Source organism: Dysidea avara, chromosome 12 (genome assembly GCF_963678975.1).
Source record: "Dysidea avara chromosome 12, odDysAvar1.4, whole genome shotgun sequence".
NCBI lineage: Eukaryota > Metazoa > Porifera > Demospongiae > Dictyoceratida > Dysideidae > Dysidea > Dysidea avara.
Window position 1 is genome coordinate 18,880,510 of NC_089283.1, and position 72,089 is coordinate 18,952,598.

The 72,089-nt window shown below is 38.2% G+C and overlaps 1 protein-coding gene and 2 long non-coding RNA genes across 3 annotated transcripts in view; all 3 read right to left on the minus strand.

Moving 5' to 3' along the window:
• The window catches only part of LOC136241182 (uncharacterized), a 1,570-nt gene extending 338 nt beyond the window's left edge, over positions 1 to 1,232 (minus strand). Inside the window, exon 1 of the long non-coding RNA XR_010694212.1 lies at positions 142 to 1,232. This is a non-coding gene — a long non-coding RNA (uncharacterized lncRNA). The remainder of the gene's footprint in view (positions 1 to 141) is intronic.
• Positions 1,233 to 17,536: 16,304 nt separating this feature from the next.
• LOC136241125 (uncharacterized) lies at positions 17,537 to 32,107 on the minus strand. Its single transcript, XM_066032295.1, has 9 exons — positions 31,968 to 32,107; positions 28,762 to 29,082; positions 28,029 to 28,346; positions 20,550 to 20,837; positions 20,216 to 20,269; positions 19,804 to 19,842; positions 19,660 to 19,753; positions 19,417 to 19,471; positions 17,537 to 19,016 (listed from the first exon to the last, which is right to left on the minus strand). The coding sequence occupies exons 1-9, from the start codon at positions 32,098 to 32,100 to the stop codon at positions 17,706 to 17,708; spliced, it is 2,613 nt and encodes an 870-aa protein (XP_065888367.1). The 5' UTR covers positions 32,101 to 32,107; the 3' UTR covers positions 17,537 to 17,705.
• A 78-nt stretch (positions 32,108 to 32,185) lies between these two features.
• LOC136241128 (uncharacterized) lies at positions 32,186 to 46,536 on the minus strand. The gene is made up of 3 exons (XR_010694180.1): positions 46,425 to 46,536; positions 39,008 to 39,075; positions 32,186 to 32,351 (listed from the first exon to the last, which is right to left on the minus strand). It is a non-coding gene; the product is annotated as an uncharacterized lncRNA (long non-coding RNA).
• Between the last annotated feature and the right edge of the window lie 25,553 nt (positions 46,537 to 72,089).

Genomic DNA, 72,089 nt, shown 5'->3' on the forward strand with positions numbered 1-72,089 from the left:
TACATTCAGATAAGAGTATAGCTAAACACATTGTCCCATCCACAGTAAGTGTAGTGAGTGGCTACAACACACTTAACAATTAAACAATGCTAGATAATATACATTCGTTACTGAAATATTCATTAGAACTCATAAACTCACCATAAAATCTCTGCCATGTTATGTTTTCCTCTTCATCTCAGTAGGCAATATGCATGCCTCATTCAATAGCAAAGATTCAGTTTAAAAAGAATTTATTGCACATGCCTGCAATTAATTATGCTAATAATGCTACGCTACAGCCAGATTTACATTAATTTGCAAACTGGAATATTGCTTTCTCTACAGTTAAATCTCTTTGCTACCTCCCTCAATGTCATTGTATCAGCATTCTCCAGGTCTTCCTCTGTTTGAGCAATCATTACATTGTACTTCTCGAGCTCATCTGATTAAAATTGTCTGCTCAACACTCCTTTAGTGCGTGCCATCAGGCATAAATATCCATTTTTAAGTGGAAGCTAGTGTACAAACAAATTAAAGCTAAACAATAGATTATGTAGCAACAATAGAATAAAATATTTAACGAAGTAATATACATATACAGTATGTGACTGAAAAAAATTGGCTCGATTTTCCAATGGATACAAATTAATTAATATGGCTGCTATAACATATGTGTGGGTATATTGTTCTATAATTGTAGGGAAGTCGGCTCTTGGGCAAATCTTTTATAAGCAGAACAGACCACTGTATATAATAATATTAATCAATAATTGAAAGCACACAATAACAACTAACTCTTACAACTACAGTACACAATATTAATATTACAAGTATGCATAATGAATTATTACATCATGTCACATCATTATAAACTCTATTACAGGTATGAAGGAGGAGTAGCATTATGTAATAATGGCCTGATTTTTGAATTTTCAGTGTATCAATTAAACAATGGATCATGAATCCAATAGCACTGTAAATTCAAATGGGTACAAATGACCCAAATTTTTGGCTTGTTTTACCTGCAATTCAAATGACCGATTTTTTGGTAGTAATGACCCAAGGATGTACTTGGTTATTTTAACTTTGTAAGATATAGTTATATTACCCAGATGCCCTAAGGTCTCTTCAACCTCTAGCCAAGTGTTTGAAATAACCTTACCATCATGGTTATTTTAACCATCTGCATGTGGTAAAATTAACTCACGTCACAAAATATTTGTTTATTTGTTTGTTTACATTAATTAACAAGTCAGTCATCATTAGTAATAACATACATTAATCTATGTGTGACACATATTCACAATAGTTGCTACATACTGCATCTGAATACTTTAAACATACCTGATCTTATAGAAGTTTCAAATTGTATATAAAACCTATGTTCTCCATGTTCACTTTTGATTGTGGGATGTAACACAAATGTTATAATGGCTAGTGTACTGTAAATTTAACCATGTAGGTGGTCATCTAATCTGTGCCATAGTATAGACTTGACCATACACACTGAAATTACCCAAATATGTTATTTCAACATCCTAAGTGAACAGTTATATTGACCTACCCTAGTTATTTTGACCAATTTAATCCAAAAGCCTACCCTAGTTATAACCACTTTTAAATGGTCATTTTAATAAAAAAAATTTGTAGGTTAAATTTACCCATGGAGGTTGAATTGATCCATTTGAATTTACTGTGAGGAAGTAATATATGTGTAGCAATTGCAGCCACAATGTACTGCATGGAAGAAGAAACAAAAATTAAAATTTACAATACCTTTTCAGTTTATGTGGTTGCTATGCAACAGCTAGATAATTATCTCGACTATTCTAAAGAGCATACAGTACTATATACCAGCTTGTGTACTTTCAAAGTAATAGCATTTCCACTGTGGAGATAAAAAGCACTTGTGCATTCCGGAGTGGAAGGGTAAAATGTGACAGCTTTATTATCAAAGTCAACCACTCATCATAGTATTATTGTGAAATATTACATCATCTGCAGTTTCACAATTGGTGTAACATTCCTGGAATGTCAACAATCTACAAACAGTACATAACACTATCAGTCAGTCAGCATGCAACTTACCGCTTTCAAATCTATACTTAAACATTGTTTCAAAATGTATATAAACCTATATCATCAAGCCTGGAGTTTGATTGTGGGTTTAATTTCACTCAACTGAGGCTACCTTAAGATATGTACGGGCCCCCACTGATCATCTTTTTCATCTCTCTACTGTTGACTGGATTAATCTAATGGAAATTCTATGAGTTAATGTTAATCAAGAGTAAATTTACTCTTGGTTAATGCAAATTGGTTACTTTATTGATACAACCATACCAGCTTTGTTCACCGACTTGAACTGTCACTACAATAAAATGTGTTTTTGTGCATATCACACACACACACACACATCACATACTTCAGCGGAGTATGTGATGTGTAGGAGATGATGGTTCACATTAGTTAACTAATGGACAAATGGGTTCACATTTGCTAACTAATGGACAAATGTGGACAATCATCTCCTACATATGTGACTGGGCCTGCGATAATATGGCATGTGGGCACATGATTTTTGCCTACTTTTTCACATTTTCATCACTCATAATGTTTTGTACCATTATGCTATGGCATTGAAATTTTCACCTCTTAGTAAGCATTTAAGTGGCATCATGATGCAAGTTACAGAATGGAAATATACTTTTCCAGTACAGAAATATGACCTGTAGAGCAATGGGATGTAGTTTGTGCCCACATGCCCTGTTTTCGCAGGCCCGGTCACATATGTACAAATACACACTTTATTGTAGTGTGTCTGTGTAATGGCTTAGCACAAAATAAGTTTATTTAGCTATAGCACATATAAATTCAATAAAATTGATGCTTTTCTATACATCCTACTACCTCTAAATAATAAAGGATGCCATGTACACCAATATACGGTCACACTGCTTGTCTTGTGTGCTTCACACACTATATCCTGAAAGTGTGCCTGCACCCCAAGGGTGTGCTGCTGGTTAAGTGTGCTATGACCACCTCAGTATTAACAGTGTAGGTTTGCATCATGCAGTAAAGCAAATTATATCTTAATTACACTAAAGCAAAATGCATCTCAGCAACTAATCAGACCAAAATATGATTGCTCTATAGAGGTATATACCTAGCTAGCTCGATCTTCACTGAACAGAAACCGCTAAGCGAAACTAGCCCTTCCCCCTCCCTCTTCCCCGAAAAGAAATGAAAGCAGAGTGCAATCCGGCATAGTCAATAGGTACGGCAGTGCAAAAACCTTCTGCTTGATATTATACGCAAAGCAGGTTAGCTATAGCCTATACCCAGATGGTACAATTTTCCGTACCATACGCGTATGGTTGTACCGTACCCGTATACGCATATGGTGTACCATACGCGTATGGTACAAAATACGCATATGGTATGGAACAGAACTAGCTATCAGTTACTTTTCAGACGCTAAAGTAAGTTTTGGGAGGCGATTTAAATTTCGTGCTCCGAACCGCCCTGCATGCATGTGCAGAAGTCACCCCGTATTTTTTTCTTCAGTTTTTACTTTCTTTATAGCTGACAAAAAGTCGGCTGATGTTCAAACCTCATAGTTGCTTTGTGGTCTCCATCAATAAACGGTTAATTAAACGCCCATGCTTTTGTATGGCTGTTCTCCAGAGATATGACTAGTCTATACCCAGACACAGTATCCAGCTCTCCAAAGTCCCATCATGTATTGGATTGAACAGTATACTGCATTACATCATCCACTTACTAGACAGCAACAATATCTACCCCAGGGGACAGTAGATGAATAGAAATAGGGGTGGAAGAATGAAGAAAGTGGTTACCAACCACATGAACTAGCTATAGCTCTATTTATCTGTATAAATATTTTAGTCACCAGTTCAGGAAATCTCGTCCCAAAGGATAGCAGGGATTACTGTCCATGTAGCCCAACAGCATGGAGAGCTATTATAATAGTTGTATAGTTATAATTGTGCCACCGTACATACACGCATTGCCAAGTATAACTTCTAAAAATTAGCAATAAATCATTGGCATGGACAAATTAATCCAGATATCATATTGACATGCATGGTGTAGAGTGTGCTATAAATACAATCTCAGAGAACAGGTTCATTGAAGTGACAACTTGGTGTCTAACATGTAGCTATGGCTTTTTAGAAGTTATACTTGGCAATGCATGTATGTACGGTGGCACAATTATAACTATACAACTATTATAATAGCTCTCCATGCTGTTGGGCTACATGGACAGTAATCCCTGCTATCCTTTGGGACGAGATTTCCTGAACTGGTAACTAAATATTTATGCAGAGGAATAGAGCTATAACTAGTTCATGTAGTTAGCAACCGCTTTCTTTATTTAACAACTACGGCTTTCAAGGTGCAACAAAACTAGTGTATTTTAACTCACAAATCAAAGAGTACAGCTGACTGTTACTGTGTTTACATTATAAGCTTAATGTCTGTAAACACTGTCTCACAAGACAATTTCAGAGTAATTTGGTTTTTCATTCTCGTGTAATGTCTGCCATTCAGAGTCATGGTTACAGTTTTATTGATTATGCATACACTGATGATACTACCACATGCAGTGTAAGTTATGTATTTTGAATAAATGGTATTTTAAGATTGCACTTTTTGCAGATTTGACAAATGATCAACTAAAAGGTACACTTAATGCTTTAAGTTGTTTCAATACTATAGGTAGCAAATTTTAAAACCTACCATTTTTGTGGGCTATTCTCATTACAAGCAGCCAAAACAGCCAAGTGTTTGTTTCATGACTTCATTAATATCATCACCCTGCAATGAAGCTGTAAACCCATGCATCAAGTGAAGGTTGTAGAATGTAGTCTTGCACCATAGGCTTAGCCTTGTACTGCCAACACAATATACATACACAGATGCATAATTATAGCTACTGCATGCATTAAAATTTGCATTGTTAGTGAAAGATACTGTTAGTTTTGCTGCAATTACTAACATATGCATGCCTGTGCCTCAGTTATTTGATACAGGAAAGTAGTATATTGCTGAAGGATCAGCTATATATGGGAATGATCTGGTGGAATTGATAGAGAAAATTGTGAAAATTGAGTACAACTGTCAGCAGGAAAGCTTGCATCAGAAAGTGTGGCAGGGATTGATATACCGCTTCATCTACTGTAACATATGGAATTTCCTCCTGTGGTATGATATCGTCCACTTCTACATATCATTGCTTAATGTAGAACAATTCTTCTTCACCTTGAATGTTTTCACTGCCATCTTCTAGAACATATGCATGACTTAAGATTTGATGAGCCATGAGGGCCAGAGTCTATTAAATTTTGATCACAAATAGAGATCAACATCTGAGATTATAGTGATCTTCTTAGATATACAGGATTGTACTTATTGTGGCAGCTGACTGTTCAATAGTAATCCTGAGATTGGTCATCAATTGCAGATTGTTGTAAATAGAAAATAATAAAGTTAAAAAATGCTTGAGTTCTGTCAAATTGAGCAGCTAGTTAAAGGAATAATTACAAGCCACCTACACAGGCTATTCCTATCATTCCTCATTAATTAAGTCATCCAATTTTGGCCGTAGTAGGCATGTATATGCTGGAATATCTTATACGCAGATAGCTATAGATATAGTCAATGTTTAGTAGGCCAATAGTATTATAGTATACAGGTACATATATGCATAGGTGTACACACATCACTACACTAATAGCTACCTTTTCTTGATAAACACAACAAAGACAATAACATAGTGATTATCACCATAATCAAAACAATGATGACTGAGATTACTAGAGCAACTATAGTAAAGCCTATAATAACAGTCCTACTTAATGTGTAATCACACATATGCATACCTATCACTTGGCATGAATGATATTCCTTCAGTAGGATTAACTGCAGCTTGTTGTACATCTGGAACATTAGATAGTAATGTAATAAGAGGCAGTAAAACTGACATGCGTAATGAGCTGATCATATTGTCATCTCAGGAATGCTCCATACAATACACATATGTACATATGTATATCAGGGATGGATCCAGGAAGTGGCAAGGGGAGAAGAACATCTAGGCCAAGATAAGGTGGTCAGGAGAAAGCTTATCTAGCTACAGTGTTAATGTACACTCAACGATATTTGAATGTGTGCACGTGTGTGTGTGTGTGTGTGTGTGTGTGTGTGTGTGTGTGTGTGTGTATGTGTGTGTGTGTGTGTGTGTGTGTGTGTGTGTGTGTGTGTGTGTGCGTGCGTGCGAGCGTGGTGTGTGTGTGTGCGCGCGTGGTGTGTGTGTGTGTCAGAAGCAGAAGTGTAGAGTGTGCGTCATGTAATGTAGTGTGTGTTGTGTAATGTAGAGCATATGTGGACATGTAGCGTGTGTTGTGCGTGTTTAAAGTTTTGGAGAATCAACCAACCAACAGTAGATATGCATACTCTGTCCAGTTAAGCTGAGCTTTCCAAGGACAAGCTATCATCTCAGGATGGGCTTTTCAAGGTGTGTGTGGGTGCGTGCGTGCGTGCGTGCGTGCGTGTGTGTGTGTGTGTGCATGTATTCTCACCCATCACACGATAAAAACTAGCATTCATTGACACGTTGCTGCTGATCACAACATTACATTGAAAGATTTTATTGATATTTTCCAGCAAGTGTTAACAATTAACAGAGGAATGTATAGTATGTGCACTGCAAGTATTACAAGACTATAAATTATGTAATATTATAGTTGTATCATGGCCCAAGTGATTTTCCCGATATGTACACCCAAGCTCGAGGGTCGCCAGGCCTGAGAGTGTGGGTGTACATATCAGGCAAATCACAAGGGTAAGTGGCTAAGAGTCTGCAGGTGATTAATTATTCTAGCCAATACGAGACCGACCACTGAAACTATTATATAGACCAACTTGTAGCAGCAACTGATATTGTAACTATGTTTGTTAACATGAATGGGCAAGTCCTAAGGGTATCATGGAAAATTGGTGGTACTGATCCCACATCAATGTGATATGTAGGAGATAATCCATTGAATAACTAAATGTGAACTATCATCTCCTACTGATCACATTGTAGCTATGTCCCACAGGAATAGACATCACTTTAAAGGTTATATCTGTAATACTACACTGCATGTGCAAGGAAAATATAAGAATTTAAGTTTGATTAGTGATCATATATAGAATAAAGTAGGGATACAAGGCACAACTGTAGATATACTAGTGGATATTATAAATCCCTACTTCAGTCTATACACATACTTAAGTCCACTAGTATATCTGCAGGTGTAGACAATCTCCCTTGTTTCCCTACTTTTTTCTGTTATCACTAAGACCAGGCAAAGTAGATTACTAGTTTCTCATCAGCCACTTAATCAATTTTGATGCAGGAGGGTGGTCATTTTTTATTGAAGGAAGTACCCAAAATCACAGCAACAGCAGGCTATCTGTCATTACAAGGATTATCAAAGGCCTTCTTAAAGCTGATGCCTACACTTTACCACTTTTATGAAGCAGGAAATGTTTTCCGTTGCTCATGTGGGTGCAGAAAGAAAAACAAATATACGTACATGCATACAAACATACAAACACACACAGAGGTTTTTTGGAAAACAATTTCAGTTAACCCCCACCAGATGTGGGTGCACACCTAAGAATTTTAAGTTCGATTAGGCCAGGCAAAGTTGATTTATAGTTTCCCATCACCCGTCTGCATCGCCTTCCACCCTGCGGCTTCTACATTTACTACTGCTGCAGTAAATGCACTAACATTTCAATGTATAGACAAACTGGTTATCATTTTCAGCTAAAAATGGCTCATGCTATAAGTAGCCTGTATGTGAGAAATGAAGGCTACACAGAACCAGTATAAACCTTCCCGGTAGGTAAGCTGTCCCTTTGAGGCAGTTTAGGCACAAAAATGGGTAAAGCAAGTCAGTTCCTGAAGATATTATGAATACCTTTCACAATGCCAGACATAAAACAACCCATATCTGGATTTGTAGGCTACCAGTGGATTCCATGTATAAATAACTATGATTGCTTGGCAACTATGGAAATCGTGCAATACATAACATAAATAGCTAGCTTTGAATAATTGATTTAGGTAGAGCCAACAAGCATTGCTACAACTGAAGAGTTCAGAGAATTATCTGGTTCTAAAAATTGATAGAAACGAAGCACGGTAATATTATATACTCACAAGCATCTTAACATTCCTTCCTGTTTATATTTTTGATGCATTGCCACATGCATAGGAAAATGCACTACTTAATTTCATAGTGTTTATATGGGTGAAAAGAAAAGCAAATTCCTGTGAGTCCTGCTCATTACATGAATCATACAATGCTATATCCGTATTATCAAAATTTTAATTACGCAGTCAATACTAAACAAACAAATTGTAGTCAAGCGAGTGGGGGTAGTGAGTTATCTATGTTCCTTTTGAAATCATTAATGGAGGGTGGATTATTCCTTTAAAGTTGTCCTGGATAATGACTTCTACATTAACTATCACAACATTCCTAATCTGTTCAGCACACTGATGCGTGCATGTATGTGTGTATGTATGTATGTAAATGAATGTTGCGATGGTAGACAATGTGCATGTTCAAAACAAATTGTAGGCATTAATTTATATGTGTTTATTCAATATGCAGCTATCAAGTCAACTCAATGGTGTACGTGTGCATGTGATACAGAGGATGTACTACAAACAAACATCTGTATAGTGTCATGAATGCATATCATTCTAATAAAACCACCTATACACTCTAATTCATTCAAACTTTTAATCTAAGAAAGCATTGACATATTCTTGTTTGTGGCAAAGTAGCCATAATCGACATACTCTTCTTCATTTTGTGTGGTTAGTTATTCTGCATTTCACAGAGTATTACTTTGAAGATTCTGACAGCAGTCTTTATCCAGGTCCCTAGTGGGATAGCACTTACTGAGAGAACATCTTGTTGCTGTGCAGTTGTGTAGATTACATATTAGTAAAACTGTATCATGCATGCCTTTTATGCTTAAAACATACACAGATGTAAAACATTGAACAAAAAAAATAGTTTACCTGCTCTATTACAATACAAGGACAAACAGACATATATAAACAACTTTAAACAGGCTGTAGGACCAGGTGTCCTACAGACTTTCAACACTTGTACTGTAAAGCCTTAATAAATAAACTAATATCCATTTGGTTCCACATGGGGTACTTTGAGATAATAAGTCACTCTCTAGAGTTCCTTGGATACATATACATGAAATTGACAAGGAGAAAACATCCTGACCACCTGGCTGACTCCTGTAAGCATTCGAGTATTAATCAGATGGCTGCAGGTTCTAGATCCTGTCATGGATTTTTTCTCCTTTCTCCACCTTTTCAAACATACTTTCTGTAACAACTTTAAACAGGCTGTAGGACCAGGTGTCCTACAGACCTTCAGCACTTGTACTGTAAAGCCTTAATAAATAAAATAAATAAACACATCTGCAATTTTCCTGCAGAGATTCACCTACATACCTACATTTGTTACACTACTTACTGTTCACATGTCTATGCGTTGTGCTAGATGCTTTCTTGCTCCACTGAGCATGCACAAGTACAATAATCGAGCATACAAATTGATGATGTAAAGAGTACGTAACACCCTTGATGACGTTTATATAATACAATAAATACTTTAGGATTAAGGAAGAAAATCCATCCCTCCTGGAGGAGACTGAGTGTAGCCCCGACTAGGCATTGGGTGACCTGCAGTTCGATTCCTGGGGTTGGAGGGATTTTTTTCCTTACTTTGGCCCCTTTTCTGTTACACTTTTTCAGCCATAAGTCACTAAGTCTAAGTCCTTGAAATTAGGTTAGGTAATCCTAAGGCTGCAGCACATGTTGCTGCAGACCTTCAGTGCTGGTCACTGTAAAGCATTAATACAATACAATACAATAATAATAATAATAAAATTGAAAAGGAAAGCCAAGAGATGAATTAGGCCAAGTCTTGGGCCATTGAGGTCCCAAAACTGGCTAAAATGAAAGGAAATTCACAGCAGAGGTACTTATTCAACACCACAGAGCTGTACAGCCACACGTATGGATCGCCACTGGGCTTGGGAAAAGCAGCCAGCAAAACTAGACCACTCAAGTCTAGCTGATTTTGATTGTGGAATTAGATAGTTTATTCATGTAGCTTTGTGTCCTGGATGAAAAATCGAATCTGCTGACATGGGCGATAAGACCGGTTTTCTCAGACTGGGTCATATAGCTATACTCTGGGAAGCAATTGCAACTTATGCAGGACTAGAGCTGCTTGGTGAACTCTCCCTTAAGAGTTTCTTTAACTATAATTGGACAACATTCAAATTATGCAACATGCCAACATTAACTGGAAGAATGAGTTTGCTGGCTTAGTGGAATGTGTTTCATAACCCTTATTTTACTAAACTTGGTTAACAAGTATGTTCCCTCTAGATCATTTATTATTTATAATTTTTATTTATTAAGGTTTTACAGCACAAGTGCTGAAAGTCTGTAGGACACCTGGTCCTGCAGCCTGTTTAAAGTTGTTACAGAAAGTGTGTTTGAAAAGGTGGAGAAAGGAGAAAAAATCCATGACTGGACCTAGGCAGCCTCAAACCTGCAGCCATCTGATTAACGCTCGAATGCTTACAGGAGTCAGCCAGGTGGTCAGGATGTTTTCTCCTTGTCAATTTCATGTATATGTGTCCAAGGAACTCTAGAGAGTGACTTATTATCTCAAAGTACCCCATGTGGAACCAAATGGATATTAGTTTACTATTTTCTAAAAGATTTTCTCGCCCTCCATGGCTTACCAAAGAAGTATTGTGGGCAGTTAAATCTAAGCATAAAGCATGGATTAAATAATTATATAAATAAACACTTCGGTTGAAATACCAAAATGAAAAATATGAATACTTAAGTGGGGCTGAAAACCGTGATCAAGATCGAGATACTCTAATAGAGCAGTCACTCTAATAAAGCGATCACAGTATTAGATTAGAGCAGTGTGTAGTGAGCTATGTAAGGACTTTTATGCAATTCGTAGCTGGTGAGGTGGGCAGCCATTGTCAGATGGTTGTGACTTTTTTTATTTTGGTCTCACCTTACCAAACCAGAGACAATGTAGTGCCTCAGTTCATTTCCGCTCCTGATCAGCCCCCCCTCATATCAACTACTTCCTCCGCCACTGTAATCTACAGGGAGACTTCTAATGTAGCTGAACTCTTATACTACATGGTAAATGGTTTGTAGTTTAACCCTCCACAGCCAGAGTGACTCATAACCTACTAGTAACTAAACTCTCTACAAAAAGAATTGCAACCTAGTTAAACTTTCTACAGGATAGTTTTCTTGTATGAAACTAAACTCTCTACAATGGCACCATGTAACGTAAGTGAGTTTCTCTACAGGATGACTTGTTTCCAGCTAAACTCTCTAAATGGTACCACAGTGCACCCAGTGCATGTAAGCAACCAAAGGTTTAATCTTAATTCTTAATTTTATTGTAGATTTGAATAAACGAGCTAGTAACACTAACAATACAAAACCAACTCAAATTACACAACACACATGCACAAAACATAAACAATTGTGTTATGATAACAAGTAGCTATTCACACACATTAGCTTCACTGAAAATATTGATGTACATATATGGTTAGTAAAAATGATTAATTATAGTTTCGCTTTTCAGTACCATCAGTTACTACTGGGAATAAATGATAATGTTATCCTCCTGCATGGCAATGTCATAATTATGATCGACATATTCTCCTTCTTTTAAAGTAGTTGTTAAATGACTTTCATTAAAAGGAGATGATGTAACCTCCAACTGATCATATATGGCAGCAGCATTAATGCTTTCATCACAAACTGTTGTATGGTAGACATGAAAACACTTCTGTTGAAATGATGGAATATTACTACTGTTAGCCAAGTTAGGGAATGGAAATGTTAAATGGCAATGTTACTGTATCTCCTGTATCACACGGATAGCAGTTTGTAGCATCTCTAAGTTTTGGCCAATCTACAACATTCACATATATGGCAGTTTCATTATTCCTATAAGGAATGGGACAGGTTGTATCAGTTACTGTATGCTAGAATTTACATTAGTAACTTTGTGGTTCATCAGAATGTTGACAATAGGAAGTGGGTCTGGTACCAGAGAAATGTTATGGTTGCAATTTTGAGGAAGTGGTGGGCCAACATCACCATCATCAGCTGCAATTTTAGTGTCTGGTGATTGAGAGTGCTCCATGATAACTTGGCTTATTTGGTCATCAGAATCACCAAGATACTGTACACCAACATCATCGTTACAGTATTCTTCTTCTGAGGACTCACTGACATTAATCACACAATGCATGTTTCCATTTGTTGTGTCAGTAATGAAAGACGTCTGCTCTGTTGTAGTAACTGAGCTCATGTTAATACCACTATCATCTTCATTTCTTGAAACTATCAACTCTTCTGTTGGTCTATGACCATGCAAATAATCAAGCATCTGTTGATTGGTTAAACAGTTTGAACTTGTTGAAAAATTCTTCATCAACTGTGAGCATTTGTAAACCATCAATCCATACAAAGCCTTTCTCGTTTAGATTTTCACATCGACTAGCTTCCTCTCGACCAATTGCTGAATAATCAATGTCCTTAATAGGTGGTGTCTGCACAGAGAAATGTGTCATTTTTATTCTTTGCAAAATCTAGTGTAGTATATACTGTACGTGCAGCTGCATCTACGTATAAAAGATTAACTATTGTGTAAACACAAGTTACTAATTTCTGTACAGCAATGTAGATTAATAGCAACATATTATGTACATATAGTAATGTTTTGGAAAAGCCAATGTAACAGCAACCATAATATTATTCACTAACTTGGTATCCAGGAAGATGGTTTAATGGTGCATTTAGAAACTTGACCAGTAGTGTTTTGTCAATTGCCTCAGTTATTTAATGCCTCATTAATTGCCACATGCACAATGAGTGTCAGGATGCCATGGCCAGTCAGCAACAATAGGCTATACTACTCATGCAAGAGCATTCCTGAAATACTGACATAAACATATCCCTCAAGGAACAATTGACTTAGCTGTTGTTTGTAAAGTGTTGTAATAGCTACAGTGAAGGAAAGCTGAACGAGCAGCTTGCCAACTTAGAAGTAAGAAAATTCACGCAAACAACTGCTGACATGGGCATTGGCAACTACACTTACAACTGTACGGATGGTCCAAACGTACAATGTTTAAATCCCTATATGATATGATTGCATGAGTGGATGGTAGAATCAGTTGTTCAGTGTAACAATGGTGTGCCTTGTGACACTAACAGAGTAGCTACACACTTTTACACAGTATACTTTACTTTTTATGGTGTTTAATTTCTCAACATTCTTGTGTAACACTGCATAAATTATCAGTTGAATGGTGTAGTCAGAAAGTAAACATGACTCCTTGGAATTCTGACTATTGTATTAGAGTGTCTTAAAACTTCACAGCCTCTTTATTCAAGCCCAACGTGATAGTAAATGACAAACCCCTTCCCATTATATCTAGCCTCATGCCCAACTTATTATGCAGAAATACAATGCAAATAAAATAATAGCACATGCAAAAATATGCCTGAAATTATACATTCCATAATGAGCAGCTGACTTGACCATTGACATTAGCAAAATAGTAAATAACAGTTGAGCAACAGTTAAAGCAAGAAAATTCATGCTTAGAAACCGTTGTGGCAAGAAAATCCACACTTGGTATTGGGTCAGTATAAAAAGAAGAAAAAAATTGCTATGTAGTTAGTTTTGCTGAACATTGAAAATGACAAAAAATTTCAGTGAAGAAACCAAGATTCATGGGTTGCTGTGTGAAGTTTCCCCAATGAAAAAGGGAAAAGGAACATCCTACTTTGATGGTAAAATCAGTGACGGAAGTCACAGAATACAGCTGTTTGGGTTTGATAATAATACTTGAAAAAGACTGGCAGAAGTTATATAGTGGTAGTGCTGTTGTCCTTACAAATTGTGAAATTAAAAAAGGCCATTATGGAGATGATTATGAAGTAAGCATTCAAGGACTTGGTCATCTCACATTTATGTATGCTGTGTTCTAGGTGCGTGTTGACAACAAAACTACCATTGAAAAATCTGAAAAAAGTATGAAATCAAGTAAGACAAAGATGAGTTAACTTCCCTTAATCTCCTGTGTGACATTCAACCCTATACAAAGATGAATTGTAAAGGAAAAGTTATTCAGCTAGAGGAAGCAACTAAGGCCGCAAATGGGAAAAATATACAAAATATCCTCATAGCTTAAAGGACTGCTACTGCAAGAGTTACACTGTGGGAAGAGGACATAAATAAATTGGTAACAAATAAAAGTTACCAATTTAAACAATTGGTGCTAAAGGAATTTCGAGGAGAAAGGCAGCTGTCTTCTATTAAAGATCGTACAAAAAATTGCACAGATTGATGACCTTGATGAGATTGCAAGGAATGAAGTCCAATTGCCAGTTAACACAATCAAAGAAGCTCAGATAGTTGGTGTGTTTTCAATTGAGCACTTTTCTGTATGCCTGAAGTGCAATGGAAAGTACTTGGAGAAGAAGAGTCTGGTACTTGTAACAGATGTGGCATGCTCCAATGTATGGATATTTGTAATAGAGATGTTATTGGAAAAATTATGATTAAAGGAAGAGAAGACAGTGTAGTTCTTAAAGTTTATGGTACAGTACTTGAGGAAATAGTAGGAGTGGAGGAAATAACTGGACTTGATACTATGAGCTCATCCCAACCAAGTGGGATGTTTGAGAAATATAAGTGATGCATAATCCCTCCATTTAATAGTCCACATGTATGATCAATAACCTGAAAAATTGGTTACAGAAATTATGGATAAGCACTAATTTTGATAAACAGACATTTACCATAGAAAGGAAACCACAACACAACTCGGCATACTTACTGTATATCTGTATTGGGTTTAACAGTGAAGTGAATTATCCTACAGCTGGTTGATAGGTGTTTGCATTCCCTTTTGCCGGTGTTCTCTTATTGCTGTAGCATCTAGGAAGTGATAACAATGCTATCAAGGATTGACTGACCCTGTGGTTGAAACATGACACATGTAGCAGCATGGTATAGAGACATAACTCTATGGGGGCAAGGCTATTATTTGGTTTCCTTGTATGCTTGTGCCGATACAAAGGACATATGTCTAATGGAGCATTTAGTTGGTCATCTTCCTCTCTTTCCATAAATGGACATATTTTACTGTATGTGCACTGATATTCTTATTAGTGCACCACTGTTCCTTTTTCATGCCTCCATATGATTGTTGCGTTACGTTGCATACATGACTTCACTCAAACATTTACTTGGTTTAAAAGTCCGTTAAACTTTATTTCTCCCCCCCCTTGCTGTGCTCCATGCAACAGTAAATAAAACACACATCTTCATAATAATTTTCAGTTAACTAGTTACTTAAATCTGTAGTTATCCATAAAATTTGTAGAAGTTTTGTGTAGCTAAATCAACAAAATATGGATGAGCTCAACTCCAGTAGACAATGCTTAACTATCGGCCTTATAGTTCCAACTTTAACTTTGGGTGATCAAATGCATCCATCTTTGCCAGTGTATAATACGTACACTTCAAGTACTCTTGTGAGTGGTCAGTGAGCACAATTGGACTATCAGGTGAAATCAGATCACTTTTTCTCATGGGCTTAAACTAGGTACTCATCCCTGTAACCAATGAATGAAGCCAAAAATGTCCAATAAGTTCTTGTAATCTCCTCCATCACTTCTTTGGACTGTTTCAATTGGAATTTCTGGTAATTTGATCGTATAGAAAGTGGTTAGGGGTATATGTGGTACATCAAACAACTGTTGGTTGTATTTCAGAGTATGCAGCCTATATATCACCTTTGATCTGTCATAGCCAGCTATGTAGAGCTTACTGTAGGAAGGTAGCTATATGTATAGCATTCAAATGTACACTAAACATCTAATAGTAGTTTTAAAAGTATTCAACACTATAATAACTATACTTACCATGGAAGACATTGCAATACCATAGCAGACTCCTACAATAGTCATTAAATCATGAATGTCTTGACTATATTTAGATGTGTATTGTTGTAACTTGGAATCATAAATATAATGACACTTCTATGCAATGGCTGATCCAGCATGGGAGAATCTGGGTAAATGCACCCCCTTCCCACATCCTTCCACCTTCAACTATGTATGTGTGGTACCATACATGACACTAGCTATGCACAGAGAAGCTGTATTCATGTTAGGTTTTATTATCAAGGCAGATTTGGAGGATGCAGAAGAACATTCACCTTATGGCCCTCCCAGCTTGCATCTACCATCTAACTATATATATATACATTCAATGAAAATTCATAGGTACTGTAATAGATTGAGCAGGCAATATATACTAACAATGCAGTCATTGTAATAACACATGTTTGTATTGAGCCGCTACGTCTCATTTTCACTGATTTATACAATCCATTTAGATCATTCATAGACAGATTCTTTACATAGAGAACATTTCTCCCTGATCATAGCTTGAGTGTGGCCCTTATCTTGTTGGTTCCTGGCCTGCCATAAGACTCGTCTGCTTCTCTGTAAAATAGAGTCAGTTACCTAGAACGAGTTGATTCCTTGGCTAATCCTGCATGTGAGTTGTCTGACAAGATAGGACTATCTGGTGAATAGTTGTCTATTGGGCTATGCGGTTTAAAAAAAAATAGCTTACATATACAGTTCATATTATGTATATATGAATATTTTTTGCTACAGTCATCAAGTAATATTAATAATGTCATTGTTTTAGTAAACAGCATGTCGTAAATGTATTAGTACAGTATAATATAAAGACTGATAGGGTAGTTGTGCATCAGTGCTTGTGTGTACTACACTATCACATAGTAATAACCAAGGCTGTGTGCATGTGACCGGGCCTGTTTAAACCAGGAATGTGGGTACAAACTATAGATGCACTAGAAAAATATATAATTACTGGAATATCTCAGTCTGTTGTCATAATATACTAGTCTTTTTCATCTGTACTCTTAGCCATCAATAATTGCGATGTTTGCATGTCGTACATATCCTGCAAAGCACCGTCATATTATATAGTGTACATGATTTCTTGCAGACTCTTGTGGGATCATAATACTTTTATATGCACTTAGTTTTATTGTAGCAAAACCACATTTGGTAGATGTTTGATAAACATGTATATATATACAGTATCTATCTGATCATGATCACATGTATAAGCAGTAATTGCGTACAAGAAAAACACAACTTGCTGATACACCCTTAACAGTTGCAGTTGTGTGGTAGCTACTTTGATCTGGTGGATACTATCATCAAGTTTTCTAGCAGCTACTAGCATGTTATACATAAATGGTGTGATATATATTCCACAGCTGAAACAGAGTAAAATTTAAATTGCAAATTACACATAAATTATATGCATTTATTGATGATACAAATGTACAACTGGGTGCAACTACAAAGGATATAACTAAAGTAGGAAAATTACAAATAACATTGAAGTGTTGAGAGATTTATTTTTATTTTTGATGTACATGCATGGATGTGTCTGTGTGTCTGTGTACGTGCAGCATGACTCAGTCTAGTTGTAGGCATGCAATTGTTGTGTTGCTGATTCTATTATGCAACATTCTCCCACCATTACAGTTGAATAGTGGCCATTAGATAATGTTGGTGAGAGACTCATATTATCATGGGTTAGTGATATCACGTTGATCTCATTACATGCGTCTCCTGCTGTACAACTGTTTGAAGCTGAAATACAGTGCTCGTTGGGTGGTAGATTTGTTACTAAAAGAACTAAAGCTTTTCCGTCTATATTGTGCTCAACAAGAGTGTGGCAGTTCTCATTCTGTGGAATGTAATCAATATTTGTGTCACTTGGAAGATTAGGTGATGTAAGAATTGGTGTATCTGCTTCAACATAAGGAAAGGGATCTACATTAATGTTGATAGCAGCAGTGAATTCGTTAGACAATTGGTTGAGTTGCATGGTATCCTCTATATGATAAGTGGAGGTAGAATGCGTTGTGTTCGCTATTACATTTTCTAATAAAGAGACTGAAGAAGCATTGTTTGCGTCGATGTGTTCAAAACAATCACTCTCAGAAATGGTCTCAACTGTTTCTACGTTACTGGTGTCAGCTAATAAATCAACTGATGCTGTGTCTACTGAAGAATCATTAGAATTATCAGTGGAAATCTTTGTTATTTTGTTGTTAACAAACTGTGGATTGATACTTAAATGTACATCACCAACTTTGTCACCATGAACAAGTCCAACATATGGAAAAGGATCTTTCTCAGAAGTGGTCTGGAATATTTCATTGTCAACAGTTTGCAAATGCTCCTGTACTCCAGTAATATCTGCACATGCGTTGTGTGAACTGGCATGTTCTTGTAGCTTGGCAACATTAGAGTCAACATATGCGTATTCTCCATCAAATTGATCTTCTTCACCAAATCGATCTTCTTCACCGCAGTAGTATGAAGACATCTCTGTCTTTCCAATACTGTTTTCATCCTTGTTCTCAAATTCAGCCTCAGGTCGCAGTTGTTCTGTAACATCAGAGTTACTTTTCCCCATCATGACAAGATTTTCTGATGTGAGTTGGTTGAATGCTAAGTCAACTTGATTACCACTATTCTCATCTGAAACATAAGACCAATCATGAAAGCTTGAATTACTGTGATAACAGGAATCTTTGGTGCTCTGTCCATATACAGACTTTAACATCTCATCTTCTGTGCTACGTTCTTCCTTGATCTGTCCTAACTTGTGTGCATCATCTAGCCAGCCTTCTACTTTCTCATATGCAGCAATATACTCACAAGTGCTTGGAGCCTCTCGACCAATTGTTGAAAAGTAGTCATTAGCACAGATTGAAGGTGCCTACAATGGAATAAAATTGGTAGATAGGATTGTGGGTTGAATTAAACAAATTTAGTAGTAAAGTAAACCATACAAGTACAGTATCTAAACAATACATACCATAGTTAGAGTAAACTAGAAACTGCACAGTTCTCTTTCATTTCTTTTTAGTTATAAGCGGTGTAGCTACCATTGAGGCAGCTGCCAACATAAAAATTAGGAAACTAAGTTTCAATGAAGAGAATTTGGTATGCAAAGATTGAGATACTCCAATAGTATAGTCAATTGCGCCTAAGCTTCTAATTTCTGGAGACATCCTTGATTATTCATATTTGATACTTGTAGCACCCAGATCACATTGTCAGTAAGATAAATAGTTCAGTGTGACACACATACTCATACACAATATACCATCACTTACTGTGCCAGACACTGCATCAGTGTTGTCGCCATTTGCAAATTTAAGATGCAGTTCCCTGGATAAAGGATGAATTATATGCGATCATGTGTGCATTATGTTCTATCAAATGTTTTAACCAGATACACTCTACAGTAAGTATCCTAAACCATCTCTTATAGCAATAGCATACAGATTGTACGTATTTCTCATATTATAAGATAATTATACAATAAAATCACTGACATAGTTACATTAATTGCATACCTCTTCTTGATAAACACCAATAGGAGAACTATAGTAATTGCTACTAAAATAGCAGCAATAATAGCTGAAATTATCAGTGCAGCAACAGAATAGTCTAGTATGGTCAATAAAATGTTATAATATTCATAGACAAAGTTTACAAACCTGACGATGTACTTTCAGTGGTTGGTTGTGGTGGAAGTTCTAAAAATTAGATTACATAGTCATAATAGGAAACTATGCTGATTACTATAGAGTGGAACCTCTCTGTAACAAGTACATCTTGAAACTAAGAAATGTTTATACAGATGTTTCCTCTCTTAAACATGAACATGAAGCCAGATTTGTTGGACAGACAGACAGACCACAGAAGCAATAGATGGTATAGCAGTTGCTGAAAGGAAAGTAGTATAGATATCTCAAAAGTGGGAGCTGAAACAAATATTTTGTTCATTATACATTATTATTCCAATAGCACATGTCATATTTAGTAATTTGTGCATATGAACAGTAAACAGGTGAGACATTCAGCATAGAAATCTAGACATCTGTTGCAGTTTAATATCAATACACGTACCTGTAGAGGGGGAGGCTCCAGGTGTACTTGTAGGTGTAGTAACTGGAACCATATCTAGAGCATAAAGTACTTATAATTATTATGAAACAAAATAGAAAGAAATATTGGCAAAGAAAACACCTTGTGAAACTATACATAACGGATGTATTTCATGTACACACTGTACAGTATTGATTTTATTGTTAAAGATTTTTCAAGTGATGATGTAAGCAGCAAAACTCAACTTAAGCTGTCAAATATCAAATCCACAAATTCCTAAAAAACAGCAAATCATAGGATCTTATATACTTAGCTAATTATTGCACAACCACAACAAAATTAATGTATAACTTACAGAGAAATGTGTCAGTAGCACTGACTACTGAGATGTTGACAGAACATTGATATGTTCTATTATTATCTTGTAATATTCCACTATCGTTGTATATACTCCTGTATACTGAGTAATTGCCAACAGTTTCCCCTGATACATTATTGACTCTTTTAACTGTGTCATTGGTAATCCATACAATGTCCACACTACTAGTGATACCTCTCACTGTAGTTACATTACATTCTAATAATAGTGGATCACCCACTTGTTGATTGTCAAGAGCAGTCACAGTTACATTAGGAGTGGGAACTGCAGTTGAAGTAAACAGAATTAAGCATAATAAGAAATGCTAATCCCATAATCTATGGGACTAGATACAAATCAGTTGTTACATAAACACACACACACACACACACACAAACTACATCACATCACATGGATTCATACATGCATGTCTATTTTCTCCTAATAACCTTTCAATTAAGAGCTTAAAAAGTCAGCTAAACATACGTACTCTACCGGAATGATCAAATACTCTAAAGACCGTCATAAAAAATCCAAAATACATAGTAATTGTAAGGTAAAAAAAATTCTAGCCAATCTTTTGCCTTTATGTATAACACCAATGCAACAGCCTTGACTCCTACTCTGTCCTTAAATGCTGTGTCGTTATCACATGGGTGCATTGTTGTAAGAGCCAAAATTCTTGCTTTGCATGCACATTGTATTTTTGAGTGGAGGTGACTGCTACAGAGTGGTTGCACTTCACCATGTGTATGCTGCTTTGCCTTCCGCAAGATCCTAAATGCATGCAACTGTTTAGTGGCTTTCTATGGAGGTGACCTTTATTCAGAGGGTCTTACAAGTAAGGTTACACTGTGGTCCATGTATTAAGGTATTGATAACAGAAAACAGAAGTTCAAAATGTTATTGCAAAGCTCAGTTATAAGCATTCATTCAATTGTGCCATTTGATTATGATGATGTGATTTGGGTAGAGGCTTAGAAACCTGTACACCCATTCAATTACATACATATACATACATAAATTAGACGCAATAAACAAAAATTAACTATGAATATCAAGACACACGATAGTGTGTCGTGCGGCCCAAGAAGCCGGCGCGCCACACCGTGAGTATATTAACAGGAAGAAAGAGAACGCAATTTTCACACCTATGTAGCTCTGTGATCCCTTATCCGATTGGAACCAAATTTGCTAGAGACGTGCCGCCCAGTTAGGGGAGTCTACATACCAAATTTGAAGAAAATCGCTCCAGCCAGTTCCGAGATACGAGCGAGCAAAGTTTGGTTTTAATTTCTTCGTTTTCTTCTTCATCTTCTTCATTTCGCACACTTCGCAAAATTCGCCATAAAACACGAATGCGTACTCGGATTGGGCTGAAATTTGGCACACTTAAAGGGCTCATTAAGGCGGATCTCCGTACCAACTTTGGTAGGAATCCGATGAACATTCACGGAGTTATGACCGATTATTTGCGTAAAATAAGGTCGAAGGTCTGTCACGCCTACAGGGTAAACCCCTTGGAGGAAACAGTTGAAAATTGATATGTAGATGGAGCAACCATCGTAGGAGTGCCTTTTTGTGGTTTGAAAGGAATCGAGATAAAGACCATGGAGATATGACACAAAACCCAACCTGTGTCAAAATTACGCGATCGATTTTTATGAATAAAAAAACTATTAGTTTTCGTGTCTATCAGGCAAACCGCTTAGAGCAACAAGCTGAAAATCAGTGTGTAGCTGGAATAATCATCATAGACAGTTCTTGCAGTAGTACAGAAGAATCGGAGTACAAATCACTGAGTTATGATTCGAAAGGAAACTACGTGCAGCAAATGCGAGATCGAGATACTCTAATAGAACAGTCACCCTAATAAAGCATTCAGCTGCATTTATAATTTACTCAGTTATATTACATTGTAAGTTATTCTGTAGGGAATTCAGCTACAAACAAGTCACCCTGTAGTCAGATCAGCTAGAAGAAGGTACCTAATAGAGAGTTCAGCTACAAAGAAGCCATCATGTAGAGAGTTCGGCTCAAATAAATCACTCTGTAGAAAATTCAGCTACAAACAAATTGCCCTGTAGAGAGATCAGCTAGAAGAAGTTACCTTGTAGAGAGTTCAGTTACAAAGAAACAATCATGCAAAGAGTTTAGCTGCAACAAATAATCACCCAGTAGAAAGTTCCGCTATGAACAGATCACGCTATAGAGAGTTCAGTTAGAAACAAGTCATCCTGTAGAGAGATCAGCTCACATTGTAGAGAGTTCAGTTACAAAGAAACAATCATGCAAAGAGTTTCGCTGCAAACAAATCACCCAGTAGAAAGTTCCGCTATGAACAGATCACACTGTAGAGAGTTCAGTTAGAAACAAGTCATCCTATAGAGAGATCAGCTAGAAGAAGTTACCTTGTAGAGAGTTCAGTTACAAAGAAACAATCATGCAAAGAGTTTAGCTGCAAACAAATCACCCAGTAGAAAGTTCCGCTATGAACAGATCACACTGTAAAGAGTTCAGTTAGAAACAAGTCATCCTGTAGATAGATCAGCTAGAAGAAGTCACTTTGTAGAGAGTTCAGCTACAAAGAAACCACCATGTAAGAGAGTTCAGCTGCAAACAAACCACTCTGTACAGAGTTCAGCTACGAACAGATCACCCTGTAGAGAGATCAGCTAGAAACAAGTCATCCTGTAGAGAGTTCAGCTAGAAGAAGTTACATTGTAGAGAGTTCAGCTACAAAGAAACTACCATGTAGAGAGTTCAGCTGCAAACAAATCGCCCTGTAGAGAATTCAGCTACGAACAAATCACCCTGTAGAAAGATCAGCTAGAAGAAGTTACCTTGTAGAGAGTTCAGCTACAAACAAATCACCCTGTAGAGAGCTCAGCTAGAAACAAGTCACCCTGTAGAGAGTTCAGCTAGAAGTTACATTGTAGAGAGTTCAGCTACAAAGAAACTACCATGTAGAGAGTTCAGCTGCAAACAAATTGCCCTGTAGAGAATTCAGCTACAAACAAATCACCCTGTAGAAAGATCAGCTAGAAGAAGTTACCTTGTAGAGAATTCAGCCACAAACAAATCACCCTGTAGAGGGTTCAGCTAGAAACAAGTTACACTGTAGAGAGATCAGCTAGAAACAAGGCACCCTGTAGAGAGTTCAGCTAGAAGAAGTCACATTGTAGAGAGTTCAGCTAAAAGAAACTACCATGTAGAGAGTTCAGCTGCAAACAAATTGCCCTGTAGAGAATTCAGCTACAAACAAATCACCCTGTAGAAAGATCAGCTAGAAGAAGTTACCTTGTAGAGAGTTCAGCTAGAAACAAATCACCCTGTAGAGAGTTCAGCTAGAAACAAGTCACCCTGTAGAGAGATCAGCTAGAAACAAGCCACTTGTAGAGAGTTCAGCTAGAAGAAGTTACATTGTAGAGAGTTCAGCAGTTTAGCTGCAAACAAATCGCCCTGTAGAGAATTCAGCTACAAACAAATCACCCTGTAGAAAGATCAGCTAGAAGAAGTTACCTTGTAGAGGGTTCAGCTACAAACAAGTCACCCTGTAGAGAGATCAGCTAGAAACAAGCCACCCGTAGAGAGTTCAGCTAGAAGAAGTTACATTGTAGAGAGTTCAGCTACAAAGAAACTACCATGTAGAGAGTTCAGCTGCAAACAAATCGCCCTGTAGAGAATTCAGCTACAAACAAATTACCCTTACCCTGTAGAAAGATCAGCTAGAAGTTACCTTGTAGAGAGTTCAGCTACAAACAAATCACCCTGTAGATACTTCAGCTACAAACAAGTCACCCTGTAGAGAGATCAGCTAGAAACAAGCCACCCGTAGAGAGTTCAGCTACAAAGAAACTACCATGTAGAGAGTTCAGCTGCAAACAAATCGCCCTGTAGAGAATTCAGCTACAAACAAATTACCCTGTAGAAAGATCAGCCAGAAGAAGTTACCTTGTAGAGAGTTCAGCTACAAACAAATCACCCTGTAGAGAGTTCAGCTAGAAACAAGTCGCCCTGCAGAGAGATCAGCTAGAAACAAGCCACCCGTAGAGAGTTCAGCTAGAAGAAGTTACGCTGTAGAGAGTTCAGCTACAAAGAAACTACCATGTAGAGAGTTCAGCTGCAAACAAATCGCCCTGTAGAGAATTCAGCTACAAACAAATTACCCTGTAGAAAGATCAGCTAGAAGTTACCTTGTAGAGAGTTCAGCTAGAAACAAATCACCCTGTAGAGACTTCAGCTACAAACAAGTCACCCTGTAGAGAGATCAGCTAGAAACAAGCCACCTGTAGAGAGTTCAGCTAGAAGAAGTTACACTGTAGAGAGTTCAGCTACAAAGAAACTACCATGTAGAGAGTTCAGCTGCAAACAAATCTCCCTGTAGAGAATTCAGCTACAAACAAATTACCCTGTAGAAAGATCAGCTAGAAGAAGTTACCTTGTAGAGAGTTCAGCTACAAACAAATCTCCCTGTAGAGAGTTCAGCTAGAAACAAGTCAACCTGTAGAGAGATCAGCTAGAAACAAGTCACCCGTAGAGAGTTCAGCTAGAAGAAGTTACATTGTAGAGAGTTCAGCTACAAAGAAACTACCATGTAGAAAGTTCAGCAGCAAACAAATTGCCCTGTAGAGAATTCAGCTACAAACAGATTACCCTGTAGAAAGATCAGCTAGAAGTTACCTTGTAGAGAGTTCAGCTAGAAACAAATCACCCTGTAGAGAGATCAGCTAGAAACAAGCCACCTGTAGAGAGTTCAGCTAGAAGAAGTTACACTGTAGAGAGTTCAGCTACAAAGAAACTACCATGTAGAGAGTTCAGCTGCAAACAAATCTCCCTGTAGAGAATTCAGCTACAAACAAATTACCCTGTAGAAAGATCAGCTAGAAGAAGTTACCTTGTAGAGAGTTCAGCTACAAACAAATCTCCCTGTAGAGAGTTCAGCTAGAAACAAGTCACCCTGTAGAGAGAGATCAGCTAGAAACAAGTCACCCGTAGAGAGTTCAGCTAGAAGAAGTTACATTGTAGAGAGTTCAGCTACAAAGAAACTACCATGTAGAGAGTTCAGATGCAAACAAATCTCCCTGTAGAGAATTCAGCTACAAACAAATTACCCTGTAGAAAGATCAGCCAGAAGAAGATACCTTGTAGAGAGTTCAGCTACAAACAAATCACCCTGTAGAGAGTTCAGCTAGAAACAAGTCACCCTGCAGAGAGATCAGCTAGAAACAAGCCACCTGTAGAGAGTTCAGCTAGAAGAAGTTACACTGTAGAGAGTTCAGCTACAAAGAAACTACCATGTAGAGAGTTCAGCTGCAAACAAATCGCCCTGTAGAGAATTCAGCTACAAACTAATTACCCTGTAGAAAGATCAGCTAGAAGTTACCTTGTAGAGAGTTCAGCTAGAAACAAATCACCCTGTAGAGACTTCAGCTACAAACAAGTCACCCTGTAGAGAGATCAGCTAGAAACAAGCCACCTGTAGAGAGTTCAGCTAGAAGAAGTTACACTGTAGAGAGTTCAGCTACAAAGAAACTACCATGTAGAGAGTTCAGCTGCAAACAAATCTCCCTGTAGAGAATTCAGCTACAAACAAATTACCCTGTAGAAAGATCAGCTAGAAGAAGTTACCTTGTAGAGAGTTCAGCTACAAACAAATCTCCCTGTAGAGAGTTTAGCTAGAAACAAGTCACCCTGCAGAGAGATCAGCTAGAAACAAGCCACCCGTAGAGTGTTCAGCTAGAAGAAGTTACAGTGTATGGAGTTCAGCAGTTTATCTGCAAACAAATCGCCCTGTAGAGAATTCAGCTACAAACAAATCACCCTGTAGAAAGATCAGCTAGAAGAAGTTACCTGGTAGAGAGTTCATCTACAAACAAATCACCCTGTAGAGAGTTCAGCTGCAAACAAGTCATCCAGAAGAGAGATCAGCTAGAAGGATCACCTTGCAGAGAGGTCAGCTACAAAGAAATCACCCTACTTCATCTTTTCTTCTTCCTGTAGTAAAGAAAAAAATGACAGGTTAAAAAGCCTTAAAGCCGGCCATAGGCCAGCTTTGGGGTATACAAATACAAAAAGAAGTGAAATCTAACCCAAAACAGCCAAGCTGTAAAAAAAGAGTGCGGCCCTGAGAAAGGCTATGGTGAAAAAAGATGTGAAATCCAAGGTGGCGGCCAAGAAATGGCTGTGATGGTAGGTTAATAGTAAAAATTTTAATAACAACAATTCAGTGAATTGGTGCCGCTTGGTCTTGGCACAAAATTCACCTGAATTGTTGTTATTAAAATTTTTACTATTAACCTACCATCACAGCCATTTCTTGGCCGCCACCTTGGATTTCACATCTTTTTTCACCATAGCCTTTCTCAGGGCCGCACTCTTTTTTTACAGCTTGGCTGTTTTGGGTTAGATAATTATTATATTTACATTTTTGGGACTATTTTCAATGGAAAGATACTGAGAAAATTTTGCCTATTTTCCAGGGCAAAATTGCTTATAACTCCACCATCCTATGACAGATTTTTAAAAACTAAAAATAAGTGTTTATGAGATCCTTAGGGAGTACTGCACAAGGCTATGCTAAATAAAAACTATTTCCATTAATTTTAAAATTCTCCCGGAATCGCTACTACTAGTTATAACCGGCATATTAGCAATAGTTGTAACAATATCCAATTTATCTGTACATTGAAGAGCCACACTGATTCTACATTCACTGTGTATACAAATTTCTTAGTTCAGTTATTCAGAGAGTGATGATAAACTGACAAATAGCTAGTGTGTTTAACATCTCTACCTGGATACCTGCCTCTATTACACCACACAGATAATTAGCTACCACAAACATTTTAATGCATGCTCCCACAAAGGCTTGTCCGGATTACTCCGCATTTTTGATGAGTGGTCAAGACGGTTTAACAGCACGCGCATTTGTATGGCTTCTCGTAACGTTGCATTTTAAAGCACAGGTAAATAGAGAGGCTTTCTATTTGAGTATCCAGATCACTGTTACAGTAATAGAGCAATCACGGACTGTTTCTACTAGAAAACTTTGATATATCGATATTTTCTAAGTACAGTATCGTATCGTGATACCTATTTGCTGTATCGATATATTGCCGTATCGATATGTATTGCAGATCCCTAGCTCCAAGTAAGTTTGCAGACAGCAACGGACACAGTTTCGTGCTACAGACTGCACTTACTAATAAATGAGCGTGGCTGAGCGTATGTTTGTACGCGATAAGTGGGCGTGGCTCACGAAAGAGCTACGCGACTAGCGTTTATAGGTTCACGTCGTCAAACGATCAATTTCGTTTCTCACGTGATCCAATCCGGGTCATATTAAGATAATTTGTAAACCGGGTCGGACCCGGATGACCCGGAGAAAATGTGACCCGGTTGACCCTAATTACCCGACCCGGTTTCAACGCTGATGTATTTCAGAGACATTTAATATGGCACATTACATCTTACTTGTCAGATTCAAAATCTGATACTCAGTAGCACTGACTGATGTAGGTGAGTTAATTATTACAAAACATTGACACTTTGTGCCATCATTATCTTCACTCAGTATTGACCCATTATTGTAAGTATCACTGTACACTACTGAGTTGTCTACAGTTTCCCCTGATATATCATTAACTCTTCTCACTATCTCATCATTGGTAATCCATACAATGTCCACACTACTAGTGATACCTCTCACTGTAGTTACATTGCATTCTAATAATAGTGGATCACCCACTTGTTGATTGTTGAGAACAGTCACCATTACACTAGGAGTGGGAACTAGAGAACACATAAAACTGTGAACAGTAAAAACATAAAACAGTTTTTTTATTACTTCAATCATATTACAAAACACTACATCCAATAGTTATGCCATTAATTCACTGTTACGAAATGTGACAAATACCAAGCATACAAGCTGTGGTTTTATGCCTAACAATTTAGTCCCCACTAACATTTGTTCCTTTATTGCAATGAAAGATCCAGAAGCAAGATGCATGTTTCACTACAACCTGTACTAATCATGAATGTACATAATGTGAATTGAGTATTGTATAGGATGTGGAGAATAATGGCAAAATTTTCCTCTCAAAATTTAAAATTGTTGGTGATCTGCAAAAGGTTTTAATCATGAAAGTACATATTGGTAACCCGGCCACTATATGGTGTGTGTATTACTTACACATAAACTTACTAGTGATATTTTCTAGTTTGGTTGACTGTGTTGATATGTTAGTTCCAAGTCCATGAATGTCTACACTACACTCATACAACCCTTCATCATTTTCACTGAGGTATGAAAATTGTAAAGTACTAATATGGTCAGTACCATTGGAGACATTTGGAGTGATAGTTAATCTGCTATCATTTGTGAAAGTACCATTACGTCCAGTCCAGCTAATGCTAACAATACTGGTATTAACTCCTTCAGCCTTCACCAAGCATTGTATTTCATAGGGGTTCCCCACAACTCCACTTTCCAATGTCTTGTTCAAAGAAACATTCACTACTGGTACTAAAAATTTAGACAGATCTACAATAGTTAGCTAAATCATTGTACTATGTATAGTACACAACACATTGTAATGTATATCAAGACACACGGTGTATAGTACACAACACATTGTACTGTATATCAAGACACACGGTAGTGTGTCGTGCGGCCCAAGAAGCCGGCGCGCCACACCGTCAGTATATTAACAGGAAGAAAGAAAACGCGGTTTTCACACCTTTGTAGCTCCGTGATCCCTTATCTGATTGAAACCAAATTTGCTACAGACGTGCCTGCTAGGTAGGGGAGTCCACATTCCAAATGTGAAGAAAAGCGCTCCAGCCATTTCCGAGATACGAGTGGCCAAAGTTTAGGGGTTTTCTTCTTGGTTTTTTCTTCTATACTTCTTCTTTTCGCACACTTCGCAAAATCCGCCATAAAACACGAATGCGTGCTCCAATCGGGCTGCAATTTGGCACACTTAAAGGGCTCATTAAGGCGAATCTCAGTACCACGTTTGGTAGGAATCCGATGAACATTCACGGAGTTATTACCGATTAGTTTCGTAAAATAAGGTCAAAGGTCTGTCACGCCCACAGGGTAAACCCCTTGGAGGAATGAGTTGAAAATTGCTATGTAGATGGAGTAACCATCGTAGGAGTGCCTTTTTGTAGTTTGAAAAGAATCCAGTTAAAGGCCATCGAGATATGACACAATACCCAACCTGTGTCACAATTACGCGATCGATTTTTATGAATAGAAAACTATTAGTTTTCACGACTACCAGGCAAACCGCTTAGAGCAACGAGCTGAAAATCAGTGTGTAGCTGGAATAATTATCATAGAAAGTCCTTGCAGTAGTACAGAAGAATCGGATTACAAACCACTGAGTTATGATTCCAAAGCCAACTACGTGTAGCATATGCGAGATCGAGATACTCTAATAAAACAGTCTCCCTAATGGAGCATTCAGCTACGTTTATAACTTACTCCATTATAGAATTATATTACATTGCAAGTTATTCTGTAGGGAGTTCAGCTACAAACAGTTAATCTTATAGACAATTCAGCTACAAGTAAGTCGCCCTGTAGAGAGTTCATCTACAAATATGCCGCTATAGAGATTCAGAACATTATAAACAAGTCACCCTGTAGAGAGTTCAGCTACAACGAGTCACTCTGTAGAGAATTCAGCTACAAACAAGTCACTATGTAGAGAGTTCAGCTACAAAAAAGCTACCCAGTAGAGAGTTCATCTAGATCAGCTACAAACAAGTTACTTTATGTAATGTTCAGCTACAAGTAAGTCACTCTGTAGAGAGTTCAGCTACAAACAAGTCACTCTGTAGTACAAGCATGTCAACATGTAGCTGGAGAGTCCAGCAACCAATCAAAAAAACCACCCTGTAAAGAGTTCAGTTATACAAACAAGTTATAACTCTATAGAGAAAGTTACAACTCTATAGAGAGATCAGCTAGAAACAAGTCATCCAGTAGAGAGATCAGCTAGAAGACATCACCTTATAGGGAGTTCAGTTACAAAGAAACCACCATGTAAAGAGTTCAGCTACAAACAAATCACCCTGTAGAGAGTTCAGCTACGAACAGATCACCCTGTAGAGAGTTCAGCTAAAAACAATTTTCCCTGTAGAGAGATCAGCTAGATAAGTCATCTGTAGAGAGATCAGCTAGAAGGATCACCATGTAGAGAGTACAGCTACAAACAAATTGCCCTGCAGATAGTTCAGCTACAAACAAGTCGCCCTGTAGAGAAATAAGCTAGAATAGAGTTCAGCTACAAAGAAACCATCATATAAAGAGTTCAGCTGCAACACAAATCACCCTGTATAGAGAGTTCATATACGAACAGATCACCCTGTAGAGAGTTCAGCTACAAACAATTCACTCTGTAGAGAGATCAGCTAGAAGAAGTCACCATGTAGAGAGTTCAGCTAGAAACATATCATCCTGTAAGCTAGAACCAAATCAGAGTTCAGCTACAAACAATGAGAGTTTCAGCTACAGTTCAGTGATGTAAGAAGTCACCTTGTTAACTACAGTATGGGATAATCATTCAGTGTTAAATATCCAAATATTTAATAATCACTTTAATCAGACAAAAGCTATACTCACAATTACTTCCTTTGTTCCACATTTCCTGCAGTAAAGAAAAGCAACAAGTTAAAAGGAAGCACCAAAGCCAGTTTATGGCTAGCTTTGTGGCTTGCAATGCAAAAAGAAGTGATATCTAAACCAAAACACCCAAGCTGTAATAAAAGGAGTGCGGCCCCCAAAAAAGCCTTTTGGGGGGCAGTGCTCTTTTTTTTACAGCTTGGCTGTTTTGGTTTAGATACCAAATAGCCAGAAAGTTTGGTGGAAGAAAGTTGGTAAGTGAGCAGTGTTTTGCCAAACGAAATCCACCAAATCATTTGTCCAATAAAAATCTGTATTAGCTACTGTAGTACTATAAAGTTTGCCAAACTTTTTCTTGCCAAATCCTATCACGAAAAATTTGTCAAAACTGATTATTTATCAAGGTGTCCTGATTTTTGAGATCAGTTTACATGCTAAGGGACTTTATCAAGCATCCAGATTACACAGGTTCCCTCATTTTCAAGTGTCGTGATTAACAGGTTTCATGTAAACAGTATCATTCTTTCACAATACATAATATTAATTATATACTGTTCATAAATGCTTTAATTATAGATAGCTATACATCAGCCTTTATAAATACCCCATTTCATCAAAGCAATAAAAATCTCAGAATACAGTCAGAAAGCATGTAGCTACAGTTGCTTGGACATGAGTGGGCTTTGTTGGATGTGTTGATATGCTATGTATTAAAGCCTGTGGGCACTTTTCATTACCTTAATGTATATGTAATTGCATTTTATGCATACACTTACCTGAAAATGAGCAACTGTCATAGGTAAAAAGTGTTTTTATGAAACGACCATCATAATAATGATACTCCACTTGCACTGTGCACAATGGCTCATTCAGAGGAACAAAGAACTTCCATCCACCTCTCAAACCCATTGGTGCATGAAATGGACAGTTTTGCTACATACCATAAGCTGAATGCAGAGTTCACATACAAGACATATTTCATACCTTACTCTGATATCCATTACTGCAGTTAATATTAGCACGACAGTTGAATACATTATCTTCAATTTCACCAAAACTCAGTGATGATTTAAGTGATTTGATTAATGTAACATTGACAGTTTTTTGTGGTGTCTCATAGTTCGCCATACAATATGATGTAGCATGTAATGGCTGGTTTGCTGTGGGGAAGTACAACATTTATACTTTCATAATAATATTACATAACAATATACAACTATGTAGGCTATTTTAATAAGCAGTAAAAGTGAGTTTCATTATAACATGTGTGCTAATAAAATCTTACATACAACTATACATTACATAATAAACACATGTACGTGTACCATACTACAGTTCAAATGTTAGATACAGTAAGTTATGTACTGGACAGACAGTAATATATTAGTTGCAGTAATAATTATAGTGTAGAAATTGTTCCTTCTTAATGCATGTCATTAAAGAATACAGAACCACCATCAATAGGGATGCGGGAATTATGCCTGAATAATTTTGGGAATAATGATGGGGTAATAGAATAAAGCATTATTCCAGCATTTTGATGCAGTTTTAGAGCATAATTGGCATAAAAGTAAATTAAGATCGAGATACTCTAATAGAGCAGTCACTTACTCTAATAGAACGATCGGTGCGGAATAATTTATTACTCATACTACTAGTAACTAAGCATCTTGCTAGCAAAAAAAGCTTTTCAAATGAATTGACACAGCTGAATTTAGTACTTTTTATTGTTTCAAAGTCATGCTGTACAATTTAATTACTAAAATGAAGAAAAAGTTACAAAAATTTGGAATAATTTTGGGAATAATGAGTATTTTGGGGAATAATAAAAAGCATAATGATAAGTTTTTAAAAGAATTTCGGAATAGAATAATGATGAAAATTTTGAGCATAATTCCCACAAGCCTAACCATCAATTACAAAGTAATTTCAGGACAGAAAAGTCTTCTTATCATACAATAATGGTAGTAAAGTAGGGGCCATAAAGATATGGGCTTTCATGCTGAGCAATCTCACCAGTCTCACATTACAGCTTGATAGTATCGGATAGATGTAATCAAACCCAAAGTTTCTATTTAACTAAAATTTCTACTGAGTAACTGAAACTTCTATTAAGTTATTGACCAACTAATTAACTATCTGACCAACTGACAGATGCCTTCAGCCAGGAGCTCATAAGCTTGTTGTGCAGCTGAATTCTCTACAAGATTATACTTGTTTGTAGCTATAGGGTGACTTGTACATGTTGATGAACTTTCTCCAGGGTGATCGTTTTTGTAGCTGAACTCTCTACAAGGTGACTTGTTTGTAGTTGAAGCTCTCTTTGTGGTGACTTATACAGTATTACATAGCTGCACTTCCTATTTATGTAGCTGAACTCTCTACAGGTAACTTAGAAGTATTTGGCATAGTCCTGAATTACAAAACTATGTGCCTTCAGCACTTATAAGCTCCTGCTTCAGCCAAGTATAACTTGACAACAGGCAGAACTACAGGCTTGATTTTTTCATTGTTAAACTTGCACTTGAATGGTCACCTTGAATAGCATACATGTGGCTACTGTTTAAGTAAAGAAGTATGTAATAATTAGCAATACTTGAATAGGTGTACAACCATCTGAACTTGTAAGTGAGAGACTATATATGCTGAAGTAATATATTATTTATTTTCTAATCATAAGAATGCTTGCATTTGTATAGCTATTGGTGCAAGCATATCAAGACACACGGTAGTGTGTCGTGCGGCCCAAGAAGCCGGCGTGCCACCCGTGAGTATATTAACAGGAAGAAAGAAAACGCAATTTTCACACCTATGTAGCTCTGTGATCCCTTATCCGATTGGAACCAAATGTGCTAGAGAGGTGCCGGCCAGCAAGGGGAGTCTACAAACCAAATTTGAAGAAAATCGCTCCAGCCATTTCCGAGATACGAGCGAACAAAATTTCGTTTTAATTTCTTCGTTTTTTTCTTCTTCTACTTCTTCATTTCGCACACTTCGCAAAATCCGCCATAAAACACGAATGCGTGCTCGGATCGGGCTGAAATTTGGCACACTTAAAGGGCTCATTAAGGCGGATCTCTGTACCAACTTTGGTAGGAATCCGATGAACATTCACGGAGTTATGACCGATTATTTGCGTAAAATAAGGTAGAAGGTCTGTCACGCCTACAAGGTAAACTCCTTCGAGGAATCAGTTGAAAATTGCTATGTAGATGGAGCAACTATCGTAGGAGTGCCTTTTTGTGGTTTGAAAGGAATCGAGATAAAGACCACGGAGATATGACACAAAACCCAACCTGTGTCAAAATTACGCGATCGATTTTTATGAATAAAAATACTATTAGTTTTCGTGTCTATCAGACAAACCGCTTAGAGCAATGAGCTGAAAATCAGTAAGTAGCTGGAATAATCATCATAGAAAGTCCTTGCAGTAGTACAAAAGAATCGAATTACAAACTACTGAGTTATGATTCGAAAGACAACTACGTGTAGCAAATGCGAGATCGAGATACTCTAAAATAGAACAGTCACCCTAATAAAGCATTCAGCTGCATTTATAATTTACTCAATTATATTACATTGCAAGTTATTCTGTAGGGAATTGAGCTACAAACAAGTCACCCTGTAGTCAGATCAGCTAGAAGAAGGTACCTAATAGAGAGTTCAGCTACAAAGAAACCATCATGTAGAGAGTTCAGCTCAAACAATTTGCCCTGTAGAGAGATCAGCTAGAAGAAGTTACCTTGTAGAGAGTTCAGTTACAAAGAAACAATCATGCAAAGAGTTCAGCTGCAAACAAATCACCCAGTAGAAAGTTCCGCTATGAACAGATCACACTGTAGAGAGTTCAGTTAGAAACAAGTCATCTTGTAGAGAGATCAGCTAGAAGAAGTCACCTTGTAGAGAGTTCAGCTACAAAGAAACCACCATGTAAGAGAGTTCAGCTGCAAACAAATAACCTGTAGAGAGTTCAGCTAGGAACAAGTCACCCTGTACAGAGATCAGCTAGAAACAAGTCACCCTGTAGAGAATTCAGCTACAAACAAATCACCCTGTAGAAAGATCAGCTAGAAGAAGTTACCTTGTAGAGAGTTCAGCTACAAAAAAATCACCCTGTAGAGAGTTCAGCTAGAAACAAGTCACCCTGTAGAGAGATCAGCTAGAAACAAGTCACCCTGTAGAGAGTTCAACTAGAAGAAGTTACATTGTAGATAGTTCAGCTACAAATAAACCACCCTGTAGAGAGTTCAGCTACAAACAAGTCACCCTGTAGAGAGATTAGCTAGAAGGATAACCTTGTAGAGAGGTCAGCTACAAAGAAATCACCCTGCTTCATCTTTTCTTCTTCCTGTGGTAAAGAAAAAATGATAGGTTAAAAAAAGCCCTAAAGCCGGCCATAGGCCGGCTTTGGGGTATACAAATACAAAAAGCAGTGAAATCTAATCCAAAACAGCCAAGCTGTAAAAAAAGTGCGGCCCTCAGACAGGCTATGGTGAAAAAAGATGTGAAATCCAAGGTGGCGGTCAAGAAATGGCTGTGATGGTAGGTTAATGGTAAAAATTTTAATAATGACAATTCAGGTGAATTTTGTGCCAAGACCATGCGGCACCAAATTCACCTGAATTGTCGTTATTAAAATATTTACATAAAACACGAATGCGTACTCGGATAGGGCTGAAATTTGGCACACTTGAAGGGCTCATTAAGGCGGATCTCTGTACCAACTGTGGTAGGAATTCGATGAACATAGACGGAGTTATGACCGATTATGTGCGTAAAATAAGGTCGAAGGTCTGTCACGCCTACAGGGTAAACCCCTTGGAGGAATGAGTTGAAAATTTACATGTAGATGGAGTAACCATCGTAGGAGTGCCTTTTTGTAGTTTGAAAAGAATTGAGATAAAGACCATGGAGATATGACACAAAACCCAACCTGTGTCAAAATTACGCGATCGATTTTTATGAATAAAAAAACTATTAGTTTTCACATCTACCAGGCAAACCGCTTAGAGCAATGAGCTGAAAATCAGTGTGTAGCTGGAATAATCATCATAGAAAGTCCTTGCAGTAGTACAGAAGAATCGGATTACAAACCACTGAGTTATGATTCGAAAGGCAACTACGTGTAGCAAATGCAAGATCGAGATACTCTAATAGAACAGTCACCTAATAAAGCATTCAGCTACGTTTATAACTTACTCCATTACAGAATTATATTACATTGCAGGATATTCTGTACGGAATTCAGCTACAAACAGTTAATCTGATAGACAATTCAGCTACATGTAAGTCACCCTGTAGAGAGTTCATCTAGAAACAAGTCACCCTGTATCAGCTAGAAGAAGTCACCTTGTAGAGAGTTCAGCTACAAAGAAACCATCATGTAGAGAGTTCAGCTGCAAACAAATCACCCTGTAGAGAACTCAGCTACAAACAAACATGCCCTGTTAAAAGATCAGCTAGAAGAAGTTACCTTGTAGAGAGTTCAGCTACAAAGAAATCACCATGTAGAAAGTTAAGCTGCAAACAAATCACCCAGTAGAAAGTTCAGCTATGAACAGATCACCCTGTTGAGAGTTCAGTTAGAAACAAGTCATCCTGTAGAGAGATCAGCTAGAAGTATCACCTTGTAGAAAGTTCAGCTACAAACAAATCACCTGTAGAGAGTTCAGCTAGAAACAAGTCACCCTGTAGCAGCGGCGGAGCAAGTAGTTGATATGAGGGGGGGCTGGGCTGACCCAGACTTATTTCTATAGTTTGGTAAGGTGAGACCAAAAAAAAAAAAAAAAAAAGTTCACAACCAACTGACAAGAGCTTTCCACCTCATCAGCTACCATTTCTAGCTGATCAACTACATAAAAATCCTTACATAGCTCGCCACACACTGACTACTTTATTAGAGTGACTGCTCTATTAGAGTATCTCGATCTTTATCACGGTTTTCAGCCCCACTCCAAGAAAGATAATTTCGGTGTGATATCATTCTGAGGGGGGGCTAAGCCCCCCCCCCCCCCCTTTCCGCCGCCTATGCCCTGTAGAGAGATCAGCTAGAAACAAGTCACCCTGTAGAGAGTTCAGCTAGAAGAAGTCACATTGTAGAGAGTTCAGCTACAAAGAAACCACCATGTAGAGAGTTCAGCTCCAAACAAATCACCCTGTAGAGAACTCAGCTACGAACAAATCGCCCTGTAGAAAGATCAGCTAGAAGAAGTTACCTTGTAGGGAGTTCAGCTACGAACAGATCACCCTGTAGAGAGTTCAGCTACAAACAAATCACCCTGTAGAGAGTTCAGTTACAAAGAAACTACCATGTAGAGAGTTCAGCTGCAAATAAATCACCCTGTAGAGAATTCAGCTACAAACAAATCACCCTGTAGAAAGATCAGCTAGAAGAAGTTACCTTGTAGAGAGTTCAGCTACAAAGAAACCACCATGTAGAGAGTTCAGCTGCACATAAATCACCTGTAGAGAGTTCAGCTAGAAACAAATCACAGATCAGCTGGAAACAAGTTACCTTGTAGAGAGATCAGGTAGTATAAGTTACCTTGTAGAGAGTTCAGCTACAAAGAAACCACCATGTAGAGAGTTTAGTTGCAAACAAATCACCCAGTAGAAAGTTCAGCTATGAACAGATCATCCTGTTGAGAGTTCAGTTAGAAACAAGTCATCCTGTAGAGAGATCATCTAGAAGTATCACTTTGTAGAGAGTTCAGCTACAAACAAATCACCTGTAGAGAGTTCAGCTACAAACAAATCACCCTGTAGAGAGATCAGCTAGAAGAAGTCACCTTGTAGAGAGTTCAGCTATAAAGAAACCACCGTGTAGAGAATTCAGCTGCAAACAAACACCCTGTAGAGAACTCAGCTACAAACAAATCGCCCTGTAGAAAGATCAGCTAGAAGAAGTTACCTTGTAGGGATTTCACCTACAAACAAATCACCCTGTAGAGAGTTCAGCTACAAAGAAATCATCATGTAGAGAGTTCAGCTGCAAACAAATCACCCTGTAGAGAATTCAACTACAAACAGATAACCCTGCAGAGAGTTCAGCTAGAGTCAAGTCACCCTGTAGAGAGAGTCCTGTAAAGAGTTCATCTATGTACAAGCAGATCACCCTGTAGAGAGTTCAGCTACATTTCAAGTCACCCAGTAGAGAGATCAGCTGCAAATTATCCTGTGGGGATTAATTGACATGTAATAAATATATGCTGTCTTTTTATATTATGAACTCTTGATATATGCATTATATATATATAATTTGTACATTTACTGATAAAATCAGAATGAGTTAAAGTGTTTATAAAATCTGCTTCATCTTTTTCTTTTTCCTGTGGTAAAGAAAAATATATAGGTTAAAAGCCCCAAAGCTGGCCATAGGCCGGCTTTGGGGTATACAAATACAAAAAGAAGTGAAATCTAATCCAAAAACAGCCAAGCTGTAAAAAAAGAGTGCGGCCCCCATAAAGGCTATGGTTAAAAAAGATGTGAAATCCAAGGTGGCGGCCAAGAAATGGCTGTGATGGTAGGTTAATGGTAAAAATTTTAATAACGACAATTCAGGTGAATTTTTGTGCCGCTTGGTCTTGGCACAAAATTCACCTGAATTGTCATTATTAAAATTTTTACCATTAACCTACCATCACAGCCATTTCTTGGCCGCCACCTTGGATTTCACATCTTTTTTAACCATAGCCTTTCTGGGGGCCGCACTCTTTTTTTACAGTTTGGCTGTTTTTGGATTAGATATATATACATATATATATTTTAGATTTCATAGCACATATTATATGCTTTTACAATGACACTGTTAACTCACCACAACTCAAGCTGAATGTAGTTACTGTAAACAGAATTCTCAGTATTAATGCCTTCATTCCAGTAGTACTATAAGTAGAGAATATAATTATAAATGCCACTTCAATACTTAGAACACCAATGTTACACACCATAAAGGCACACTCCCATCACACTACAAAACACCTAAGCCTTCTCAGTTTTCCTCGATGTTCGTAAGTATAACTGTATATTATTATCATCATAATTATATCCTAATTGCAAAATGTGTACTGTTCTCTCATATCATGTCATGGATGGGTAGCTAGTTTATATCTAAATCAAAAGGCTAAGCTGTGGAAAAAGCAACAAGGTCAAGGTGAAAAAGTTTGCAAAATCAAAGGTGGTGGCCAAGAAATGGTTGTGATGATGCTAATCACAGTCATTTTCGATGATCATACCATCATCATTACAAATGATAGGCATCAGCACCAATGCAGCCATCTCTTGGTTGCACCTTTAATTTCACAAGTTTTTTCACCCTCTTTTTGGGGGGCTGCACCCTTTTTTCATAGCTTGGCTGTTTTGGTATAGATATCACCACTTTTACAAAAGTCCCCAAACCAGCCACAATCAAGTTTTGGTGACTTTTATTTGTTTACTGTAGAAAGAGAAGCAGATTGATTTTTTTTAATTTGAACTATGTTTGTAAAAATATTATCATGTACCAAAAGGATAACTTGTAATATATAGCTCATGCAAAACTCTCTATAGATGACTTGCTAGCTTGCAGCTCATCATCACTCTATACTGGCCCTGGGTGACTGGAAATCTCTGCTAGGTGACTTGTAAGTACCTGAACTCTTGGCTGGGTGAATGTAATGTGACTATATAAACTTTCTATGGGGAGAGCTGAACTCTCTACAGTGACTTGCTTGTAGCTGAACTCTCTACAGGGCGACTTGTTATGTGCTGGCATAGCTCAACTCTTTACAGAGTACTTATACATTGGCTAATCAAATAGAGCACGTAGCTGACTGCTCTAATAGGGTGACTGCACTATTAGAGTATTTTAGTTGCACTTTTGCTACAGGTAGTTGGCTTGTGCATTTTAAGGCTTTAAACCCAATTATTCCATTCTACTGAAAGACCTTTCAAAGATGATTAATGTACTCACATTTCAATTTTCCGTATGTCCCCTTTAGTGGTTTGTCTGGTGGTCATCACAGTAAAATTGCTGGATCGCACACCCGATACAAATGGTTGGAGTTTTGCTTGAGTTTTTGTTATAACTCAATGGTCTTCATGTCGATTCTTTTAAAACCACTCCTACAATATCTACAATAATTTTCAACTTGATTACTGAAGCGGTTAACCCTGCGGCCATGAAAAAGTACTGCTTTTATTTATTTTTTAATAAAAAGTGTGCATGACTTCTTTGTTTATTATCTGAAATATTGAGCTATAAATGTGCTGTATGACATATACACTTCTACTGTCTTCCAAATTCGAAGTAAATCAACTGAAGCACAAGAAAATAAGATGAACTACAAATACTACACGAAGAAACTGTGCTGTCTCTTCTATACTACTTTCATTTGCCGATGACACCATATGTTTTGGAATTTATTTGATTCATAAAAGATATCAACTTACTAGACACAATTTATGGAGGATTGACTGACAGGAATCTTGCATTTAACTTGATGTGTATATGTAATATTTGGAACGAGGGCATGAGCTCATGCCCATGTTCAAACTATTACATCATATCAGGGAAAACCCTCATGAGGAGACCTTGCCTGATATGATGCCTGACAGCCTGGGGACTGCAGTGCCAGGCATACATATAGGGCAAAAGCCTGAGTGCCCCATAGTAACACTTCCAATCTGTATCAAGGCAGAGGGTTTCATAGATGATGGCCTACGGCCTGGTGAAGTTATGCTGACCGCACCTGCTATGCATGTTCCTCACCAGCTATACCCAGAAACGAAAGGTGGCCAACCTGACTCATTTTGGCTAGGGCCAGCCCTAATTCTACACAAAGTAATCACTCCAAGTTTTCCAATCTAGGTCTTTAGTAAGCTCTGTAATTATTCCATAAATGATTTAATAACACAGATGAAAATATTAAACTCGTGTAACTGAAATTCTGTGTGACATCTCTAGGATTTGTCTGTTCATCATAGTCAAATGTAGCCAGAACATACCAGCTGCTGACCCATAATCAAATCTTTTAGGCATATATATCATGAACCATGGTAGTGGTTCATAATAGAGATCGTGCCCCTATGTTTGTTTTATCAAAATCCCAATAGAACACTCACCTAAACACCACCTTAGAAAGCTCCCCAGTCACACAAAAGTCTTAGAGGAAAAAATATAGATCCACTGGAAAATATGAAGTCAAGAGGAACCAATAAAACACTGAATTATGCCATTTTGTTCATATTATTATGTTTTCACTGATCTACGGGGAAAATCTGTTAACTTTTTGGGGATAAAAACGTTTTTCTTCATATCACTATCTATTTTTACATGCATATTGCAATGATAGCACTCATTCTTAAGCAAGTTTGTTTCTTGCACATTATCAATGCATCATCAGTGGCAGATACAGGGGGGTTGCAATGGTTTCAGCTGAAACCCCGAAAATGGCGTGCGCCCGAAATTTATTGACGATTCGTCGTGTGGGTGATAAAATCACCACGAGTTATACATACTGTGTCATAGTAGTACTTTTTACTGGTGAAATTTCATACTTTTGCCTTTGAAATCACAATTACGACATTCAACAGCTGGTTGTGACCTTTTTCTTTTTGTCTTCAACTTACAGCTAGGCCGAGCTAGGCTGAAGTTAAGTGAAACCCCCTTGAAATTTCTAGATCCGCCACTGATCATTGCCAAGTCATACAAGTCGATGTACTTTCTCAACTCACAAACCATTGACAGTAAAAAAAACAATAATAGCTATACATTTCTCTGGTTTGTTTCCAGCTACTGTACTTTATGATCTTATGACCACATATGTCTTATCAAACACACATAATTATTTTGTACACTCTTAATGTCGGGCTACTAAATATATACTTAATGATTTCACCAGCGACTATATAAGACTCTTCATCTTAATCTGTATTTTATTGCCACTCAAAGTATACATTTGACTTGTGTGACATCATGTCCTTTATCAAGAGTTCCAAAACACTTTATTACAAATTACATATACTGGAAATACCCGATTAACCATCCATAACACACCAGGAATTATATAGCAAATTAAACTTTTACTGATTTCACAATAGACTTCCAAGAATATGAAATTGACTCCAACAACAAAATAATGCAGTTATTCTTTTTGTGTCCTTATAATAAAACCCCTAAAAACTCCTAATTTTTATCCCCCTTAATATGATTGATGTAGTTTTTTTCTAGATCGTGTAGTTATTGGGCTGTAATTTTCTAATTACTCATTAATTGTATATAGCTAATGTAACTTCTCAGTGGCCACTGGTACAGGATACCATGCAGTGGACCACCAGTGTTGGTACACCAGCACAGTAAAGCTTTTAAATTAGGGTTGTTTTATTATTCTATATCCCAATAAGGACCCACAAGTAGGCAACTGAAAGCCTGTGAAGCAAGGAGTCAGAAACTTGTTACTAAAACTCTGTTGAATACACCCCCCAGACCAGGGATTGTTTCTGCATTCAACAGGATTGAGTTATAGTAAAATATTTCTCACTCCCAGGCTTTCAGTAGCCTTCTTGCAGGTCTCTAGTAGGATAGTGACTAATAAAACAGCCCTAATGACACACAAGAAGTCAATGTTATTTAAGTACTGGTTGAGTGCAGGTAAAATCCTGGATCCCAGACTGTGTGGCTCCTCAGGCACTTGTATGCAAGCTGTCTGTGGATCAAAGTCACCACCTTGTCTGAGATTTTTCTGTATTCAGTAATGCACCTATCAATGTTAAGCCCCACTCCCCCAGTATGGGAAATGTTGGGCTTTAGGATAGTTAAGAACGTGCCTGAGGGGTGAGGGAATGAACAGGCAGTGAAAAGTTCTTACTTGAGGCATGTGATAAAACTGAAGCTTCGTGTCAAATTTTCACGTCATAGGTGTGGGGATTTGACCTAACAATTTATCCCCAGGTTGGAGAATTTGATTGCCATATCCCAAGTATATATATCCCTATCCTCCCTGAGCAGGGGCGGTGGAGCAGGCCAAAGAGTGAGGGGGCCAGGCCAGCTGTACGTTGAAGACCAAAAAATAAAATAAATAAATAAATAAATAAAGGTCACAGCTTGCTGACAATAGCTGCTCTCCACCAAGTACATCTCCTTATATAACTACACATACGTAGCTAAGGAATTTGCTACACTGCTTCTCTGAATACTGTGACTGCTCTATTAGAATATCCAGATCCTGACTGTTCTACTAGAGTATCTCGATCTTCTCTTGCAAACAGTGTCCCAAAAAGTGGGGGGGCCATGGCCCCCCCGTCTCCACCGCCTATGTCCCTGAGTGTAATTTAGCATTGATAGGTACACAACATGTTTCTGACTCCCTGCTACACAGGCTTTCATTAGCCACCATTTGGGTCCCTATAGTGGGATAGAACTACATAAATAAAAAATTTATATGGCTGCTGTAAGTAATCATTGGGTGTAATTATCTAAGTGGTATCAAGACACACGGTAGTGTGTCGTGCGGCCCAAGAAGCCGGCGCGCCACACCGTCAGTATAATAACAGGAAGAAAGAAAACGCAATTTTCACACCTATGTGCCTCTGTGATCCCTAATCCGATTGGACCCACATTTGGTACAGACGTGCCGGCCAGTTAGGGGAGTCTACATGCCAAATTTGAAGAAAGTCGCTCCTTCCATTTCCGAGATACGAGCGAACAAAGTTTCGTTTTAATTTCTTGGTTTTTTTTCTTCATCTTCATTTCGCACACTTCGCAAAATCCGCCATAAAACACGAATTCGTGCTCGGATTGGGCTGAAATTTGGCACACTTAAAGGGCTCGTTAAGGCGGATCTCCGTAACAACTTTGGTAGGAATCCGATTAACATTCATGAAGTTATGACCGATTATCTGCGTAAAATAAGGTCAGTGGCGGGTCTAGGAATTTATGAAGGGGGGTTTCCAGTTTAGAAGGTAGAGATATACACTGACATGAGATAAGCAAAAGTTTGCACTACATTGTCTGGTTTGGTAAGATGAGACCAAAAAAAAAGCTTGCTACACACTGCTTTAATAGCTACTGTGACTGCTCTATTAGAGTATCTCGATCGAGGCGCACGCCGCAATAATATTAACATTTAATTGTTACGAAATCATTTTTCAAAGGGGGTTTCCGTGGAAACCTTGAAACCCCCCTAAATCCACCACCGAAGGTCGAAGGTCTGTCACGTCTACAGAGTAAACCACTTGGAGGAATAAGTTGCAAATTGATAAGTAGATGGAGTAACCATTGTAGGAATGCCTTTTTGTGGTTTAAAGGAATCGAGATAAAGACTATGGAGATATGACACAAAACCCAACCTGTGTCAAAATTACGCGATCGATTTTTATGAATAAAAAAACTATTAGTTTTCACGTCTACCAGGCAAACCGCTTAGAGCTATGAGCTGAAAATCAGTATATAGCTGGAATAATCATCATAGAAAGTCGTTGCAGTAGTACAGAAGAATCGGATTACAAACCACTGAGTTATGATTCGAAACGCAACTACGTGTAGCAAATGCGAGATCGAGATACTCTAACAGAACAGTCACCCTAATAAAGCATTCAGCTACGTTTATAACTTACTCCATTATAGAATTATATTACATTGCAAGTTATTCTGTGGAAAATTCAGCTACAAACAGTTAATCTGATAGACAATTCAGCTACAGGCAAGCCACGCTGTAGAGAGTTCATCTTGAAACAAATCACCCTGCAGAGAGATCAGCTAGAAGAAGTCACCTTGTAGAGAGTTCAGCTACAAAGAAACCATCATGTAGAGAGTTCAGCTGAAAACAAATCACCCTTTAGAGAGTTCAGCTACGAACAGATCACCCTGTAGAAGAGTTTAGCTACAAACAAATCGCTCTGTAGAGAGATCAGCTAGAAGAAGTCACCCTGTAGAGGGTTCAACTACAAAGAAACAATCATGTAGAGAGTTCAGCTGCACAAAAAAATCAATCACCCTGTAGAGAGTTCAGCTAGAAGAAGTCATCTTGTAGAGAGAATCCTGTAGAGAGTTCATCGACAAGCAAATCGCCCTGTATAGAGTCCAGCTACATTTCAAGTTACCCAGTAGAGAGATCAGCTGCAAACAAATTATCCATAGGGAATAATTGACATATAATAACTATAACTGTATGTATTATATATATATAATTTGTACATTTACTGATAAAATCTGAATTAGTTAAAGTATTTAAAATTTGCTTCATCTTTTTCTTCCTGTGGTAAAGAAGAAAAGATAGGTTTAAAAAGCCCCAAAGCTGGCCATAGGCTGGCTTTGGGGTATACAAATACAAAAAAGAAGTGAAATCTAACCCAAAACAGCCTAGCTGTAAAAAAAGAGTGTGGCCCTCAAAAAGGCTATGGTGAAAAAGATGTGAAATCCAAGGTGGCGGCCAAGAAATGGCTGTGATGGTAGGTTAATGGTAAAAAATTTTAATAACTACAATTCAGGTGAATTTGGTGCCACTTGGTGAACTGTAGTTATTAAAATTTTTTACCATTAACCTACCATCACAGCCATTTCTTGGCCGCCACCTTGGATTTTGTCATCATAGCCTTTTTGGGGGCCACACTCTTTTCTTACAGCTAGGCTGTTTTGGATTAGATATAGCTTACCTGGAGGGAGGGGGGGCACCACAGTCATGGAAAGCTCTATAGATCTATTCATGGAAAGCTCTATAGATCTATCAGCTAGTTACACTTTAACGATAGACAAATTCTCACACCAGTATACTTTGCAACTGATGAACATGGGATAGAAATTAGGGATATTTTCATTTCTTTGTCCCATTTTCTGTTTCACCTTATTGTCAGCTATACTTCAGTGTATAGGTTAATTTCAAGTCTCTGCTTGTTAGGTCAATAGATAATCCAAAGGCTGCAGCACATGTTGCTGTCAGACCTTAAGTGCTGTCAGACCTTAAGTGCTTTACAGTGCTGGTCACTGTAAAGCTCTAATAATAGTAAATAATAACATGCAATAGTTATATAGCGGCTAGCTGGCATGCTAGCCTGACGAACTCAGGCAGGTCGGTAACTTCCCAGCTCAACTGCGCGTTCCATGATGAAGTAGCCATCGTTACGTCCATCCACGCAGAGGCATATGCGTACTTCCCTATGTTCGTGTTCGTGCACGAGCAGGTAGGTGCTCCACACATTTTAGTAGCTAACTAGCTAACTATACGTACGTGCATGACATCGTAGCTACGTATACTCACGTGCAGGAGTAAAGTCGAGTTGACACTGAGAAGCGGTCGAGTTGAAGGTTCTAGCTTGCTGAAATATTAAATCCACTCTGAGAGTTACCTGTAAGCGATACAACGTATGAATATAGCTAGCTACAAAAAACTTGCACCTACACTGTATTTATAGCCGGATTAACGAAGAGGAGTAGTCATAATGATGCGCCGAGGCCGCATGGGGGCCCGCGGGAAAATTACAGCCATTTTTTGTAGGGCAAAAGAAATTCGATGTTAACCTATCAAACAACGATGAAAGTGGGTAGCTTGAGGATTAGGCCACTCCAAATAAATTCTCTGTTTCCCATCCACCGCCCGCATCTATAAATTTTCTTTTTTCCCCTCTGCAATCAATATTTGGAATTCCTTACCCCAACACGTGATTGATTTAACAGAGATTGACCAATTCAAGCACAGCCTAGCTGGACTAGTAACTGTTTAATAATTTATCAATGTGTATATATGGTCTTGTGTATAGTAAATATTGTATAATTATATAAGTTTGTTTTCCTTTTGTAATTGACAGTAGCAATTGTACCCTTTTTTGTGCACCATACTCTTTTGAGGTCTGCACAACAATCAATAATAATAATAATAATAATCTAGCTACCGTCAGCTCTAAATATTCCATTATTCCGTATTCTTCAATTATTTTCCGGTTATTCTTGCATACTGACAGGCTCAGTAAAAGCCATCTCGAAACAGGGTCAGCTCACGTGTCAGCAGTGCTATCAAGTCGGCAAAACTTGCTATTTTTGCAACTTACAGTAAAAGGGAAGGAACAGGCTTAAGCATGCTTTCATGTAGCTTTTTATGGTTGTGCAAGGTAAATAATGGTTTGAAAAACTGCCAATGTTACAATGAAATAATGGAAATGGACCGCCCGCCCGCCCGCATGCAAATATGCTTGAGTCCAGGACGGGAAACAGAGAATTTGTTTGGAGTGGCCTTAAAACCAGCAACAAACTTGGGTATGGAACTATTAGTTACTTTTCAGAAAGTAAGTTTTGAGAGGCGGTTTAAATTTCGCGCTCCAAACCACCCTGTGCAGAAGTCACCCCATATTTTTTCTTCAGTTTTACTTTCTTCATAGCTGACAAGAAGTAGGCTGATGTTCAAACCTCATAGTTGCTTTGTGGTCTCCATCAATAAACGGTTAATTAAACACCTGACCACTGTTTCTGTATGGCTGTTATCCAGCTGTAATGTGAGATATATTATACCCACACTGTTAAAACAAAGGTGTTATGGTAACACATTAGGTGTCATATAGTGATTGCATTACACCTATAAAGTGTTATGGTAGCACCTCGGGCAGGTGTAATGAGTCACTATATGACACCCGAGATGTTACCATAACAACTTTGTTTTAACAGTACAGATACAGTATCCAGCTCTATAAGGACCCATGCATGTATTAAATTGAACAGTGTACTGCATTACATCATCCACTTACTAGACAGCAACAATATATACCCCAGGGGACAATAGACAAAAATAGGCAATAGGGGTGGAAGCCCCATAGCTACATGTATAGACACCAAGTTACCACTTCAATGGAACCTGCATGTTCTCTCATTATAGCACTCTATACCATGTCAATTATTATGATATCTGGATTAATTTGTCCATGCCAATGATTTATTGCTAATTTTACAATTTAGCTAGAAGTTATACTTGGTAATACTTGTATGTGGCACAATTGTAACTATACAACTATTATAATAGCTCTCCATGCTGTTGGGCTACATGGACAGTAATCTATGCTATCCTTTGGGAAAGATTTCCTGAACTGGTGACTAAACATTTATGCAGAGAAATAGAGCTATAGCTAGTTCATGTGGTTAGCAATCACGTTCTTCATTTAACAACTAAGGTGCAACAAAACTAGTGCTATCAGTGTATTTAACTCACAAATCAAAGAGGACAGTTGACTGTTACTGTGTTTACATTATAAGCTTAATGTTTGTAAACACTGCCTCCACAAAGACAATTTCAGTGCAATTTGGTTTTCCATTCTCGTGTAATGTGTGCCATTCAGAGTCATGGTTACAGCTTTATTACACTGATGATACTACCACATGCAGTGTAAGTTATGTGTTTTGAATAATGGTATTTTAAGATTGCACTTTGTAGATTTGACAAATAATCAACTAAAAGGCACACATAATGCTCTTATGCTTTAAGTAGTTTCAATACTATAGGTAGCAAATTTTAAAACCTACCATTTTTGTGGGCTATTCTCATTACAAGTAGCCAAAACAGCTAAGTGTTTGTTTCATCACTTCATTAATATCATCACCCTGTACACAGATGCATACATGTACATAATTATAGCTACTGCATGCATTAAAATTTGCACTGTTAGTGAAAGATACTGTTAGTTTTGCTGTAATGACTAGCATATGCATGCCTGTGCCTCAGTGATTTGATACAGGAAAATAGTATGTTGCTGAAGGATCAGCCATATATGGGAATGATTTGGTGGAATTGATGGAGAAAATATGTGAAAATTGAGTGCAACTGTCAGCAGGAAAACTTGCGTCAGAAAGTGTAGCAGGGATTGATACTGCTTCATCTACTGTAACATATGGAATTTCCTCCTGTGGTATGATATCGTCCACTTCTACGTATCATTGCTTAATGTAGAACAATTCTTCTTCACCTTGAATGTTTTCACTGCCATCTTCTAGAACATATGCATGACTTAAGATTTGATGAGCCATGAGGGCCAGAGTCTATTAAATTTTGATCACAAAGAGATCAACATCTGAGACTACAGTGATCTTAGATATCAAGGATTGTACTTAAGTCGCAGCAATTAAGAGTTCCACATTCACAGTCTTATCATCTTGGCTGACTGCTGAATAGCAATCCTGAGGTTGGTCATTAATTGCAGATTGCTGTAAATAGCAATTACTAAAGTTAAGAAATGCTTGAGTTCTGTCAAACTGAGCAGCTAGTTAAAGGAATAATTACAAGCCACCTACACAGGTTATTCCTATCATTCCTCATTAATTAAGCCATCCAATTTTAGCCGTAGTAGGCATGTATATGCTGGAATGTCTTATACACAGATAGCTATAGATATAATCAATGTTTAGTAGGTCAAAACTTGCTTATAGTATTATAGTATACAGGTACGTATATGGGTGTACACACATCACTACACTAATAGCTACCTTTTCTTGATAAACACAACAAAGACAATAACATAGTGATTATCACCATAATCAAAACAATGATGACTGAGATTACTAGAGCACCCACAGTAAAGCCTATAATAACAGTCCTACATAATGTGTAATCACGCATATGCATACCTATCACTTGGGATTAACGACGTTCCCTTCAGTAGGATTAGCTGCAGCTTGTATATACATCTGGAACATTAGATAATAATGTAATAAGGGACCAGTTGATGTGGTCACTGGAGACGCTCGTTATTCACTGTCTGAACAGAGAATCATTCGACAACAAATGCCAGAAGTGCCTGTTAGCCACATAGAAACTGAATGTGGAATGTGGTTATGATTTTAAAACATAACTTACATATAGAGTTCATATGATGCATGAATATAGTTAGCATAATTAATAATGTCATTGTTTTAATAAACAGCATACATCCAACAGTTGTAAATGTATTAGTAAAGACTAATAGGGTGGTTGTGTTTGCGTATACCACACTATCACATATTAATCAAGACACACATTCGTGCGGCCAAGTACAGACAGTGCGGGCGCGCGACAGACAAGTGTGTATTTTACAGGAACCAGGAAAAGCCGTTTTCACGCATCCGTAGCTTGGTAATGGCTGCACAGAAATTAACCAATTTTGCTGTGCAAACCCCCTCGGGGTGGGGCACCTCCCATTTCAAATTTGAGCTGAATCTGCCAGGCCATCACTGAGATATGCGCCTTCAAAGTTCGTCTCAGTTTCTTCGTATTTTTCTTTATCTTCTTATTCTTCTTCTTTTCGTAACACTGAGAAAAATTGCTATAACTCGCGCATGCTTTAGTCGATTTTCTTCAAATTTGGAAGGCTGTAAGAATGTCACTTAGCACGTTGAGATTCCAAATTTTGTACACTTTGGATAAAGAACAAGGGAGTTACACGAGCTTTTCGAAAAATTCTATAGCGATTTTTTGTCACGGCCACAGGGTAAACCGTTTGAAGGAATGACTTGAAAATCAGTCTGTACATGGAGTAACCATCGTAGTGCAAACCTTTTGTGGTTTGAAAGAAATCGCACTAACAGTCATGGAGGTATAACAAAAACGCCAACCATATGTAAAATGCACACAATGGAGTTTTGTTAATAAAAAAAGCCAAAAAGCAATACTTACCACACCTACCAGACAAACTAGTTAACGGAATCAGCTGAAATCAGGTAGATAGGTAGATAAATCATTTTAGAGTAATCTTACAGTGGTTTACAAGGAATTTTAATTTTTTTTTTATTCCGCTCCTAATGGCACTCCCATCCTCCCTGATCTCTAGCTAGAAGTTAAACCTAATTTAATTTATAAAAGACAAAAATCAGAAAAAAGCAGCTAAACCTACAGAGCCTACACAGACCTACAAAAACACCGCATGGACCGCCAGCATACATACAGCAAAACCCCCGGACAGGGGCCTTAAGAAGAACATCTATGATGGCAGCGATGATTATGTGGTTTCTGAAGTTGTTGCTTTAGATGAGATAGAGTGGCAGCCTTGTTCTAAAAGAGCAAGACAATTTGTTTCCTTAGATGGCAAACCTGCTTTTACCAAGGTTAACTGGAAGCCATCGTTGAAATTTGCTGAGTCTATGGAACACTCTCTTAAACAATATGCTGATGATGTGGCTTTGATATCTTGTGATATTGAAGTTCACAAATCTGTTTTGCAAATGATAGACCAGAAAGCTTCCGACTTGGACTTGACTTTCAAACCTCCAAAATGTGCTTCCTTTCTCTTTGATGGATCCAAAGTTATGCCACAAGGGCTACCATTATCGAAGGGTTCCACCAGACCTATCACAGAAGGTCACACTAAATTTTTAGGGAAGCTGATTGATGTCTCATTAGGTGCTACAAAGAAAGCTGCCAGTAAGAACATGGTATGCCGCCTGACCAACTTGCTTACTGCAACTGACTCACTCCCAATTCGTGGTGAGTATAAGCTTTAGATTTATAGGAACTATATAATTTCATTGCTTCGGTTTCACCTGTGTGTCGATGCTGTATCCAGCTATTCCGTTACAAGGTTAGAGTCGATCACTACTCGTTTTTTGAAGAAATGGCTAAACTTACCCAGAAGTGCTACTCGTGTTATATTATACTATCCTGGGGTTTACTGCCCGAGGATCACCCATGTGTCTAGAGAAGCAAAGTTAAGTTTGTTGGCGTGTGTTAGTACTTCCTCTGACTTAAGGTTACAGGAGCTTGGCCTCCAGTTACAGCTTGGGAATGTTGCTTTGCAAATTAATGACAATCACTACTCCATCTTGTCGATTGCCAGGAAACAGTTATCTACACTTCCATCTGCTCGATCCCTATAATATTATGTTAAAGCCAAGAATCAGTTGAGAGACTATACTAAGAGTCAATGTGAAGACCATCTGCAGACACTATCTGTTCAGTCCAAGTTTGAGGGCTCAGCTGAACTAGAGAATTCCTGTAAAACTTGGAATAGGCTTTTAAAAGGCTTTCATCCTGGTCAACTGTCATTCCTCCTACGGGCAGCTTCTGATACTCTCCCTATTCCAGTTAATTTACAGCGATGGTCACTACAGTGTTGTGCAAGGTGTTCACTTTGCGATACAAACCGTCCCACCACAGCTCATGTTCTGAGTGGTTGCCCTGTGGCATTGACTCAACAGAGGTATACGTATCGGCATAACCAAGTGCTTTTTGTTTTAGCAACTAAATTAGTTGAAGCCTTCACTAGTGCTCCTTTCATCAAAGTGTTTACAGATTTACCAGATTTCCATGCTGATAACACTCCCCAGTCAACAATTCCAGCAAGTCTTTTTTATTACCCCCTATCGTCCTGATATTGTAATTTACAACCCTCAGAGCTCATCCATTTCACTGTTGGAATTAACATGTCCGCTAGACTCTATTCATCATATTCAGTCGGCTCGATCTAGAAAACAGAACAAAACTGATTACCTTCAGTTGTTGGCTGAATTTGATCTCCTCAACATTGCTAATTATTATGAAACAATTGAGATAACAGTATTGGGGCATTACCAAGTCTCCTCTATCCAGAGCATGGTCAATTTGTTTAGATTTATCCTTCCTGAGTTAAACACATCAAAAAGTGGAATCAGGAGTTGGTTAGATGAAGCAGCCTCTGCCAGTATCTCGGGATTTTCATGGCGAGACAATGTAAAGAGTGGTGTCCGAACTAGATACGTATAGTTAGCTAATATTGTAATTATCATTGTAATTGTATGTGTATAATAATTGTGCGTGTGCGTGTGTTTTTTTTCTCTTTTTTGTACCCTGCCATGCCCACAGTAGTGCTCTAGGCAGCCTACACTGTGGTCGCATGCAGTCCGAGGTTACACATGCTTCTTTCTTTTTCATTCCTGTACATATTTTCTCATTTAATGATGGCTCTCTCTCCCTGCAGACTACTGACCAAACTGCAGGGAGTGGGAGCATGAAACAGAGTTCAACTCCCACAAAGGACTGCCAGGCAATAGGCTAAATAGATGTAAAAATGTCCGGGCATTGTGGCGCCACAGACAAACAGAGAGTTGCTCTAGCAGATGGCGGTAAGCTAGGCCACGAGAAATGCCACTCCTGGTGGTTGTCCTCAAAGCGATATCCTGCGAGACAGCCGGGACGACTAGCAGCAGACCACAAACCCAAGGACTCAACCACCAGGGGGACAAAGACACCTCCAGCAGCCTGCACAAGCTCATCATGGTTTACAAGGCAGATTAAAATCCACTGAGCTACACTATGAAAGTTAACTAGGTGTAACAAGTGCGCGATCGAGATACTATAATAGTGCAGTCACCCTAATAGAACATTCAGCTGCGCAATAAGTCACTCTATTAGAACGTTCAGCTACAATCAAGTCACCGTTCAGCTAACAACATAGGGAGTTTCAAATCACCCTTCAACTAGTATCAAAAACAAATATAGCCCTGTAGAGAGTTCAGTTACAAACAAGTCACCCTGTAGAGAGTTCAACTGCAAACAAGTCACCCTGAAGACAGTTCAGGAGCAAAACAAATCACTGTAGAGAATTCAGCTACGCTTTAAGTCACCCCATAAAGAGATCAGCTGGAAACGATTCACCCTGTAGAGACCAGCTAGAAACATATCGCCCTGTAGAGAGCTCAGCTGGAAATAAGCCACCATAGAGAGATCAGCTAGAAACAAGTCACCCTATACAGAATTCAGCTACATTTCGTAGAGTGTTTCAACTAGAAATAAACAACCATGTGGAGAGTTCAGCTACAAACAAACTCTTTCAGTAGAAAGATCAGCTAGAAGCAAGTTATTCTGCAAAGAGTTCAAATCCATTTGAAGTCACTCTGTAGAGAGTCAAGTAACCTTGTAAAGAGATAAGCTACATTTCAAATCCAGACATGCCAACTCTCACGCATTAGGCGTGAGTCTCACTCTTTGGCTAGTAATCTCACGCTCTCACGCCTAACCCTCTGTTTCTCACTCTATCAGCTTAATTCTCACGCATTTGTCACTCCTTATCTGCTCCATCATTAGCCCTGTGCTTAAAATTGGACAGCCCTGTGCTTATTTTTGTACTTTGAGCATGCAGCGACCTTATTTTTTTTTTGGTCTTCACTACCAAAACTCCTGGAGCTGCACTGGAGTCTGGTCCACATTGCTGGTAGTATTTGAAGTCTCGCTCCTAAAACTGTTCAGAGGTTGGCATCTCTGCAAATCATCCTGTAAAGAGATCAGCTTGAAAGAAATCACCCTCTAGAGAGATGTGGTAGAAACAAGTCAACCTGTAGAGAAATCAGCTAGAAACAAATCACCCTGTAGGCTGTAGAGATCAGCTAGAAACAAGTCACCCTGTAGAGAGTTGAACTGGAAACTGTAGAGAAATCAGCTAGAAACAATTCACACTGTATTATACAGATCAGCTAAAAACAAATCACGAAGATCAGCTCAACACAAATCACCCTGTAGAGAGATCTGGTAGAAACAAGTCACCCTGTAGAGAAATTAGCTAGAAACAATTCACCCTGTAGAGATCAGCTAGAAACAAATCATTCTGTAGAGATCAGCTAGAAATAAGTTACCTTGTAGACAGTTTAGCTGGAAACAAGTCACCCGTAGAGTAAAAACAAACCACCTAGAGAGAATTCAGCTACATTTCATACAGTGATTCAGCTAGAAATAAGCAACCGTGTAGAGAGTTCAGCTTAAAAAAACACTCTTTCAGTAGTTATCCTGCAAAGGGTTCGACAGCAACATTTGAAGTCACCCTGTAGAGAAGACAGCTAGAACCAAGTATAGCCTTGCAAAGAGATAAGCTACATTCCTGTAGAGAGATCTGGTAGAAACAAGTCAGCCTGTAGAGAGTTCAACCAGTAAGAAGTCACCCATAGAGAAATCAGCTAGAGATCAGCTAGAAACAAGTCACCCTGCAGCGAGATTAGCTACATTTCAATCATCCTGTAGAAAGATCAGCTTGAAACAAATCATCCTATATGGAAGGATCAGTTAGAAACAAGTCACCCTGTAGAGAGATCAGCTAGAAACAAATCACCCTGTAGAAAGATCAGCTTGAAACAAACCACACTGTTGAAAGATTAGTCAGAAACAAATCACCCTGTAGAAAGATCAGAAGTCTGCACCATGTAGCACTACCAGAGAACAGTGCCATGAAACACCTATGGATTATCCATGAACAGTAAAATAAGTGCCATGAAAGTCATTTCATTGATATTTCATTGATATTTCATTGTAATATCCATGCTATGAAATACTCATAATTTCATGGTAATTTTATAGCATTGACAAATTATTTCATGGCACAAGAAAATTTTATGATTACAGTGGCCATGAATTGTCAAATTTTCATAGGCAGTGTCCATGAATTTTTATAGGCAGTGTCCTTGAAAACTACATGACATTTCCTCATTTACCACCACATTTTCATAGGCTTTTCTCTAGGTGTTCAGCTAGCAGATCAACTAGAAAAAATCACGCTACAGAGAGATCAACTAGAAAAATCGCTGAGAGATCAGCTGGAAACAAGCAGCCTTGTAGAGAGATCAGCTAGAAACAAATAACCTTGTAGAGAGATCAGCTAGAAACAAATCACCAATCAGCTGGATCAAGTCACCCAGTAGGGTGTTCAACTACATTTCAAGTCATCCTGTAGAGAGTGTAGCTAGAAACAAGTCACCCTGTAGAAAGATCAGCTAAAAACAAGTCATCCTATAGAGAGTTCAGCTGGAAACAAGTCACCTTGTAAAAAGATCAGCTAGAAACAATTCACCCTGTAGAGATCGCCTATATAGAAATAAGTCACCCTGCAGAGAATTCAGCTGGAAAGAAGTCACCCTATAAAAAGATCAGCTAGAAACAATTCACCCTGTAGAGATCGCCTAGAAACAAGTCACCCTGTAGAGAGATCAACTGGAAACTGGAGAGAATTTAGCTACATTTTGTAGAGTGTTTCAGCTAGAAATAAGCCACCATGTGGTGAGTTCAACTACAAACCATTCACCATGTAGTCAAAGAGTACAGCTACATTATGAGGCTCTCTGTAGAAAAGAACTACATACCCATTTCCCTATAGTTGCAAACAGTTTAACCTCTGGTAGGTTAATGGCAAAAATTTTAATAACAACAATTCAGGTGAGTTTGTGTTGCCTCCTCCTAATGAAAATTTTAATAACGACAATTCAGGTGAATTTGGTGCTGAATCCTAATGGAGGAGGCAACACAAATTCACCCTGGCTACTTTGGAGGCCGCACCCTTTTTTTACAACTTGGCTGTTTTTGATTAGATAATAATCAAGGCTCTGTGTGTGTGTGTGTGTGTGTGTGTGTGTGTGTGTGTGTGTGTGTGTGTGTGTGTGTGTGTGTGTGTGTGTGTGTGTGTGTGTGTGTGTGTGTGTGTGTGTGTGTGTGTGTGTGTAGCATAGCCAAGTGGTTAGGGCGTCCACCTGGTAATCGAAAGGTTCCAGGATCAATTCACACTTTGGTGTTGTTGTTGTTTCCTTGAGCAAGAAACTTTACTCACATTGCTCCAGTCTACCCAGCTGTTAAAATGGGGACCTGGTGGCCTGGTGCCAACTGGGGAAGCAGCCCACCTAGCTGTAACATCAATGGGTACCAAAGCAAATGCATGTCTCATATAGCAGTTGAAGGTCCAGGTGGGACTTTGGGTGTGGTAGTATTATCAGTGTATGCATAATCAATAAAGCTGTAACCATGACTCTGAATGCCACATTACACGAGAATGACAAACCAAATTGCACTGAGATTGTCTTTGTGGGGGATTGATACTGCTTCATCTACTGTAACATATGGAATTTCCTCCTGTGGTATGATATCATCCACTTCTACATATCATTGCTTAATGTAGAACAATTCTTCTTCACCTTGAATGTTTTCACTGCCATCTTCTAGAACATATGCATGACTCAAGATTTGATGAGCCATGACAGCCAGAGTCTATTAAATTTTGACCACAAATAGAGATCAACATCTGAGACTACAGTGATCTTAGATATCAAGGATTGTACTTAAGTCGCAGCAATTAAGAGTTCCACATTCACAGTCTTATCATCTTGGCTGACTGCTGAATAGCAATCCTGAGATTGGTCATCAATTGCAGATTGCTGTAAATAGCAAATACTAAAGTTAAGAGATGTTTGAGTTCTGTCAAATTGAGCAGCTAGTTAAAGGAATAATTATAAGCCACCTACACAGGCTATTCCTATCATTCCTCATTAATTAAGTCATCCAATTTTAGCCGTAGTAGGCATGTATATGCTGGAATGTCATACACACAGATAGCTATAGATATAATCAATGTTTAGTAGGTCAAAACTTGCCTATAGTGTTATAGTATACAGGTACATATATGCATGGATGTACACACATCACTACACTAATAGCTACCTTTTCTTGATAAACACAACAAAGACAATAACATAGTGATTATCACCATAATCAAAACAATGATGACTGAGATTACTAGAGCAGCTATAGTAAAGCCTATAATAACAGTCCTACTTAATGTGTAATCACACATATGCATACCTATCACTTGGCATGAATGATATTCCTTCAGTAGGATTAATTGCAGCTTGTTGTACATCTGGAACATTAGATAACAATGTAATAAGAGGCAGTAAAACTGACATGTGTACTGAGCTGATCATATTGTCATCTCAGGAATGCTCCATACAATACACATATGTACATATGTATATCAGGGATGGATCCAGGAAGTGGCAAGGGGAGAAGAACATCTAGGCCAAGATAAGGTGGTCAGGAGAAAACTTCTCTAGCTACAGTGTTAATGTACACTAAACGATATTTGAATGTGTGCACGTGTGTGTGTGTTTGCACGTGGTGTGTGTGTGTGTGTGTCAGAAGCAGAAGTGTAGAGTGTGCGTCATGTAATGTAGTGTGTGTTGTAGAGCATGTGTGGACATGTAGCGTGTGTTGTGTCTGTGTGTGTTTAAAGTTTTGGAGAATCAACCAACCAACAGTAGATATGCATACTCTGTCCAGTTAAGCTGAGCTTTCCAAGGACAAGCTATCATCTCAGGATGGGCTTTTCAAGGTGTGTGTGTGTGTGTGTGTGTGTGTGTGTGTGTGTGTGTGTGTGTGTGTGTGTGTGTGTGTGTGTGTGTGTGTGTGTGTGTGTGTGTGTGTGTGTGTGTGTGTGCATGTATTCTCAACCATCACACGATAAAAACTAGCATTCATTGACACGTTGCTGCTGATCACAACATTACATTGAAAGATTTTATTGATATTTTCCAGCAAGTGTTAACAATTAACAGAGGAATGTATAGTATGTGCACTGCAAGTATTACAAGACTATAAATTATGTAATATTATAGTTGTATCATGGCCCAAGTGATTTTGCCAATATGTACACCCAAGCTCGAGGGTCACCAGGCCTGGGTGTACATATCAGGCAAATCACAAGGGTAAGTGGCTAAGAGTCTGCGGGTGATTAATCACCCTAGCCAATATGAGACCGACTACTGAAACTATTATATAGACCAACTTGTAGCAGCAACTGACTATGTTTGTTAACATGAATGGGCAAGTCCTAAGGGTATCACAGAAAATTGGCGGTACTGATCCCACATCAATGTGATATGTAGGAGATGATCCATTGAATAACTAAATTATCATCTCCTACTGATCACATTGTAGCTATGTCCCACAGGAATAAACATCACTTTAAAGGTTATATCTATAATATTACACTACATGTGCAAGGAAAATATAAAAATTTAAGTTTGATTAGTGGTCATATATAGAATAAAGTAGGGATACAAGGCACAACTGTAGATATACTAGTGGATATTATAAATCCCTACTTCAGTCTATACACATACTTAAGTCCACTAGTATATCTGCAGGTGTAGACAATCTCCCTTGTTTCCCTACTTTTTTCTATTATCACTAAGACCAGGCAAAGTAGATTACTAGTTTCTTATCAGCCACTTAATCAATTTTGATACAGGAGGGTGGTCATTTTTTATTGAAGGAAGTACCCAAAATCACAGCAACAGCAGGCTATCTGTCATTACAAGGATTATCAAAGGCCTTCTTAATGCTGATGCCTACACTTTACCACTTTTATGAAGCAGGAGATGTTTTCCATAGCTGAAAATGATAACCAGTTTGTCTAAACATTGAAATGTTAGTGCATATACTGCAGCAGTAGTGAATGTAGAGGCCGCAGGGTGGAGGGCGATGCAGGCAGGTGATGGGAAACTATAAATCAACTTTGCCTGGCCTAATCGAACTTAAAATTCTTAGGTGTGCACCCACATCCAGTGGGGGTTAACTGAAATTGTTTTCCAAAAACCTCTGTGTGTGTTTGTATGTTTGTATGCATGTACGTATATTTGTTTTTCTTTCTGCACCCACGTGAGCAAAATGGCTTATGCTATAAGTAGCCTGTATGTGAGAAATGAAGGCTACACAGAACCAGTATAAACCTTCCTGGTAGGTAAGCTGTTGCTGTGAGGCAGTTTAGGTACAAAAATGGGTAAAGCGAGTCAGTTCCTGAAGATGTTATGAATACCTTTCACAATGCCAGACATAAAACAACCCATATCTGGCTTTGTAGGCTACCAGTGGATTCCATGTATAAATAACTATGATTGCTTGGCAACTATGGCAATCGTGCAATACATAACATGAATAGCTAGCTTTGAATAATTGATTTAGGTAGAGTCAACAAGTATTGCTACAACTGAAGAGTTCAGAGAATTATCTGGTTCTAAAAATTGATAGAAATGAAGCACGGTAATAATATATACTCACAAGCATCTTCCTGTTTATATTTTTGATGCATTGCCACATGCATAGGAAAATGCACTACTTAATTTCATAGTGTTTATATGGGTGAAAAGAAAAGCAAATTCCTGTGAGTCCTGCTCATTACATGAATCATACAATGCTATATCCGTATTATCAAAATATTAATTACACAGTCAATACTAAACAAACAAATTGTAGTCAAGCGAGTGGGGATAGTGAGTTATCTATGTTCCTTTTGAAATCATTAATGGAGGGTGAATTATTCCTTTAAAGTTGTCCTGGATAATGACTTCTACATTAACAATCACAACATTCCTAATCTGTTCAGCACACTGATGCGTGCATGTATGTGTGTATGTATGTAAATGAATGTTGCGATGGTAGACAATGTGGATGTTCAAAACAAATTGTAGGCATTAATTTATATGTGTTTATTCAATATGCAGCTATCAAGTCAACTCAATGGTGTACGTGTGCATGTGATACAGAGGATGTACTACAAACAAACATCTGTATAGTGTCATGAATGCATACCATTCTAATAAAACCACCTATACACTCTAATTCATTCAAACTTTTAATCTAAGAAAGCATTGACATATTCTTGTTAGTGGCAAAGTAGCCATAATCAACATACTCTTCTTCATTTTGTGTGGTTAGTTATTCTGCATTTCACAGAGTATTACTTTGAAGATTCTGACAGCAGTCTTTATCCAGGTCCCTAGTGGGATAGCACTTACTGAGAGAACATCTTGTTGCTGTGCAGTTGTGTAGATTACAAAGTAGTAAAACTGTATCATGCATGCCTTTTATGCTTAAAACATACACAGATGTAAAACATTGAACAAAAAAAATAGTTTACCTGCTCTATTACAATACAAGGACAAACAGACATATATAAACAACTTTAAACAGGCTGTAGGACCAGGTGTCCTACAGACTTTCAGCACTTGTACTGTAAAGCCTTAATAAATAAACTAATATCCATTTGGTTCAACATGGGTTACTTTGAGATAATAAGTCACTCTCTAGAGTTCCTTGGATACATATACATGAAATTGACAAGGAGAAAACATCCTGACCACCTGGCAGACTCCTGTAAGCATTCAAGTATTAATCAGATGGCTGCAGGTTCTAGATCCTGTCATGGATTTTTTCTCCTTTCTCCACCTTTTCAAACATACTTTCTGTAACAACTTTAAACAGGCTGTAGGACCAGGTGTCCTACAGACCTTCAGCACTTGTACTGTAAAGCCTTAATAAATAAACACATCTGCAATTTTCCTGCAGAGATTCACCTACATACCTACATTTGTTACACTACTTACTGTTCACATGTCTATACGTTGTGCCAGATGCTTTCTTGCTCCACTGAGCATGCACAAGTACAATAATCGAGCATACAAATTGATGATGTAAAGAGTACGTAACACCCTTGATGACGTTTATGGCACTATTTTCAGGGGTGTAGCCAAGGGGGTTTCCAACAGTTACAAGTAGTGGGGTCTGGGGCACAACTTCCAGCTGCTGAGAGACTCTAAAGGTCTAAAACTGAAAAAATTGCTACCAGCGGCGGAGGAAGTAGTTGATATGAGGGGGGGCTCCGCTGGGCTGACCCAGACTTATTTCTATAGTTTGGTAAGGTAAGACCAAAAAAAAAAAAAAAAAAAAAAAAAAGGTCACAACCAACTGACAAGAGTTTTCCACCTCACCAGCTACCATTTCTAGCTGATAAACTACATAAAAATCCTTACATAGCTCGCTACACACTGACTACTTTATTAGAGTGACTGCTCTATTAGAGTATCTCGATCTTTATCACGGTCTTCAAGAAAGATAATTTCGGTGTGATATCATTCTGAGGGGGGGCTTTAGCCCCCTAGCCCCCCCCTTTCCGCCGCCTATGATTGCTACATTTCATGGATGATTGATTACTCTACATCAATGTTTTATATGTATATGTTAAAGCATAGCCGCGAGTGCTATATGAAAAATAAAGTACGAGGCGCGCGGCCGAGTACTTTATTTTTCATATAGCACAAGCACGGCTATGCTTTAAATGATTTATGGAACTTTCTACTCGTGTAGCCTTCACCATACACTAGGACTCGTAATTAACACGCATTGCACGAACTATTAGGAGCCTGAACACACACAAACCAGTTTAACAAAGTAACTCACGCGTATTTCACCATAGTTTGGCATGGTAGACGTTCATCACGTCTTTTGGCAGGTTTTGCTCGCAACCCACAATCGATTCTATTGCGAGTCACATGGTGAAGTATTTCCGTGATATCTCCAGGACTTGTCCGTTTACATTAACAAACGTAACAGCAACATTACCTTCTCCCACCCATCATCGAAGCATTTAGGTATGTCTATAAAAGCAATCCAGTGGTAGGTCTCGTATTGGCTGGGGTGATTGATCACTCAGCGCGGCGAGGCTATCCACATTCAGGTCTGCTTTATCCGTCACAGGTCATGCAGGGCGCAATGTCCATCGTTTGTATGTACCTGCTGTGCGATTAAACTATGGCAAACGAAGTCTATATTATCGTGGCACAACTATATGGAACAACCTGCTTACCTCAATCACCGAGATGAACTCATTAAATAGCTTTAAGCTAGCTTATTTAAGTCATATTTAGGCCACTCCAAGTCATACCTTAGTTTCTGGTCACTCCCTAGCCAACAAAAGGATGCGGGCGGGCGGATGATCAGGACTTCAGGACTATCATAGACTCTTACATATACACCAGTAATACTGTAATGTTATTAATTTTGCTAAATTTACCCATTTCATATTGAGTTTACAACCAAGCTTAACCAACATTCTTATAGCATAAGTAGTTAATTATGCTTCTGCAAAATGCACCAGGAAAATTGTTGATGGCTAGCTACACTGCTGAGCACAACAATGTGTAGCTAACACTAAGGAAAGGTCTGCTCATGTAGCTACTTTTGCTTTACAAATGAAATGTTTCATTAGCTATGTCAGGAAATTATTATTAATTAGCTAGCTAATAATAATCCAAAACTATATTAACACATCATCAGAAACTCTTTCAAATGTGAAGTCTTAGCCAACTATATATGCATGCATTTCCAGCCTTCTATACAGTAAACCTTGAGTAAAGTAGCTGTCAAAGTTTTGAGTTGAGTTGTTGAGTGCTCCAAGCTAGTGTTTTTCAGTGATCATGTGGGAAAGCTAAGTTAATTTTTAAACTAAGGGATGTCATGCACTTGCTAATTTAGGACCATACTTGTAATTATGTAACCATGGAAAAGTTGAAGTTTGAGCTCACCAAATGTTACCGGATTTCTAGTCAGTATATCAGTGATCAGTGATAAGGAAGTCCAAGTTTAGATCCACTAGAAGAGTTACTAGACTAATCATTAGAGGACTACATCTGAATTGTTAGGAAAGTTTAAAGCTATGGTATATCTGATCATTAGGCTAGTGATCAATGCTACATACATATACTGTACTGAAGTTACTTACTGGCAACAGAAGCATTACTAATAGCTAGCTACATAGCTAATCAAGGACAAGTCAAAAACGTTATAGTATAGTATCTGTCTATTCTAGTATTAGAGTTAAGGGTAGTGTGACTGCTCTATTAGAATGCCTGACTGCTCTATTAGAGTATCTCGATCTTTTGCAGTGTTTAAAAATCACTGTCCTTGGTCACGTACACTTAAGCGCTTGTAATATTAATAATAGTCCTCATAAACTGGGGTTCCAGTTTTCCATGCGGGCGGGTGACCAGAAACTAAGGTTTGACTTGGTGTGGCCTTAGTTAATTGTGTGTATATATGTACCTATATTGTTTTGTATGCTTGTTCAGGGCACAGCTGAAAAACAGCTTTTGCTGATGCTGTCTCCCTGTTTAAATAACATTAAAAAAAAAGGAAAAAAAAAGCCTTCACCGGCGTGGGTGATTAGTCGTACTGGCGCGAGCCCCGTAAGCTATTAGCCTACACTAAGGCACGTAAACAACTGTGCTTTATTTACCACAAGAGGTGCTTTATTGCCGCAAAGAGTGCTTTATTCGTTCAATAAAGCACTCTTTGCGGTGCAATAAAGCACTCTTTGTGGGCAATAAACCACAGTGCCTTAGTGTAGGCTAATAGCCTACAGGGCTTTATTGAACGAATAAAGCACTCTTTGCGGTGCAATAAAGTACTCTTTGTGGTCGATGAAGCAGTTGGCCGGCTGAGAGAGTGTACTTTATGAAATTTAAAGTACACTTTTAATTTGATCTCGCGCACGCAAAGTTCTATAAATATATATGTGTACCACTTTCACAACTCAGATCAAAGGAAAGCCAGTGTGTATATATCACATATCGCACTGACTCAAAATGTTAACGAGATATACGCATTACTACCAGTGCGTATATCTCGTTAAGGCAGTGCACATATCTCGTTACACACTATCTTAACGAGATATATGCACTGCCACCAGTGCGTATATCTCGTTAACCTGAGACATTGCATACCTAATAAGTGTGCACACTATATCCAGAAATCATCAGATTTCTTTGATGTTATACTGTTATCCTCTTCTCTTATATAGAGAATCAAGCAAGCTGTGACTGTGGGATTGAATTCTGCCAAACAACCTGTGATTGTGGGATTCAATTTTAATACATTAACAGTAATTTGTTTTTTTATTTTTGTAAATGTAGCAATTAAAGTAACATAATTAACACTAGTCTCTTAAAATTGCTATATTAGCAATAATAAAATCAAACTACTGTTTGATGTATTAAAATTTAAACAGTTTGTTTGGCAAAATTCAATCCCACAATCACAGCCTACTTGGTTCCCTATATAAGTAAAGGGTATAGCACCTAAAGATTTTGGCAATTAGGTGAGTCTACATGCTAAAGTAGAACATATTAGTTATACCACGGGCACTCATGCTTTGCCTGTATATACACACTCGCCCTTGGGCCTGCGGCCCTCAGGCTTTTGCGTATATATCAAGCAAAGCACTCTTGCCCATGGTATAACTATCAATGTATTGCCCTACTAATCCCTCCCCCCCCCTTCGGGCATATATAGGGCTATAGTGAGCACAACCGAATGTTAAATGCCCATGGTAGGGCAAACCTATTGTGTTATATCCCCACCATTGGCTCCAGTTGCAACGTGGGGGATTTGACATAACGTAGAAAAAATACTTGGAATGATTGTCAAATTCCCCATAGTGAAGCGGTAGTTTCATGTCAATTCGCCTTGTAAAGCCCCACTTACAGGCTTTACATCCAAGGGGGGTGGTGGGGTAACACATTGGTAGGTGCATAACTAGACAGATGCTATAGCATCGAGGGGCGAGCCTGATCAAGTTAAGTAGTGATGCTCATGCATTATAATGGATTGAGATGATATTGCCACAAAAAATGAATAATTGCAAAGTACATAAAGCAATAATTGTACAAGTGTCATTTAATAAGCAGTACGTTCATGACACAACCGGTGATACGGAAGTAACTGTGTCCTTTGATTTAATGGTATACACCAGTACAGGTGCTGACAGCACCTGGTCTTCAAGGTCGATGCTGCTTGTGTGAGGCACTGCATACGCCAAGATCTGATTTAGAATATCATTGAAAATGGTGACTTATAAAAGGGTCGTCAAATGATGGCAGTTGGCGTGTAACAGCACTATCATTGCAATCCGTAGCAGCAACTTGTTCTCCTTTCGGATACAACACGTTCTCTTCTTCGTTGCGACAAAGCCCTTCGTTGATCTACAGTCATCTGTGCATACCTGCCTCTATCATATTCCCTACGTCTTGCAAGTCGCTCGGGGGTTTCCCTATTCTGCCTGGCTCTGTACTGCTCCCTCCTTGTCCTCAATCTTTCTTCTCTTTCCATCTGCAATCTAATCCTGGCATGGTTCACCTTACGACTGAGCGATATTTAGAAATGGCATGATATTTCCGTGCACACACACCGTGGCATGGTTGACCTTATGAACCATATTTAGAAATGGCGTGATATTTCCGTGCACATACTCCGTGGCATGGTTGACCGTACGAACCATATTTAGAAGTGACATGATATTTTCGTGCACGTACTCCGTGGCATGGTTCACCGTACGAACCATATTTAGACGTGGCATGATATTTTCGCGCACGTACTCCGTGGCATGGTTCACCGTACGAGCGATATTTAGAATTTTCGTAGTTTTCCGTTTTCGATCGTGAATGGTTCACCGTACGAAATCTCTCGCTAGTGTGGGGCTCGCTCAGGCTCGCCCCAATGAGTTTGCATCATAAACCTTGTGTTAAAATTTAGTCTGTCTTGCTTTTTTCATGCTTATAGCAGCTAATGTGCTTATTCTCAAACAATCAGGACTGGAAAAACTACAAATTGTCTTCTACTTTTATCTATCAACTATCCAGTCACTGCTAGTTTATTACAATTTCCTTTGCTGTTGTGTAACTTGTTTACCATTATGCTATAACAATTAGTCCCTCCTAGTTTATATGTCTCCTAGCAACAAAAATTGTTATGTCAACAATGTAGGTGAGAACCACAAAACAAGTCAAGTAATATATTCCAAAATTGTTCATCAACAGCTGCAGTATGCTGAATACATTTTGGGAATGACTATGTTGGATGCTCACTTTAACAATAATCATAATAGTGGAATTAAGTGTTTGTTGACATGTTAGTCTGGCTATATGATTACATATTTTTAGTTAGCTGTGCCTTACCATACTGTATCCCTTTCTGTATATACAGGGTGGATACTGATGTTGTGACTGTTGGTGGGTGAGTTTTTGGTCAATGGACAAATCACACAAATGGTGAAGAAAAATTAACATGTGATACCAAGACCCCACTACTATAATTATTACAAACTCTTAGTGGTACTTACCTAATTTTATAGTTGAAGTAACTTACTGCTATATTACCCATGCACGTCTTTAATCCCTCCCCAGCCCTTCAGTGCCTGTGAAACTTCAGTGTTCACTTAAACCACAATTATAGAAACTCTTTAATGATAGCATGAATATACTGTAACAGTAAACATTTACATTATGATGATCCCATAAAATTTAAAAAATGACTACAATAGCACAAGAAGCCAGATACACTAGTGTTTGGCTATGAAGTACCACCAAGAGTTCGTAATATAGTAATGGGGTCTTGGTATCACATGTTAATTTTTCTTCACCATTTGCTGGACTCACAATTAAACCAAGAGTTGACAGCACAATGTCTATCAAATCAGCCAGCTCGCTATGGCTAATGACCTTTCCCACTTCCACACTGTTTGGTTTGGGGATTGAGGCGGGCGCCTCACACCTCCACGTCATGGCGGAAAGTTTAAATCTTCAAAGAGCACAAAAGCGATCTCATAAACTAACGAACAACTTTTAGCGAAATTAAATATACAGGTACATTGTGTAAAAAGCCCCTGATAGCCGCAGCCTTTTTACAATACGACTTAATGGTGAAAGAAAATCGCTCCAATGGGATGCGATGACTAAGAAAATGAAAAAAAGAACGATGCACATTTGAATAAATATTTTCATTAACGCATTGTAAATGGGTGGGCGATGGAACAAACTACTCCAACAATTGGCCTCACTTTTCGTGTGGTAGTTACTCATTATACAAAGGTTACATGCCCCTGGTTTCGAGGCGGAATCTTTTAGTAAGGCTGAGATTTCGCCATGCGGATTTTAAAAGATTGCGTAATGCACTTGTCAATTTCATGCCCCACCCCCCCGGAATACAGGGGATTTGAAAAATCGTGGTGACAAATTCCCCACTACTGGGGCAAAATCGGCTGTCAAATTCCCACTATGTCCCCACCCCCATAGTAGGGGATTTGACAACACCTCAAGGATGATTAAGCGCATATTTCATGCATACGACTAGTAATAAACCTGCCCTATAGCTCTAGTAAAATTATAGCAAGTGCGATTTTACTGTTTAGAAATGCAACTACCGAAAATCGGTCAGTGAATTGGACAACTGTCAATTGCCCCAGGGGTGGGGACAAGAAACAATGTCAAATCCCCACCTGCATGGGGTGTGGGGACGCCCGGGGGTGGGGGGGGGGGGTGGGGCATGAAATTGACAAGTGCAGAATTGATCCCTCATGTAAATGACTCACAGTAGTGGTCGCGTGTTTATTATTATTGTGGGCGCTTTGTGCTTCTTGGCGCCTTGATTATGGCTACCAGTGCAAGGTAGACTTTCAGTTCTGTAATTTAATCGCTATAAGCTCTTAAATATTGTTTAATTTTGTTTATTGATCTTTAGCTACAGTTCTGTAAAGTATTACAGGTTTTTGCAATTGAATTCGTCGCCTTTGCGATTGAATTTGTCCCGTTTGCAATTGAATTCGTCGGTATTGCAATCTGTTTGCAATTGAATTCGTCCTGTTTGCAATTGAATTCGTCGGTTTTGCAATTGAATTCGTCGGTATTGCAATTGAATTCGTCCTGTTTGCAATTGAATTCGTCGGTTTTGCAGTTGAATTAGTCGGTTTTGAAATAGAATTCGTCGCGTTTGCATTACAATTCGTCATAAACAAAACGGCTCCAAGAAACCAACCCGTTCATTAAGAGATGAACTATTTATGCCTTGGAAGGTTACACTTGAAACACCAGAAGGTAATTGAAGCTGGTAGTACGCGAAGTTGATAGCTGTCTGACAAGTAAATTAACTTGCTCGCTAGTTACCACATCCATCGCGAATGGCGTAGTAGAGTTTGGAATGTTGCTGGATAGGCTGTAGAGGAAGAATTATTGCCTTATAAAGAGTTGTTTACTACTGTTGTACTTGAACAAGTTCTTGTAGCAGCTGCTACATCATGTTTTCGTGTTTGCTCCAGCTGCCATTCTTGTTACGGACGGATTTAACTGCAAAACCGACGAATTCAATTGCAAAACCGACGAACTCAATTGCAAAACCGACGAACTCAACTGTAAACGGGACGAATTCAATTGCAAAAACCTGTAGTAAAAATAATTAAAAAAAGATGGTGTTCAAAAATTGAAAAGGAAGGCCAAGAGATGAATTAGGCCAAATTTTGGGCCATTGAGGTCTCAAAACTGGCTAAAATGAAAGGAAAATTCACAGCAGAGGTACTTATTCAACACCACAGAGCTGTACAGCCACACGTATGGATCGCCACTAGGCTTGGGAAAAGCAGCCAGCAAAACCAGACCACTCAAGTCTAGCTGATTTTGATTGTGGAATTAGATAGTTTATTCATGTAGCTTTGTGTCCTGGATGAAAAATCGAATCTGCTGACATGGGCGATAAGACCGATTTTCTCAGACTGGGTCATTTAGCTATACTCTGGGAAGCAATTGCAACATATGCAGGACTAGAGCTGCTTGGTGAACTCTCCCTTAAGAGTTTCTTTAACTATAATTGGACAACATTCAAATTATGTAACATGCCAACATTAACTGGAAGAATGAGTTTGCTGGCTTAGTGGAATGTGTTTCATAATTATTTTACTAAACTTGGTTAACAACAGGGGCGTAGCCAGGGAGGGTTCAAAGGGTTCGGACGAACCCCCTTTTCAGAGTTAAGTTTTTTAAATCGTGATACTGGTTAACTAGAACTGAATTAACTTACACAAATCCACTAAAATGGGTAGCTACAGGTCTTCAGGCAGAGGAATTCAAGTACCTCTACTCGCTATTGCGAATGAATTTATAAGAATACACATGTGTACACGTGTACACGTGTACACGGCCCCAGACCCCCGCTGTGGAGATTCTATACTTAGGGCAGAACCCCCCTTTTGGAAATCCTGCCTACGCCCCTGAACAAGTATGTTTCCTCTAGATCATTTATTATTTATAATTTTTATTTATTAAGGTTTTATTTTATTTTACAGCACAAGTGCTGAAAGTCTGTAGGACACCTGGTCCTACAGCCTGTTTAAAGTTGTTACAGAAAGTGTGTTTGAAAAGGTGGAGAAAGGAGAAAAAATCCATGACTGGATCTAGGCAGCCTCAAACCTGCAGCCATCTGATTAACGCTCGAATGCTTACAGGAGTCAGCCAGGTGGTCAGGATGTTTTCTCCTTGTCAATTTCATGTATATGTGTCCAAGGAACTCTAGAGAGTGACTTATTATCTCAAAGTACCCCATGTGGAACCAAATGGATGTTAGTTTACTATTTTCTAAAAGATTTTCTCGCCCTCCATGGCTTACCAAAGAAGTATTGTGGGCAGTTAAATCTAAGCATAAAGCATGGATTAAATAATTATATAAATAAACACTTCGGTTGACAGTGAAATACCAAAATGAAAAATATGAATACATAAGTGGGGCTGAAAACCGTGATCAAGATCGAGATACTCTAATAGAGCAGTCACTCTAATAAAGCAATCACAGTATTAGAGCAGTGTGTAGTGAGCTATGTAAGGACTTTTATGCAATTCGTAGCTGGTGAGGTGGGCAGCCATTGTCAGCTGGTTGTGACTTTTTTTATTTTGGTCTCACCTTACCAAACCAGAGACAATGTAGTGCCTCAGTTCATTTCCGCTCCTGATCACCCCCCCCCCCCCCCCTCATATCAACTACTTCCTCCGCCACTTGTAATCTAAAGGGAAACTTCTAATGTAGCTGAACTCTTATACTACATGGTAAATGGTTTGTAGTTTAACCCTCCACAGCCAGAGTGACTCATAACCTACTAGTAACTAAACTCTCTACAAAAAGAATTGCAACCTAGTTAAACTTTCTACAGGATATTTTTCTTGTATGAAACTAAACTCTCTACAATGGCACCATGTAACGTAAGTGAGTTTCTCTACAGGATGACTTGTTTCCAGCTAAACTCTCTAAATGGTACAACATTGCACCCAGTGCATGTAAGCAACCAAAGATTTAATCTTAATTCTTAATTTTATTGTAGATTTGAATAAACGAGCTAGTAACACTAACAATACAAAACCAACTCAAATTACACAACACACATGCACAAAACATAAATAATTGTGTTATGATAACAAGTAGCTATTCACACACATTAGCTTCACTGAAAATATTGATGTACATATATGGTTAGTAAAAATGATTAATTATAGTTTCGCTTTTCAGTACCATCAGTTACTACTGGGAATAAATGATAATGTTATCCTCCTGCATGGCAATGTCATAATTATGATCGACATATTCTCCTTCTTTTAAAGTAGTTGTTAAATGACTTTCATTAAAAGGAGATGATGTAACCTCCAACTGATCATATATGGCAGCAGCATTAATGCTTTCATCACAAACTGTTGTATGGTAGACATGAAAACACTTCTGTTGAAATGATGGAATATTACTACTGTTAGCCAAGTTAGGGAATGGAAATGTTAAATGGCAATGTTACTGTATCTCCTGTATCACACGGATAGCAGTTTGTAGCATCTCTAAGTTTTGGCCAATCTACAACATTCACATATATGGCAGTTTCATTATTCCTATAAGGAATGGGACAGGTTGTATCAGTTATGCTAGAATTTACATTAGTAACTTTGTGGTTCATCAGAATGTTGACAATAGGAAGTGGGTCTGGTACCAGAGAAATGTTATGGTTGCAATTTTGAGGAAGTGGTGGGCCAACATCATCATCATCATCAGCTACAATTTTAGTGTCAGTTGATTGAGAGTGATCCATGATAACTTGGCTTATTTGGTCATCAGAATCACCAAGATACTGTACACCAACATCATCGTTACAGTATTCTTCTTCTGAGGACTCACTGACATTAATCACACAATGCATGTTTCCATTTGTTGTGTCAGTAATGAAAGACGTCTGCTCTGTTGTAGTAACTGAGCTCATGTTAATACCACTATCATCTTCATTTCTTGAAACTATCAACTCTTCAGTTGGTCTATGACCATGCAAATAATCAAGCATCTGTTGATTGGTTAAACAGTTTGAACTTATTGAAGTAAAAAATTCTTCATCAACTGTGAGCATTTGTAAACCATCAATCCATACAAAGTCTTTCTCGTTTAGATTTTCACATCGACTAGCTTCCTCTCGACCAATTGCTGAATAATCAATGTCCTTAATAGATGGTGCCTGCACAGAGAAATGTGTCATTTTTATTCTTTGCAAAATCTAGTGTAGTATATACTGTACGT

Bases quoted from the DNA above. Each gene is read 5' to 3' on its own strand.
- LOC136241125 (XM_066032295.1), bottom strand. From the start codon at position 32,100: ATGGGTTTGAGAGGTGGATGGAAGTTCTTTGTTCCTCTGAATGAGCCA. The intron at 29,083-31,967 runs GTAAGTGTATGC...CTAAATTTTTAG, and splicing joins TGACAGTTGCTCATTTTCAG to TACCAGTAGTGAATGTTTCT. The intron at 19,017-19,416 runs GTAAGTGATGGT...ATTCCATTGTAG, and splicing joins CTGATGCAGTGTCTGGCACA to GCACCTTCAATCTGTGCTAA.